The 72089-nt window shown below is 42.3% G+C and overlaps 1 long non-coding RNA gene and 1 pseudogene across 1 annotated transcript; one reads left to right on the top strand and one right to left on the bottom strand.

Annotated features, from left to right (window-relative positions):
- Positions 1 to 12233, bottom strand: part of LOC125084390 (60S ribosomal protein L12-like) — a 24922-nt pseudogene extending 12689 nt beyond the window's left edge.
- A 2494-nt stretch (positions 12234 to 14727) lies between these two features.
- LOC125084463 (uncharacterized) lies at positions 14728 to 68231 on the top strand. The gene is made up of 3 exons (XR_007122623.1): positions 14728 to 14804; positions 54395 to 54497; positions 68112 to 68231. It is a non-coding gene; the product is annotated as an uncharacterized LOC125084463 (long non-coding RNA).
- The last annotated feature ends 3858 nt before the right edge of the window (positions 68232 to 72089 follow it).

Here is a 72089-nt window from a genome sequence, read left to right as displayed (position 1 = left end):
TTTGAAAAAGGGATGTCTGGTCCAGGTGGTTTCACTGGAAAATTCTAAAATAACATTTAAAAAAGAAATAATACCAATTCTAAACAATTTCTTTCAGAAACTAGAAGAGGGAGGAATAATTCCAAAGTCAGTTTATAAATGATGGCAACTGCCAGAACCCAAGATTATCCTTGGGGAGTGGAACAGGGACAATAAGTGTATTTTTTTCTTTCATTTTAAGCCATTTTATAGGAGGGACAGGGATTTTATATTTAATCATGTGCATGCATTACTTTAATTATAATTGTAATTAAATGTGAGTATCCTGATTACAGGTCTCTGAGGCTCTCAGCACAGAGCTATTAGTTGTATCACCCTAGAGACTCTGTCACTGGAAACCAGTGACCCTGCTGTCATTTCTTCCTCTAAAAGAAGTTCTTTTTTTTGCAACTCCAGAGCTGTCTCAGAGGACTTCCAATGGTAGGACATCTGACCTGCCTCATTTCAGCTCTTTTATTGACAATTTCCCCTAAATGAGGCCCTTGATCTACCCAAATGGGGTGAGTTCAGAGTTTTTTCCACAATCAGCCTCAGGAGAACAATCGATGAGATTCTCAGAAAAGAATGCACATTGAGGAAATCCCCTTTGAGCTGACCATGTCTGTGAACTCCAGTTCTGTTTGTGGTTTCATATTTGCCAAGCACCCAGAGAGTATCAGGGGACGATCAGAGAGAACACATGGGGAGTACTTGTGGGAGGCCATGACACCATGAATTGTGAAACCGTACTGGCTGGGACCATGGCTGACCTTGGGCAAACATCCACTTGGGATGGGTGAGTGGGGCTGGGCCATGCTATACAGCCTACTTGGGAGAATCGCCATGGCATGGGGGCAAGATAGAGTCAAAGTTTTGTGAACATAGAATAATCCCATGATCCTTATATAACCTTTGATGGAGGCCAGGAAAAAGGAATCAGAACCACATAGACTAGACCTCAGGGCTTTAGCAGAGGAGAATCGGTTGGCAAAATCTTGTTCTCTGTCAAGAACCAGATGTTTTGAAAAACACTTTGAGCTATTTTTTTTAAGCCAGATATCTTTGGATGGATATAGGTTTTATTTCTTCCTAGCTTATTGTATAGGCTTATCAGAACTTTTGGGATACTTTAAGTTGTTGATCAATTTCTGATAATCTGAAGTGTGTGCTGACAGTAGAGGGATATCTGGCTGGTTTCACTTCTGGGATCTGATTTCCCCACAGCTGGTCCCAAACCAGCTGTTGGGTATTATTTGAGGCAGCTCAGGCATCACTCTGTGAGAACTCAGCATCTGCCACCCCCACAGACAGGCTTGTGCAGAAGCTGTGAGGGGACTGGATAGAAAACCTTTTATGGAGTTTGCTGTGAGTTCTGCCCACAAAGCATTCAGAAGGGGCAGCACAGAGAGCATAAAGACAGGGCAAAGCTTCTCTCCAAACCACCTTTCTTGCCAGACCCTGCAGTGGACACATGCACAATCACATTTGAGAAAACAAGACGGACTTAGAGAAAGAAGCAAAGATCCACAGAACCAACCACCCTCTTCTTCCTGACTTATATACAAGTGGGAATACAGAAGGAGGAGCAATTATAATAGCAAATGCATATGGAGCACTTACTTTGTACCAGGCGCTATTTTGAGGATTCCGTGTAGGCTAACCTATGACCTTTGTAACTCTCACAACAACCCCGTGGATTCTTATTATCAACATCTGCCAGAGAAGGGCACTGAGGAACACTGGGGCAAATAACTTGCTGGTATGGTCATACAGCTAGGAAATGGCAGAGCCAGGATTCAAACTTGGGTGGGCTGGCTCCAGAATTTGGGTATGTAAGCCCTGGTCTAAATTTCCTCTCTCCTTCCACAAGGTAATGCCTGTTGGGATGAGCCAACACCCTTCTCAGCTAATGCCATGGTTCCTCAGTTGTATAGAGTTGTACCTGTCTCAATCAAGCAGTGTGGAGGTCTTTGAAAACAATGTTCTTTTTCAGTTATGTGTCTCACATGATGCCCAGGAATAGAAGTAAAATGTCAGTCGCGAAAGGCATTTGGCACCTTCATTTCATCCTTAAAACTCTGACTGAAACCTATTTTTGTGTCCTTCATCTGGGGACTGGGTGGGGAGTAGATCAGACAGCAGGACACAGGGACCTAAGTGTCCCTGAGACAAGTTCCAATTCTGGGTGGGCTGTAACTCAGGGGAAATATGAGTGGCTGAGTGGAAATAAAGGGCAAAAAGTGTGGTCAGAAGAGCAGCAAACCATTTACAACAGAAACACATATGCAGAGAGTGCAAGTGGCAGGAAGGAAGCACAGACTGACAATAAACTTAACTCAGAAATCCAGCAGACAGCATGAGGAGTGAGGTACAGACAGGTGAGAAGAGGGGTTCCCCATGTTAAGTCCACTCCAGCTTGAGCTCAGAGAGAGCACCCCCATCAACAGCCTTTGTAACATTTTATGGTGGGCTGGATTTGCCCTACAAGAGAGGAGCAAAATTAAAATGATGCTTCCTTCTCTGACATCATGATCTGTAGCTGTTGTTTCCCACTTGGTTGATGTTCCTCAGTGTCTGTGTCTCTTTTCTCCCACACAACATCATTTTTGGTTCATGATACTATCATGGCCTGGTTTTATTCATGTATTTATGTATTTTGCTAGTAATATATTTTTGATAATGTAACAAGCACCCATGAATCACTATCCAACATAAAAACTAGAACCTAGAATCTTCTATATTCCCAGGAATATGTCTGAGCTTTTCTGATCTCATTCCCTAGACTTCCTTTTAAAATTTATTTTTGCCAGCCCTGTGTTCGCCCAGTTATTAGCACTGCCTCAATCAGCTTGGATGTTAAACAGTTCCCACTGATTTTTGAACCAATGCTCTGGGGTTAGGGTTCTCTTCATTGAGCAAGCTCTGAGTTAGGTCAAATAAAGATAAGCCCTGTGATTAGGGCTTTTTTAGGGAGCTGCTAAACAGGTAAAATAGTGAGTTCTTTCAGGATGAGGCTTTCAAGCGAGCTCCAAACCCATTATGCCCCCTTCGTGTCTGCTAGGCTGCTATTTTTCACATCTATAATGGTTCTGAGTCTGTTGGTTTTCAAGGCTACCATGGAGCTGAGTATAGGAGGATGGGAATATGGCAATCAAAATGCCCCCAAATTTGCTGTTCTTAGTGGGATTTAGACATTTTTCTTGAGTAAATGTTATTGGATAGTTTCAAGACTTTGGTTAATTTCTGGAGTTCTGAAAAGTTAATTTTGACAACCTTTGCCAGTATTATGGTTGTTTTTGTGGAGGAACATGTTTTAGGAGATACTTAACTCCAAGAATCCTAGAGGCAGATCACAAGAGGGATATTTTATAATAATAAAATTATCAATTCCATTCAAGTATCAGGAAGACATTACAATCATTAATGTTTATGTACCTAAGAGTTTCAAAGTGCTTGAAGCAAAAGTGAAAGAACTAGGACAGTAATAGATAAATTCACACTAATAGTAGGTCATTTTTTGACATTGTGCTCTCAGTGATTTGTACTCAAAACAAGGAGAGAAAATATCACTAGGATATTTCCAGCAGTTTGGAAAATACAACTAATACACTTGACTTGATGGGCTTTCACAGAATACTGCATCTAACAATTTCAGAATACTATTCTCTTAAAGTGCACATGGAGGATTCACCAAAAGAAGCCATATTTTGGACCATAAGTGTCAATAAATTTACAAGAATTGAAATTATAAGTAGCTGATCATAAAACAAATTAGATGATTGGAAAATCCCCAAATAATAGACAACCAAACAGAATGCTTCTAGGCAGCTCATGGGTTAAAGAAGAAAACAAGGGAAATTAGAAACTCTTTTAACTTCTGTGACAACAAAAATACAACATATCAAAATTTTGTGGGACATAGAAAAGGCATATTTAGAGTTTTAAGTATTTATGTTAGAAAAGAAGATAGACATAATGTCAGTTACCTAAGCTTCTATCTTCACAAGCTAGAAAAGGAAGTACAATGTATTAGAATATTAGAAGGAAAGAATTAATAAAGAACAGAAATCAATGAAATAAGCAATAGGTCTATAAAAAAGAAAATTAATGAAGCCCAAAGTTAGTCCTTTGATAAGATTAGTAAAACTGGTCAACCTCTGGCAAGACAGATCTAGAAAAAAAGAGAAAATACAAATCACCAGTATCAGAAACAATTAAGAAATTATTACTCTAGAGCCTAAAAACCATCAAAAGAGTAATAAAATAACCTAATGAGTAATACTATATCATTAAATTTGGCAATCTGGATGAAATGGAGAAACTCTATAAAAAATACAACCTACTAAAGCTGATAAATATGATAGTAAATCTGAATACCTCTAGATCTATTAAAGGAATTGAATTCATTAACAACAATAACAAAAAAATCCACAAAGAGATCTCCAGGTCTAGATAGATTCACTGATAAATTCTACCAAGTATTTATGAAAAAATACCAAGCTTTGGGGTGCCTGGGTGGCTCAGTGGGTTAAGCCTCTGCTTTCAGCTCAGGTCATGGTCTCAGGGTCCTGGGATTGAGCCCTGCATTGGGCTCTCTGCTCAGCGGGGAGCCTGCTTCCCCCTTTCCCTCTGCCTACCTCTCTGCCTACTTGTGATCTCTCTCTCTCTCTCTCTCTCTCTCTCTCTGTCAAATAAATAAATAAAATCTTTAAAAAAAAAAAGAGAAGAAAAAATACCAAGCTTAGACAAGTTCTTTTAGGAAATGTATGTGGGAACTCTTCCCAAACCAAGGTCAATATGACCTTGACACCAAAACTAAACAAAGATATTACAAGAAATGGAAACCAGTATGTCCCTGAAGGACGGATACACACATTTTTAGTAAAACTGAACAAAATGAATCAAACAGTATTTTTTTTTAAATTTTTTTTTCAGCATAACAGTATTCCTTGTTTTTGCACCACACCCAGTGCTCCATGCAATCCGTGCCCTCTCCAATACCCACCACCTGGTTCCACCAACCCCCGCCACCCCCAGCTGCTTCAAACCCCTTAGATTGTTTTTCAGAGTCCATAGTCTCTCATGGTTCACCCCCCCTTCCAATTTCCCCCAACTCCCTTCTCCTCTCTAACTCCCCTTGTCCTCAAACAGTATTTTAAAAAGATAATCATTATGATCACATTCTCCTTCTCCCAGGAATACATGTTGGTTTAATACTTAATAATCCATCCATGTAATTCAGCACATTAATAGAATAAGAGAATATACATATAGTTATCCTAACAGAGGCAGGAAGTAGATGCAATAAATTCAACACTCACCTAAGATGTGGAACATGAACTCTCAGCAAAGTAGAATACAAGGAACTAATTCAGTAGGAAAAGGTTCTAATATCCTTACTGGGCAAAGAGGGCTGATCTTACCAGGTCTATATAACATTGCTAAGGAGGTTTGATCCAGGGCAATAAGATAATTAAAAGAAATGCTAAGCAAAAAGAATAGAAGAGAAAGAAAATAGAGGAGTCTATCATTATTCATTGTAGGTAATAAATACATAATGTTTTAAAACTAAAATATCAGCTACAGTTTTTATGAAGGATAATTTGGCAATATCTGCCAAAATGTAAAATACACATGTCATTTCACTTACAAATCCCTTTCTAAAAACTCTTCCTAAGGATATATTTGGCACACATGTGAAATAATATATGTGTGAGGATATCATTGTGGTCTTTTAAAATTTTTTATAACCAACAAATGTTTGGAAACAACCTAAATATTCATCAACATGGAACTGGCTAAAAAATATGAGATACTCTGCAGCTGTAAAAAGAATGAGAATAATAAGCGCTTTGACGTGTTCTGATGTGGAACAATGTGCAAGATATTTTTTTATAGTTAAAAAAAGCCAGTTACAAAATAGTGAATGGATTCTGGCTCACTCCTCTTTGAACTGTGCACATCTAATTCAATTTCATTAAGGGCGCTCCAAGGACTGCCTGCATTGGGGTCTTCTGAGGTCTTTTCTGGGAACACCCACTTCCTATCCATCTGTACCCTGTCCAGGTGTAACCTGATATGTACCAAATATTTAGAACCGATAAAGAAAGAAATTAGTGTACATTTGTCATCATTTCCATGTTGTTCCTTCTCCCACACTAATCTGAAATGCTTTATTGTTCACTGTCAACCAAGAACCATGCCCTCCATGCTTCATAGATAATGGTAATGCTGTGCAAAACAGCGCATGCCATTGGCCAAAGGGTGAGACACAAAAGCCTCCGTTCTATTTCCGGCACGTACTGAGACATAGAAATGACTCTGTCCTCCATGACATTTCCTTTTCTGTGCTTTGATGTGTGCATCTGTTCAATGGGTAAAATGATACCCCAGGGACAAAATATAGAACCAATGGTGACATTTTCATAGGACCCTGGATTCAAAGTAATGGGCTAAGATTTTTCTTTTTCTTTTTTTCATTTATTTATTTTATTTATTTTTATTAACATCTAATGCATTATTTGCTTCAGGGGTACAGGTCTGTGAATCATCAGTCTTACCCAATTCACAGCATTCATCATAGCACATACCCTCCCAGTGTCCATAACCCAGCCACCCTATTCCTCTCCCAACCACCCCCTAGCAACCCTGTTTGTTTCCTGAGATTAAGAGTCTCTTATGGTTTGTCTCCAACCTTGGTCTCATCTTGTTTCATTTTTTTCCCTCCCTTCCCACCACAACCCTCCACCATGCCTCTCAAATTCCTCATATTAGAGGGATCATATTATAATTATCTTTCTCTGATTGACTTTTTTCATTTAACATAATAGCCTCAAGTTCCATCCACATCGTTGTAAATGGCAAGATTTGGGGTTTTTTGATGGTTGCATAATATTCCATTGTATATGTATACCACATCTTCTTTATCCATTTATCTATTGGTGGATATCTAGTCTCTTTCCATAGTTTGGCTCTTGTGGACATTGCTGCTATGAGCATTTGGGTGCACATGCCACTTCGGATCACTACATTTGTATCTTTAGGGTAAATACCCAGTAGTACAATTGCTGGGTCGTAGGGTAGCTCTATTTTCAACTTTTTCAGGACCTTCCATACTGGTTCCCAGAGTGGCTGCACCAGCTTGCATTCCCACCAACAGTGTAGGAGGGTTCCTCTTTCTCCACATCCTCGCCAACATCTGTCGTTTCCTGACTTGTTAATTTTAGCCATTCTGACTGGTGTGCGGTGGTATCTCACTGTGGTTTTTATTTGTATTTCCATGATGCTGAGTGATATGGAACAGTTTTTTATGTGTCTGTTGGCCATTTGGATGTCTTCTTTGTAGAAATGTCTGTTCATGTCTTCTGCCCATTTCTTGATTGGATTCTTTGTTCTTTGGGTACTGTGGGAGTGCCAAGGTATATAAGAAAGACATAGATGCACTTCACAAAAACCTCCTACCTGGGGAGAAGACCATACCCTAAATGAAGGCAGTGTCTGCCTGAGCCTGATAAGAGCTCTAAAGGGGGCATAAGCAATCTTGTTTGTGAAAGTTAGAATACGAGCTCACCTGAAAGGGGAGTACTGATGAGGTCCATGACTCAGCCTTGTGGTCAGATGAGGCTTAAAGACAGAAGCTGAGTTTGAGGCCCTAGAAAGAGCTTTGCAAAGGCAGTGGGTCTGGAAATCCAGGAACCTGCTTAAGATCTAGTGCAGATTTTGAACAGTTTCACAAATATTATAGAACACTGTAGTAGATGACCAGGGTATGCATAGGAGTGGAGTGGGGGCTAAGAGAAAACATGGGCAGGCTTTCAGAGAGCAGTTTGGTTCCTGATGGTGAAAAGCACTGGATTAGATCTAGATCATGTGAAGCTAGAGACATAAAGACTCTTACAGCAAATGCTCCAATGATTAGACTCATATTTCCTCCCCCACCCCGGGTAAGTACCTGTAAACCCAAAGGAAAGGGAAAATGCACCTGCCATGGAGCCCCACACAGGACTCGATCACATGCCCAACCATTACACGGGTGGCATTCAGTAAGTATTTGCCAACCAGACCAGTAGATAAACGAATCAGAGAGAGAGCTGCTGCTCAGTGCCATTCCAGCTGGGAGGCCATTGCCCTTAACATTCCCATTTCTCCCAGCACTGGACAAAGGCAGGACAAATAGCAGAGCCAAGTTTAAAGGAAGAGCGTCAAGCTTTTCACGAAATATTCACATACAAGACCACAGAAGAAGGGTCTCTGTTTGAGGGAACATCGGAGAAATTTCTGTCCTGCTCTGCTAATGTCACTTTAGTAGCAATTTGATACCAACTGGCAGAGGCCAGAGGAACTCAGTCCTCTCTGGCTTTCAGTGCCCTGGTGAGAAAGAAGTGACTGAATGATCACTTAATAGAGTATTATTTTTTCTTAGCATCTCTCCCTTACCTAGTGCTTGTAAGTTTTTAAAGGTATTTCATAATATTATTGCATTGACTTTCACAACCCATTCTTTGTGTGAGACATGGGGGAGGGATTATTTTCATTTGGTTTGACAATGGAGAAAGTGAGGTCTACAGGGAGTTCATGGCTTTTCTAAGATCTAGTTGCTAAATGGAGAAGGTGAGATTCATCTCAGGTTTTATTTATTCAGCAGTCAAACTCTAAGTGTCTCGTACATCGGAGGCACTTGCTGAATGCTGAATAAACCACATGTTCTAATTCAAGGCCCGCAGAGCCCAGAGGGAAGATTCAAGTTCATAAAACAAGAGAACAGGGCTAATGTGTGATACCTTTCCAATTATAAAAGCAGAAAAATACTGGATAAGTGTCACCCAAACAAAATCTTGCTGGACACATAGTTGAACTTAGTATAAAGAAAGAAAGACACATTTCCACATGCCAGAAGTGAAATGGAAACTGAAGATAGAAAAATAGCCTACGGTCAGATGCTTCAGCCAACAGAGGAGGGAGTCTGGAAGCAGGTCCCAGGGGCTGGGGTGGGCACTGGGTGCCCCAACAGGATGGGAGAAGGGATATAAAACTTGTGGAAGGCTGGAGGTTGGATCTGGGATGCCCTAGAAAGAGCTGGAGGTCTGAAAGGGCTGGCCTTCCATAAAGGGAACCTCTAAACAGGGAGGCGTATAAAAGCCTACTGTTTACCTGGGGCTCTGAGGAAAAGGAAAGAAAAGTAACTTGGAAGGTTTCTAGACAGGAAGCTCATGCCATGCAGAGGGTTGGTGTATATCCCCACACGGCACCCCTCAGAACACCTCAGAGGTGAGCATGGCACTGGACCTGGCAAGGTGCTGTAGTGTAAGGGCCTGGTGATCACGTTTTTTTATTGTAATAGAACAAGTGCCTGACATTAAACTTCTGACTGTAAAGACGTCCATTTCAAAGACATTTGTCTGGAATCGACACACTGCCAACTACACAGCCAGACGAGGCGCCAGGCCTGTGAAGTCCCCTTCTGGGAAACCTTGAGTGACCACTGAGACAACTGACTGCTTGTGTGAGCCTGCTTTTCCCTTCTTGTGCTTTCTCTCTCTCTTTTTTTAAAAAAATGTATTTATTTTAGAGGGAGAGAGTGAACATGCTTGGGAGGGACAGAAGGAGAGGGAGAAAGAATCTCAAGCAGACTCCATGCTGAGCATGGAGCCCCACGAAGGACTTGATCTCATGACCCTGAGATCAGGACATGAGCTGAAAGCAAGAGTGGATTGCTTAACCAAGGTTGCCACCCAGGTGCCCCTCTCTCCCTGTGCTTTAATTCCCACTCTTATGTTTTAAATTCATCAATAAAGAGTGAACCTGCAAAACCCCCCAGTCTTGACCCCAATAAAGGCTGAACTCCAGGCCTGTGCTTTCTTTTTCTCTCTTTCCACCCCTAACCTTACTCTGTGGCCCCAGGCATGCCATGTACCCTCTAAGACCTATGAGTTAGAAAATAAACCTCCTCTTTCCAAAGTTCTGTAATGATTGCTGCTGCAGTTCATCTGGCAGTCATCAAATCCACAAGGGTTGGCCCAGCCTCAAGTTTGTTTCTGGTCATAGAACCGTCTGTGGGGGCTGGGCCATAATAGGGAGGGTCCAGGTGAGGGCCCTGGGCAGTCCTAGCCTAGCATCACCATCAATGGCCTTAGCCCCACACAAAACAGGTATCCTGTAGGAATAAAGGCAAAGCCCCTCTGCCTGGGACTTCCCACAATCCAGGGCACCCTGAGCCCCTGGCGAGAAATAAATTCCTTGGAAGGTGGACCTTAAAACAGGAATTACAAACTGTACGTGAAAGTTGTCATCTGTGTAAAGCGCTTAGAAAACCCAACAAACAAACAAAAAATAATGCATAGGAATGTGGGATAATGAAGCTGTTTGCAAGAGGCTAAAAATAAACTTCTTTTACTGTATCCAAGAGATGAGAGAATGATCAGAATCTCAAATGAAACAACAGATTCTGGGGAAAAAACAAACAAGCAGAGCAAAGTTAAGCAAATGAACTTCCCGAAATAAAAATGCAGTAGTTGAGGTAAACAAGAATATAATCTGCCAGGAAGTGAGACTGAACTGAAGAAAGAGTGAATGCTCAGGTGTTAGAGCTCAGCAAACTGTCTGGAGATAGAAAATACACCCCATAGTTCAGAAAATAGAAGGAAGAAGATCCAACATCCATCCAACAGGAGTTGTCAAAGTAGGTAAAACAGAGAGGATGTGGGAGGTCATATCAAAGTCCCAGAACTTTCCACGCATAATAAATCTTCAGTTGACATTTTGTAGTGAGTCCTAAGGGGAATAAAGGAAAATGAATCCCCATCAAGAGCCACAACAGTCAAGCCACAGAATGCTATGGACCAGTGGGTGTGTGGAGAGAACCAGTTGCTGAGGAGGGCCGAGGGGCTCAGGCACCAGAGAGGCTCAAAGGAAGGAAGAACAGGCCCAGGGAGGTGGCCACTCTAGAAGCCCAATGGGGAGATGTGGAACAGGGTGATGGGGTGCTGAATCAGGGACCAGCTTGCTAGCCTCAGGGGAAAAGAAGTCAGTCCATGTCAGGGTGAGGAGGGGGACAGTGGCCCCAGAGGGAGGGAGAGTCACGGAGGGAGGCAGGCCCCACTCTGGGAGAACACTGTGTGTCCTTCCCCACAGGCCCCCAGAGTCACTAAGGAATTTAAGCATTGCAAGGACAGGGTCGCATTTGCACTATAGAGGACATTCTGGCTCTGTGTGGAAGATGGACAGGAAGTGGATAAAAATGGAAACAGGGACATGAGCTAGAAGATCATTATCACAGTTCAAATATGGGATGGATGCTGGGGGCTGGCATGCAGCCAGAATTAGGGAGGTGAAGGGAAGGAGATGGCCCTGCAAAGGCTGAAGGACCTGTGGTGTACAAGACACGGTGCCACAGGCAGAGGGAGGAGAGACAAAGGATGACTTCCAAATGTCTGTCTGGGGGACAGGGATGCTTGGTCCCCTGACATGGGCCATTTGAATTTTCTGGTCTTCGTGGCTCTGTGGGTTTTAGAATGTTTCACTGTCTGTTCACCATTTACTATTTCACCATCTCCCCTTTTGATAGCCAACACCAAACATCATAGATTCACATTGATTAATTCGCCACTCTGAATAATTTTGGAAGGAAATTCATGTTTAATTTGGGACAAATGGTGATGTTCTCTGCAAGGTAATGTTACATAAATGAGTAATAATAGAATGTTTACACTATTTATGTGCTACATAAAGAGGCCTCTTTAGAAAAGAAGTAAACACTTATAAATATGTGGAGGCCCAGAGTACACTTGTGAGGGGTTGGAGGAGATGATGTTTATAATCATAACAGTTTCTCAGCATCACAAAATGGTGCTCATGGCATAGACAACAAGATACAGAAATCTTGTAGGACCCAACAGGACTGTGGAGAGCCTAGGCTGGACCTGTCAACCCTTCACCGGTCCTCTTGATGGACAGCGCGGTGGACACAAGTTTTCTCAGTCCAGGAATGGAAGGAAAAAATAGTTTTCTATCTGTGGGTGAGGGGCAGGGTCAAAGGGAGACATGACTGAATGTCCATAATGTCAAAGGGAGACATGACTGAGTGTCCATTAATGTGCTATGTATGTGAATGTTAAGTGAGCTTCACTGCAAACCTACTTGTGATTATCGCTATACCGGTATCCAAAGGAGGAGGAAATGGGACTCAGAGAAGCTTCTTCACCCAAGTCCCAGTCCATGAATTGGGAGATGTTTTGAAGGCAGGCCTGTGGGGTTCCTGCTGTAACCCCACACTGAGTCGAGGGCCTCACTAGGCCCTCACTAGGCCCTCTTGAAGGCTCCCCACTTCTTCATGAGGGGCCTCATGGAGCCACCAGGATGGCTTAGGGCAGTAATCTAGTGCTCTAGCTGCCTGGTCTTCAAAAATCACTTACCTCTTGCTGCCTTGGCCTCCCTATCTGTGAACTGGGGATTGAATTTCATTATTGCACTGCCTCTGTCTACCCAGTGAAGCCTCAGTGATTAATGATTAATGAGATCATGGGGGAGGGGTGTTGTGCCCTAGGGTAGACCCGTTTATTATGGAGCAAAGTCCATATTTCTTATTCCTTTCAAACCCTGAGAAAGATTATTAAAAAAAAAAAAAAAAGTAAGATAAGGTAAGGTAAAAATTCCCAGAACTTTATTGCGTAACATTTAATTATTACAAATTAGCTTATGCTAAAAACCTTTAATAAGTTAATAATGTGAGATTACTCTCTGAGAAAACTGATCTGTTCTTGGTGCTCTTGGTATAATTTTCAAGAGTTTAACCAGACTTAGCTTTTTTATTCCCTAAATAAAATGGATTATGCACGAAGTGACATTTCAAATTACCAGAGTTTCCAAACACATTTAGGGCTTTGAGGTTCAGTCCTTTCTGTAGGGATAGACTGGGGAATAGCTTAAATAATTCTAAACCAACTCTCAGCTTGTTGTGATTTTTCCAAACATTAGGACTGAATGAATTTCTACATGTTTCTTTAAAAAGTTAAAGCTAAGAGTTAAGGATAGAGCAGTGTCATCAATCTTTCAAAACATCGCTGACAACAAATTACATATAAGAGTCATTATTCTGTGTGGGGCCCCGGTAAGCGGTGTCTGCCTAGGGGTGGTTCAGAATCTCCAGGGACATGTATTTATGTAAACAAGTCATTTTAAAGACAGGCACACGTGATTAGAAATCAGAAGGGGCTCTCAGACTCATGGGAGGTGCTCGTCTGAGAACATAACTGTGTATTTCTGATACTTTCCTAGAGGATTCTCTCATTCATTTAATAAGGTTGGTGTGAGCATGGTTCTAGGGCCAGTATGTAACGGGGTGGGTGGTAATGATCAACAACACTCCAGTGCCTTTAGATAGGGAGCTAGTGGGTGTGGGCTAGGCAAGGGGGCAGGACATCTCTGACAGGTGCTACACCGGAATGAAAGCCAAGTGTTCTTCCAAGAGATGGCAGGGGTTTGTAGTTTTATGTGAAGCTTCTTGGTTTTCAGCTATTGGTAATTAATTGTAAAATCATATTTCTTTAAACACTGGGCACTGCGTTGGGCCAAATAAAACTAGTTAGCAACCTTGGCTCTCCATGTTCTTTCTGCTCCCCAAATCTTACTTCCACCAACTGCTCCCATAATTACTCTCCAGCAACTGTTTTGCTTCGATGTCTTAGGAGGGAATGTTACACAGGGCATCTAAAAATGCAACAACTCAGAATTCTCACTTGTGCTGCAGTGACCTCATTTTTCAAAAAGAGCAGTTCTGTTACTAATTAAGAAAAGGCAGTCTTACCTGAATGCATTGCTCGAGGGAACCAAATTCAAGTGTACGTACTTCCAGGTGGCCAGCCAAGCATTCTCCTTCACAGTATCTTTCATTTTTTTATTCTTCCTTGCACAGAAGCTCAGTATGCATGATTTAAATGCTCTGTTGGCTTTAAGGTCTTTTAAATTAAAAAAAAAAAAAAGGAATTTTAGAGTGACTTCCAGATGCTGGTTCCTTATGTATTGCTGGGTTATCATTTCTCTTTGTGAGCAAAGCCCATCAAGGAGGCTGGAGAGGTTCAGAACTCCCTATTCGCAAATCATCAGTCCAGAATTAGATACATGGCCCATCCATGTCAGTCTGACCCACTGTGGCAACCTTGGGCTCCTGGTGACCTTGACTCATCATCTTGCAGTGGTTGTGCCATTACCGTGTGGCTGAAATGGACAAATATACCCAAAGCCCTTGGTCATCTCTTCCCAGAATCCATTTAAGTCAACAGTTGTCCTGAAACTGTTCTTTTGGTGAGCAGCAGAAGAAAAAGATGGAGAGTTGGGATCAGGATACAATTCCTTCCTCACGTGGCTATACCTATTTGGACACACAGGGCAGGATGACCCGGGTAGCTATAGCGATCTTTCCTACAGCTCACAGGCTAATATAAACAGTAGATGTATTTGAAAGACTCCACATCCACATATTCCCAAAGGTAAATCTAAGGAAGACATAAACAAACAGAAGGCACCTATGCCTCCTTTGGGATCGAAAGATCACCCTCGTGTCCTTGGAAACAATGAGTCAAGTGCCACCATTTGCCTACTAATTGGTGTCTGTGTTTGGAAGGTGGGGAGGAGTAGCGATTTGCAAGATGGCAGATGCTTGATGTTTGCATTTCTGTTGACAAATATTAGCTGAATTCATTCTGTTTTTCTTTTAGAATAACACCATCCCCTGCCCTGATGAGGGATTATAAGAAAGTTAATATTTCATAGCTGTGAGCACTGATCTGAGTGTAAGTAAACACAAGCATACTTGCATTGGAGAATCTCATACTGGATTTGTTTACCTTATTCAGAATTTCTCTGTCATCTGGGGTGCTTACTATACCTGGTTGCAAATGAATTGGATATTGACCGAGACTTCTGGGGGGAGAAGCCAAGCTTCTCCTGTGTGTGTCCTGAATATATAATATGGCTTAATGAGAGTGAATAGGGATTTATACCAGCCAAAATGACTCGTGGTCTAACAAGACAGTTTCTCCAACAAAGTAGGATGTACTGAAATAGAGTCTGGATAATCACTAATTTTCTTCACTGCTCTGATATCTTGTACCTTTTGGTTTTAACAGCCACAAGTCTGTGGAAAATGCAATGATACTGATAGAGCATTTACCAAATATCTTTAGCTCTGTGATGGGAAATCAGCAGCAAATTTGATTACCAACCAGAGTATTGATTTTAAGTCCAGGCTTTAATCAAAGAATAGACTTTCCATGAGAGTAAACTGTTAATTCTTTTATTTCCTTTCACTTGGGTTAAAGAAAAAAAAAGTGGGCTTCAAGGTCTTTGGAGTGTGGATACAGGAACGGAATACAGAAAGGTCTATGCAAATTTATGGATCCCTAGACATGATCTTGAGAGCACATGTCTAATCTTTAGAAAAAGCATTTACTTGGGGGCGATTTTAGTATCTTCTGGTTTCAATCTCACATTCTGCTAGATTGGGTCCTAGGGTCTGCAGTTGCCTGGGCATCACAATGTTACCACAGCTCAGAGTTAATCAGCAGCAGACGTCTGTCAAGCAATGAAGGGCCATCCCTGCCCCCTCGGAGCCCTCCCCCCCCATTAATGAAATATTCGCCAAGAAAACAGTGCCAGAATGCAAACAAACAGTATTGACTATGTCCTCGCCCCACTCCTAACCTCCTGTGATCTTTGGCTTCTGTTCAGTAATTGTATTTATTTTGATTTCATTAAAAAATGTGAGAAAAGGAATTTCACTTGGGCCTGGAGTTCAAAGATTTACAGCCCAGGAATAGCAGAGAGAGTTGTCCTGGCATTCGTATTGGTTTGCAGTTGGAAGCCCTGATCTATTTAGGATGTTTTCCCACAAACATGGTAGCAAATGTCCCTCACATTGTCTCAGCAATTTACAAACAATTCCGAATATGCTATATCACAATTTTGGTCTTCTCATTGACTGTTAGTTGGGTGTAATCATTCTCATTTTATAGCTCTCAAGTCACCTCATCTCCCCAGATTTCTGAGATCAAAGATAAAATGCTTCAGGGGTATCACAGGTTGAAATCAGCATTTCTTCCATTCAGGGATGTCTTCATGCTTGAAGTGTCCCTTCCCTGTGGCAGGTCCACTGTGCCAGGCTAACAAATAGGAAACGAGCCATGGTCCTAGCTGTGTCGCGTCAGTGCCAGAGGAGAGGCAACGCGTCCCTATGGATATTCTGACAGATTAAATCACATTCAAACCCAGTTTGAAAATAACAATTCACAAATCTGTGTCACTAGACATTGTTAAAAACACCTCCATGATCAGATCCCCATCATCAGGCTTCTCCATTCCCTGTAGTCATTAAATCCCACTCCCTGTATGCGACAGAGTGACGTCTTACCGGGGCTCCATTATTGGATGGGCGCGTCTTATCTGGCAAGACTCCATCAGCTGAAGGGAGGCCCTCATTTCACTCCTGCAGTATTCTGTTCCAAGAATTTACTATCCCATGTACTGTATATTCCAAACTTCCAAAGAGAGATGAGAAAACTAAGGTTTAGAGAGATTATTATGTATGGAGAGGAATCAAGATGACGTAACCGAGAGTCCTGTTTTCAGTTTGGTAATGAGCAGATTTGACTAATAAGTCAAGGGTGTGTTGGGGAACAGCTGGCATCTCCTCTGGGAACGGCAGCAAGGCGAGTGCTAACCACCGAGGCACCGATGGAGGGTGCTGAGTGTGGACAGCATATATTGGAAATCGGGACCCACACTGAGGAATAAGTGTGTCCCTCAAGGCAGATGAAGCACAGTGAAGTGAAGCAAATATTGTGAGTCTGTGTTCCATGCATGTTGACACCCTCAGCTGCCAACAGAGTGCCTGGCTCCGAGGGGAATTCGGCCAGCTTTGCCAGAAGATAATGCACTACAGATGGGTATTAGGGCCACTGGATTGCTGGAACATCTAGGTCAGAGGGTGTTCTCCATAAAAGCAGTGCATTTTAATTTTCCAGTCTTTCCTCATTATAGGAGTCCGACTGACACCCTGGATGATAATTCCTCAGTATTGAAGCTATTATTATTATTATTATTATTATTATTATTATTATTATATTGTTCTTCAATGTTTCCACCCCCTGCTTTTTTTTTCCATTATGAGTTGAAAGCCAAGTCCCTAACGGTTGACCTCAGGGATTTTTCCTCTTTCTCTCCTTTGATTACTGCTGAGAATAGCTCTGACAGCCTGTGTGTGTGTGTGTGTGTGTGGTGGGAGGGGATTGTTTTTCATTTCCTCTGCTTATTTCCATCAAATGAGGACAATAATAGTAAAGAAAAGGTCCTTAATTGTCCAGAACGAGCATGGTGTTAACACCAATTTATGACTTTATCCTAATGTGTCCCATATTCAGAGTGACTGATTTCTTTGAGGTTTAGGATTGTGTGAGACATAAACAAGGTTGTCACAATAATCTGTGGACATTGTCAATGTCCTCACCCCATGAAACCTCACCGAGTTGAGCTCACTGAGTTCCGGGCAGAGAAATGGCTGGTTGTTTCTTTCTATCCTAATTCACGCTGCGAATTCTTTCCCCATCCCTCCCCTAGAAGAACTTTATAACCACTGAGATGGATGTCAGAGCTGACACTTTCTGGAGGAAAAGCTTGACCATAATTATACAGATAAACCTGAGAAGTATAAATAAAGGGGAAAAGACAGGATAAAGATGAAAAGCTAAAAATGAGGAATATCTAACCACAGAAATAAATTTCACGTTTTACAAGAAAACACTCAGAATAAAACCACATTAACATGTTTAAAAACACCTATGAAACTAATTCTTTCCCAGGAAAAGAGGAATTACCAAGATTAAAAGAACAGAGGCTCAAACAATGTTGTAGGAATACAGGTGAAAGTGATGGGATCGTGGCAGAATGATTCCTTGGCTGGGTGGTATCATAATTTTTTTTCAAGTTTGCAACATTGAGATAATCTTTACATGACGTAACCTGTTCCGGAGAATATGGAAATGTGAAGTCTTCCCAAGTCACCCTTCATGTGAGCACCACAATAGTGTCTAAATCTGAAAATACTAAAACAAAGAAGAAAACTTTTAGGCTTAGCTGTTATGAGCAGTAAGGCAAAAATTCTGAAGGCTAGTGGATAGGATCTAGCAACAGGTTAAAAAACCAGTATCCTATGTCTGTTTTCTTTACAAATGCATTGCAGATCTGTTTAAAATAAATCCATTAGGAGACTACCTGAAATAAATTTTCCAAAGGGGAAAGGATACAACTTCATTTTAAAAAATATCAAAGATCATTTGATAAATTTCAACATGTAGTCTTATCAAAACTGTAGGCAAATCAGCAATGAACATGACAAGGAAACAGCAGACATTCCTAATGAAAGGAAACAGCAGACATCATTCATGATGTGAAACTCTTGAGGCTTTGCTTTTAAAATCAGATTGCAGGAAGTGGTGCCTATTATTTTTATTTACCATCTTTCTGGAATTTCTTGCATTACTCTGAGAGATGGAGGCCAAAATTAAGGAATTAAGGAATGTTAAGGAATATTACTAAGTAGATGAAGGCCAAAGATGTTTGAATCATTGCCTTACTGGTCTCAGTGGCTCTCTAGTGTTATATCTAAATACGGTACTTAGCCTTGGGACATGGAGCTGGGAATCCCAGCCCTTTCTCCATCATGGAGAAGGTGGGCAAGGAAAAGCAAGAGGTGCCAAATTCTTCTCTACTCTTTGTTATGGGCTGAATTGGGTCCCCTCCCAATTTGTATGGTGAAGTTATTCCCAGTACCTGAGAATGTGAGTATATTGAGAGAGAGCGCAGTAAAGAGGTAATGAGGTTAAAATGGTGTCCTTAGGGTGGTCCCTAATCTTACATGACTGGTGTCCCTATTAGAAGTGATCAGGACACGTAGAGACAACACCCAGAGTGAGCAGGTGGCCAGCTGCAGGCCACCCAGAGTGGCCTCAGAAGAAACCAACCCTGCTGATACCCTGATCTCAAACTTCAAGCCTCCCGAACTGAGAGAGAGAAATTTCTGTTTTTTAAGCCACAGAGACTGTGGTGTATAGTTGTGGCCTTTCTGGCACATCACTATGGCCTTTTCCTCACCATGTTCTTGTGCTCTAGTTGAGGTTCAGTGACCTTGACTTCATCTGCATAGCTCCCCTGAACAACGTGGGATCTTTCTGACCCAGACCATCATGAGTCTCAGGAACCTGAGTCCGCCTGATGAGTCCAACACAGTCCAATTTCAGAACTGCTGTTATAAACCTAGTGACCTATGGGGCACTGTGTATGTAAGTCCTGATGCTGCTTGGCTGGGACCACAACAGTGATTCCAGGGGGATAGGAGAAGTGGCTTTTCTTTTTCCAATTTTCAGGAACCTCTGGGTTTTGCCATTTTCTCTCAGAGCCACTTGTCTCTGATGAGTAGCATGCCATGGCGAGCCACTGATGCTTGGGGCACTGTTGGTTCTATTTCCAAAAGTTCCTCTGATTGAGTCATTTGCATGAGTGTCTTGTCAAACTCCAGAGGTTGTATCCCACGAAGGGGACACTGTTGAGTCTTTCAGGGGGCCTGACCCTCCTTGCCTTTCTTGGATGGCTCTGGCAAGGTATACTTGGGCGTCTGGAGAGAAAGCATTTCTTAGTTCCATCTAAGGCACTGGAACTTCTCCCTAAATGAGAGACAGTGTTCTAACAGGAAACACATGGAGGGCACAGATGCCTTAGCCAAAGGGCTGGGAAACTTGAGAAAGGAAAATACCAATATTGCCAAACCCATCTGAGCACAAGTTCAAAAACATGCTTCATTCAGTTATAGTCTGCCATTGGGTAGTTTGAAAATTATAGTATTGCCCCATTGAAAAGTTCAAGGCTTGTAGAATTAAAAAAATACATGAACTTAGTCAAGAAGCTATAACTCTTGTACACATTCGACAGAAGGAATGTCTTCATTTGTCTTTAAGAGCTTGAGGCTCACACTTAAAAAAAAAGAAAAAGAAAAACTGCAGTAATCCAAACCAAAACCAGTGACTAATTACCACATTTCAGCTGAGGAAAAAATATGATGTAGCAAGCAACAAACTGAGAGTGTGATGTCTTTGTTTATACCTCATACATGGTAGCTTTGCCGTGAGGGCTTGGAGCCATGCATCATATACCAAGTATACACACAGCGACCCATTCTCCCACCTCTCTCTTCATTTGGTGATATTTCCAGAGTTTCAGATCCTTGTTTGGGTACTTCCCTGTGAAGGGATCCTATTAGGAGTACTACTAGCTGTGTGTAATTTCTGACAAACTGATGACAACAACAACAACAAAAACTACAAAAACTGGAATGTGTTTTTCTCACATCTCACACATAAAGAGAGAGGAGTAAGGCCATCCCTCACCATTCAGGTGAAAAGGCATGCATGTAAAATTGCATTATAATGCAAAACGAAATCTTTGGATATTAGGCAGTGATAATGATTTTCACCGCATGATGCAAGATGAAGGGATGGAGGGAGAAAGGAGCATAGCAGAGGTCCTAGTGTGTCTTCTTTCAGACACATACATTGTTCACCTCTCCTTGTTCACTGGGTCATTCCCTGGCCCTGAATTCTGGAATTTTCCTCTACAAGCCCATATGACATTGGCTTCAAATGAACTGAAAATATTCTTTCCAGAAGATAATCTTCCAACATCTCCAAATGTCCCAGATCTTTCTCTCTTCATTTAGTCTTTCTTTCTATTATGAAAGGACATCAAGTTCATTAAAAAATTTACAAATACAGAAAAGCTGAAGAGTAACAATTAAATCTTCCACAGTGCCCCCCACCCCTGCTTTGAATAACCACGTAACCCCATGTTGGCATATGCCCTTAAATATCTTTTCTGTATAAATTAAATCATATACATTGCTAATATTTGTCTGAGAAATTGTTCCAGATGATCCACTGTTGGGCGTTGTTTGTTTCATCTTTTTACTACTTAAAGTTCTTCAGAGTAGGAACAGCAAGCTAAAATCCAGTCACATATGTGAACATTAGAAAGAGTTTCTGCTCTGAGAGAAATCAAAGTTCACAAAATTATCCACCAGGATGTGTCCAAAGTGACCCAAGAGTTTATGTTTGCTTTTGACTCAGATGTCGTTAGACCACATCATCTTGTTTTCCCACACGAATGTGAGCCAACTTACTTCAAGGCAATTTAAACCAACAGGACATTGCTAAAATCATGTGTAACAATTCTGAGACTCTTTTAGTTTCTGTCTCAATATTCTGTTCATTGAATTTGATACCTTTCGTTCTTTGTCTTCTCCTTCTGCCCATTTTATTTTATTTATTTTTTTAAAATATTTTATTTATTTATTTGACAGAGAGATCACAAGTAGGCAGAGAGGCAGTCAGAGAGAGGAGGAAGCAGGCTCCCTGCCTAGCAGAGAGCCCAATGTGGGGCTCGATCCCAGGACCCTGGGATCATGACCTGAGCTGAAGGCAGGGGCTTTAATCCACTGAGCCACCCATGTGCCCCAGCCTTCTGCCCATTTTAAACACTCCATGGTTCTCTGCCTGGCTATCTGCCTAAATTTCTACTGTTTCTTCAAGGTTCTTGTACTTGAGAAGTTCAAAATTTTCTTGGAGTAAAAGCCTATGGACGTAAATGAATTGTGTAGCCCATAGCAAACATCAGCTTCCAAACCAGTATTTACTATTATTCGTTGAGCCTTTTATCTATAAATGAGTATAGCATGTACATTTTCTATATAGGATTCACAAAAATCATGAAGAGTTTCATTTTTCCCACTTGAGTTGAAGGCACCAAGATGCAGAGAATGCATGTGATTTCCCCAAGGGCAGAGCAAGATTTTAAACAAAGATCTAACTATTACAGAGTTATTTTCTGCACCGAGTTGGTTGCAATATTTGAGAGAGAAGAGTTAGCTCTGTATGAAAGTGAAGGAAATTTAAAACTTGAAAAACCAGTCACAAAACTAAAAACTTGCTGAGTTTTCAAATTCTATAATGGCAAATTCTTTCACAAACCTTAAATTTGCAAATGTAAATAACATTCCTCCAGGCACTGCGGAGCTATTATTTAGAAGTTAAGAAAACAGACTCCCCAAGCAATTGTTTTTGTGAACTTGGTTGGCACCGCAGAATGTGTTTTGCAGAAAGTCAAAGCAAAATTATTTACTGGGAGCCCTGTTGCTCAATATGGCTGTGCTTGTGTTTGATCGAATTTTCTAGAACACGAGGAAAGTGCTCAGAGTAAGATTCAAAGGGGTTGGTGTGGCTCTGCAGGACAGCAGGCTCTGAATCTGATCTGCAGTAATCGGTCATCAGTACTGGGAAGGAGTGTTTCCTCTGGAGTAGTTACTACTCAGAGTATTTACATAATTATTTAATCCTCACAACAAACTATGGGTACACATTATTGTAATTTTACAGATGAACAGACTGAACCCAGGAAGGGTACATATCCTGCTCAGATCACCAGCTAGTTGTGGGAAGATCTCGGGGTTGAGGCTGGGCAGCCTGGCTCAGAGTTGCTTTGAGCTACCACCTCTCTGTGGTCTGTGAGGTCAGATTTGATGCCCTTGGCATTAGTCGGGATAACCATAAAAGCAATCCGTACAAATCTTAAAAATAAAATAAGATAGTTTTGGCTGCTATGAAATATTATTTAATATATAAATATGCATTTATTCCATGTCCATGTGGATTCATCAGTCAGTGCCAATCGCCCTTCTGTATGACAGTAGGTAAGAGGGAAAATGACGTAGTGGTCAGAGCTGAGAACATCACCCTTCAGCCAATCCCACACTGCCTGTCTCTGCAGCTTCACTGTCTGCTCCCCTGGGTCTTATCCTCTTCCTGCAGGAGAGCCCAGTCCAACTTCCCAGATATGGTCATCACTGTGTGGCTTGAATTGGAACAGAAAACACTGTGGTTCAGGGGAAGAAATCCAAAGGTACTGCAGAGGGTTAGGAAAACCTGCATGAAAGAGGCAACTTGCACTTGAATGTGGGTAGAATTTCCATCAGGTAGGAAGGCATGAATGAAGAAATGTTTATTCTAGGAAGTGTGGGGAAAATCTCATGAGCCATGAAGGGCCAGGCACAGTCAAAAATGGGGAAAGCTAGGATCAATGGTGCCCAGGTAGCACAGAGAAAGAGTAGAACCGGGAGGCTTTAATATGCTATGGTTTGCTGCCTAACTCCCTTGGAGCCTTTCTTCTCTAGGCTGTGTCCCTCCTGTCTCCCTCACCAGCTGGGTCAGGGAGAGACCCTCAACCTCCCAGGCCTCCCTTCTAAAAGGTGGTGAGTTGAAACCACATAATAGAAGGACTCAAATGCCAAGTTGAAAAATTTTAATGTCCTGTAACAGAGTGAGGGGAAGGGGATGCTATCAGGGGCTTTGTGCTGGACACTGGCATGGTGGAGCTAGGTACTGGCATAGTAAACCTGTTGTATATATCACATGGATCAGGAAAGAAAGGAGGAGGAGGGTGGGGAAGGAAGGAAGAAAGATAAAGGATGCAGGAGCCCAGCAAGAATCCCAAGTTCAGCTTCGGGAAGATAGGAGCAGTGGAATGGGAATGGGAGAGCCCAAAGATTCTCCTTCAGATTCTTCTCTCTGCTGAGCTTACCCTGAGTGAATCCAGTATTGTTACATGTTTAGTTTTCATGCTCGTCTCCACATTTCACAGGGGAAAGAAGAAATTCCCATCTTACAAAAGAGGGGACTACTGCACAGAAAGAAGGCCCACATAAAAATGTTGAACTTGGTGCTACATGGATAAATACTGGTACCCAAGCTAATGCTTGGGCGAGAAAATAAGAGGATTTTTTCCTAGCATGTTTCTGTCCTGTCATGAATGTAGTGACTTCAACTCATCTATTATTCATTGTGTTGGCGTTGTCTCGAAATGTAAAACAGAAAATTATTATAGTTGATCTGTGCCCAGCCCCTACTGTGTGTGCAGGAAATGTGATGAGTGAGACGAAGGCCCTTGATTCATGGAGAAATGGGGGAAGGGGCATTTGAGTGGTGGTAGAAAGAGACCCCTCCATTTTCAATCCCCACTGAATTTATCCTTCATTTGTGGTGTTATTTGCGGGTGGGGAGAGGGCTCTGGCGAGAGAGCATTTTGAAATAGTTATGTAAGAGACTCCGTGGCTTTGAAATCCTCACATATGTATTTTTGTTAATTTTGGTCTGATTCTTGTGTTAAACTAATTGCCCGCAAGCTGTCTGACAGGACACTCAGGATCAAGGTTCACTGTTGGTGATTCTTGACGAATGGAGAGAAACCTCAGTGTGCATACTTTCTTCTCTTTCTGCCCATGGGAAGAGGCACTTTCAGAGAATTTAGGGGACAGTGAGTGATTCTGGCCAAACTAGGAATGTGTGTTGCAAGACTGGAAAGTGTCTGCAAGCCCGCTGGCAATCCCACAATCTCTTCTAAGGATTAAGTTAGCTTCCCATTTCAAACCCTGGCTCTAGGTCTCTAGCTCTATCTTGTGAAGACTGCCCAATGGGATATTCGCTCCCTGCAGTGGCCTTGGCAGAGCTAAGGGTGACGAGGGTGACATGTGACCGTGCAGAGCAGAGCTGGACAGGGAGAGACACCACCCTGCTGAGATTCTTCCAGCTCTCCTCAGGGTGGGGCCCGGCTCGGAATGGATCTTATTTTGAAGCGATATCATGGTGGGAAGCTGTTTTTTAAAAAATTTTCCTTCTCCATATACATTATAAAGGGAAACTGTTGACTTCGGTTTCTTTAATTATAAAAAGATGGTTGTAACCATTTCAGAAACCCATTAGAAAATTGTTCCTTCGAACAATGACAATTTTGGCCATTGTGCAGCTCAAAGTTATAGACTAGAGCCAGTGTCCCAGAGAAGCTTTGGTCAGGAAGCCTCCCTTCCCTGCAAGAACCTCAGATCAAGGAACCTCACACCCAGAGAAAGGCTGAAGCCATTGGCTATTTCTCGGCTCCCTGGATTATAAGAGAACCACCTCCCCCACAAACCCAACACACCCCTGCACGTGTGTACGCACACAGGCACTCCCTCCACACCTTACATGCTTGTGCGCGCGCGCGCACACACACACACACACACACACACACACACACATTCCTCATTCACTGTATCTTGGTGTCAGGAAAGCAGGGTACCTTAGGGCCAGAGGCAAATACAGCATCAGTTTTCTTATTTGGGACATCTCTACCTGTATTACTCCTCACCACCAGAGGGCTTGTCTTGGAAGGAAAACTTAGCAGGGAGATGGCAAGGTCAAGGACATTGATTGACTCCCCAGAAAGAGAGGGTTTGTGTGAAGTGGAGAGAGGCCTGACACTCTCAAAAGGGCTCCACAACCTGATAGGGTCTCTGTTCCCACAAATCTTTGTGATCTGGGTGCCAGATGAGTATTCCCAATAATTTAGGTGCATTCTGAAGGCCTGTCTACTGATGGGTGCAGGGTTTCTAGGGAATGGATAGGGTCCTGTGGTCAGGGACCCCTGAAATCTTTCCAACTCTGACCCCAGCGAAGTCCCTGAAATCCCCTGAACAGGCACTAGTGTCTCTAGTTCAGAAAACATCTGAATCTAAGAGAGTTCCTTGGCCATTTTAGGATAGTCTGCCCCTTGGGCCTAAATTCCTTTGGTTTTTTATTGATCCGTTCTCCCCTATATTCAAACTCTCATAAAGCATGATAGTGAACTAACTGCCAAGCCTCCCTCAAGAAGAAATGGATGATATGCAGACCCCTGTATCGCTTCAAGAAACTGAATTTGTAATGAAAAACCTTCTTACAAAAAAACATTCTACTTCCAGATAGCTCCCCTGATGAAATTTACCAAAGAAGAAGAAATGTCCACTCTATAGAAATACCAGAAAATTCCAGAAAGCCAAAGAGGAGGGAACACTTCCTAACTACAGACTAATATCTCTCCTGAAGCAAGATGCAATGATTTGAACAAAATTACACAAAATGTAGCAAATCAAATCCAATAATATATAAGAAGGATGATACTTCATGACCAAGTGAGGTTAACCTCAAGAATGTGGGGTTGGTTTAACATTTGGAAATCTATCAGTATAATTTACCAAACTAATAAACTAAAAAGGAAAAGCCATATGATCTTTTAAATTTAGCATTGGTTGCTGACAAACTTTCAGCAAACAAGGAACTTCCTCAACTTGATAAAGAACATCTTCAAAAAAAAAACCCTATAACTTATATCATACTGAATAGTGAAAAATTGAATGTTTTCTTGCTTGAGATCAGGTAAAAAGACAAGAATGTTCAGTCTCACATCTTTTCAACCTTGTAGTGAAGCTTCAAGACAGTGCATTTGGATTGGAAAGGAAGAAGAACCAGAATGGTTTGTTTTACAGATGACTTGATGTCTATGTGCAAATGGAATCTAAAAATCAATTTCTAGTACTAATAGATGACTTAAACAATTTACAGGATGTAATATTAAGAAATCACATTATTTCTATATACTAATAATGAACAATAAAATAGTAAAAATTTTTAAAAAGCAGTTTATAATAGCATCAAAATATTAACTATTTGTTAATAAATCTGATAAGCTGTAAAAATCTGTACACTGAAAAATACTGTTGAGTGACACAATCTAAAATAAATGGAAAGGTATACTTTGTTCATGGATCAGAATGTTCAATATTGTTATGGTGTTAATTCACCCCAAATTGATCTATAGATTTAATATAATCCTAATCAACATCCTGGCAGGCTTTCTTGTAAAATTTGTAAGTTGGTATTAAAAATTTCTATGGAAACACAAAGGATCTAGATTTGCCAAAACACTATTGAAAAAGAAGAGCAAAGCTAGATGGCTTACACAAACTTATTTTAAGACTTGGTATAAAGCTGTGGTGATCAAAACAGTGTGATATTGACACAAAGATAGAAAAGCTCATCAATGGAATAGAATGGAGTCCAGAAATGGACTGGCACATGTGTTGGACAAGTATTTTTTGACAAAAACAGAGGCAATTCAGTGGAGAAGAGTCTTCTCAGCAACTAGTACTGGGGTAATTGGATCTCTACATGCAAAAATGATGAACTCTGATCCATATGCAAAAACTAATTCAGAACAGTAGATCTAATCGCAAAGTCTAAAATGAGAAGACTTCTATATGAAAACATAGGGGAAAATACTTGTGAGCTTGCATTAGGTAAAGATATCTTAGCAACAACATGAAAAGCACAGCCTATTTTTTAAAAAATGATGAATTTGACTTCATACTTACTAAAAACACTTCTTTGGAAGATACTGTGAGGAGAATGAGAAGATGAACAATTACTGGGTGAAAATACTCATAGAGCATGTATTTGATACAGGACTTATATCCAGTATATAAAACACTCTCAAAAGCTCACAAGAAAACAAACAACACAGTAAAATAATAGTTAAAAGATCTGAACAGATACTTAACCAAAAAACAAATAATGCATGAAAAGATGCTCAACATTAGTTATTTGAAAGTGTGAATTAAAATCACAATGAGATGCCACTTCATGTGTATTAGAATGGTTCATGTAAAAGAAATGACCATGCCACAAGCTGGTAAGGATGGGGAAAAACTGGAACTGTCATACATTCCTTGGGGAGGTGATGGTTGAAGGGGATGTGAAATGATATAGCCAGTTTGGAAAATACACTTGCCAAATGATCTAGCCATTTCATTCCTGGGTATTTTCCCCAAAGAAAGGAAAGGCCTATGTCCACACGAAGACTTGTACATACGTGTTCTCACAGCTTTATTTGTAATTAGCTCAAATCTGAAAACAATCCTAATGTCCATCAACATCTCTATATGGATAAGAAATTGTGGTCTGACTGACCATATGTTAAGAACACTCAGTAATAAAAAGTGATAGAGTATTCTTATATGCAACATGGATGAATCTCAAAATAATTAATCCTAGGGAAAGAAGTCAGACCAAGAAGGGGACGTAGTATTCCATTTGTCAAAACTCCAGAAAACACAAAGTAATTATTAGTGACAAAAATAACATCTGTTACAAATGTGCACAAGGGGTGATGGTTATGTTCACCATCTTGACTACAGTGACAGCTTCATGAGTGTATGTATAGATCAATGTGTGCAGTTTGTTGTGTGGGAATTGTGCCTCAATAAAGGTATTAAAAAATAGAAGAAGGAAGGAAGAAAAAGAGAGATTGGGACAAAAGGCAAGGAAGACAGAAATAGAACGAGAATGAAAGGAAGAAAAGAATATTTGAAGAAAGTTTTCCCTCTGGGCTCAGAGTGAATGTGAACTAGATGGTGGTGAGGAGATGAATGGGAATGTTCCAGAAGGTCTTCCACCCAGTTGGCACACCAAAGCCCACTGTTTCCATTTCAGTATGACCATAACTCACTGATGGAATCCCAAAGTGGAAGGATCTTCCATTCCCAAACGCCTTGTCCTTAAGCCTGACCAGAAGTTTTCCAATATTTTGTGGCCTCTGAAGAGACGTTTCATCTGCCTCGCTCTTCTCACCTGCCCACATTGTGGCAGAAAATTTTCTTTTAGTTCTTAGCATGGCCTACAATGCCCTGAATCATGAGTTTCTGGCCTACTTTTTCAACTCTATCTTCTATCTCAATTCTCTCACTCATGGCTCTAGCCACAACCAGCCTTCTCTCTACTCCTGGAACCCACCAAACTCCTTTCTGCCACAGGGCCTTTGAACATGCAGTTCTAATGCCTGGAATATTCTCCACACTCCTGAGTCTATTTAGACTTTTAGGGCTAAAGTAAATCTTATGGACTCAAGAGGCCTTCCTTTCTCACCCCAGACTAGATTTGATGCCTTTACATTGGCCACAAATTCCCATTTCCCATCCAGTGCTGATTTAGAATCACAGTGCTGCCTTAATACGATAAAAGGTCAGGTTTGCCCTTTCCATTTCATCTCATTTGCAAAACTACTCCCAAGCTCCATTTATGTCTGAATTAAAGCAAACACCCAGCTGCTGAGCCTGTCTCCTCCTGGTCCCTGGCAGCCCTTGTGTACCAGGATTCAGCCACCCTCCCCGACACTGTCACAAAACTCGTAGAAATGAACATAAAACACAGGGAAAATCACCTGTTTCTGCACAGTTTGGAACTTGGGGATGTGGAAATTCTCTAGATTCCTTCCTGATTTATTGGGTTTGTAACTGGCTTTGTTGCTGCCCACTGCATAACAATTTTGAAATCTGAGAGCAGCGACCTCAACCATGAAACACAAACTCAACACGATTCCCGTCTGGAGCTTATGTGTTCTTCTCTAAAACCCACAAGCTCTGCTTCCCAGCTTTGCCTGGGGTCTGTCTATAAATTACTTTTATAGGAACGTTATCACATAATTGAAAAGTAATAAAGCTCTCCTGTTTTTGTAATCTTGCTGTGAATGAGCTTCTATATGCTGCCTCTCCCATTGTCTTCCAAGCTACCCAAACACTTTAATACCCCCTTCTAGATCTTTCCCATAGTCACCTCTTAGCTTAAGAACATGGAACATGCTCCACATAAAATCATGTCACTACCAGATTATTCCTATATTTCAGCTACAGGGAGCTAACGGTTCACTGGGCCAAACAAATGTAAATAACACGTGGATTTTATTTGTTGAACTCTTATCAACAGGGACACTGTTGCTTCCTTATGGTTTCTATAAGGTCTCTATGCCTTTCACATAGGCTTGCTTTCATATGCATGAGAGATCAACTTCTCTTCAGATGTATTATTTTAATTGAGCTATAATTGACATATAACATTGTGTAAGGTTAAAGTATTAAATGTGTTGATTTGATATATGTATATACCACAGTATGCTCATGACTATGGTGTTAGCTAACACCACTATCACATCCCATAAATATCATTTCTGTGGTGAGAACAATTAAGATCTTGTCTCTTAGAAACTTTGATGTTTCCAAGACAGTGTCATTGTCTATAATCACAATGCTATGCGTTAGATCTATAGGACTTCATGTTTTACTAGTTGCAAGTTTGCAACCCCAAACATCTAATTCTCCCACCTCTTCCAGCCCCCGGTAGCCACCATTCCAGTCTCTGTTTTTGAGTTCAGCTTTTTTAGATTCCGCATATAAGTGAGATCATACAGTATTTCTCTTTCTCTGTCTGAGTTACCTCACTTAGCAGAATGCCTCCAAGGTCCATCCATATTGTCATAAATGGCAGGATTTCCTTCTCAAGGCTGAGTAATGCTCTATTGTGTATATATACCACATCTTCTTTATCCATTTTGACAGACACTAGGTTGTTTCTATATTTTAGCTCTTGTGAATCATGCTGCAATAAATACGGGGGTTCAGATATCTTTTCAAGATATTGTTTTCATTTCCTTTGGATATACACCCAGAATTGGAATTGCTAGATCATATGTTCTTCAAACTTTGCAAAATGCTTTCCTCTTCTAGCTCTGCCACTTAGAAGATAGTCTCTGAGGTTGGGCTCCTCCTCCTACCTAAGTGGCTACAGAAGCTCTTCTGTGCTGCTTTGGGGGTAGCCAAGAAGTAGGAAAGGGGACGTGGGGTCATCCCATCTCATTGTTGTTCATGGGGTGTGCCCAGGCCTATAGAATGCCATCATCATTCACAGGGACCCCTGGAAATATTTCCAGTGGAGAAGGCTTTCTGCTTCTGGTCTCTTTCCAACCATCCAGGTCTCCTCTATTGTCAGAACAAATTGTCAGAGATTAAATCTGACCATATTACTCCCTGTCTAAAATCCTTCAGGCCCTTGTTGTGTGTAAAATAAAGTGGGAGCTCTTTGCTGGGAGAGCAATAGCACCAGGGCCCAGCCCTGCCTGCTGTTCCACGCAGGTCTCTGGACTGTCCCTGTCTTCTACTTAGGTCTCTCCCAGCTGCCTCTAGTGACCCCACCTGCCAGGCTGGCCATTCCCCCACAACGTTGTTGGTGCTGTTTCCTTTCTGTTATGTATCTTCTCATTTCTTTTCTCTATCTGCATCACTGCATACTCATCCTTTAGGCTCCAAATGTGCTAGGGTTTCACCTAGAGGAGGAGAGAAACCCATCAAGGTGAGAATGAGACAGTGGGCCGAAGCTTTGGGCAGTGGGCAGAGCAGAGAGTGGGGACAAGCCCAGGGACCTCTCTCTCTGCCTCCTCCTACTGTGTACCTTAGGGGTGTATTAGTTTGCCAGGACTGCCATAACACAGTGGCCCAGACTGGGTGGCTCACACAGCAGAAAGGAACTTTCTGATGGTCCTGGAGGCTTGGAAGTCTGAGATTTAAGTGTCAGCAGGTTTGTCTTCTTTTGAGGCTTCTACCTTGGTTTGGAGATGGCTGCTTTCTCCCTGTGTCTTCATAGGACTTCCTTCTGTGCTGTGCCCAAATTTCCCCTTTTAATGAGGACAGCAGTCATCATGGATTAGGGCCCATTCTAATGACCTCATTTTAACTTAATCACTGCTGCAAAACCTTATCTCCAAATAAGGTTGCATTCTGAAGTACAGGGGGTTAGGGCTTCAACATACAAGTTTTGGGAGAGGAACATAATTCAGCCTACTATGGGGTGAAAGGGGGAGTCCTTTACCCTCCCTGGTCTCAATTTAAATCTCTTCAACTGTAACATGGGGATTGGGGGATTGGGGTAGTTTAACAGGTAATCTTGCATATCCTTTACAGCTCTAGATTTTTTTCTGTTTGAAAATCAGACAACATGAAATAGGAGCATTTAGATGCCTGTGTTTTCCCAACAGAAAACAAACGGGGGGTTTCAGACCTGAATGATCCGTGTAAGAGTCTGAATCCTCCCTCTGCTTTTCTTGTAGGCATGCATCACTAAAGAGAATCAGTGTAAAGAGAATGAGTTTGCTGCCTACTTTCCCCTCTCTTGTGGGAAAGATGGAGGAGGGAGCCTGAGAAGGGAAGTGAAAATGTCCAGACTTATAAGTGTTCCACAAGGCATGAGAACCAGCATGGGAGGGCTTAGAGAGACAGAGAATGAGTAGAAAGGAAGTAACAGCACTAGTGTGTGTGTGTGTCCTAAAAAGATAAGAAAAGCCATTCAAGGTCCACAGTGACTAGAGAGGAAAGTAGCCACTCAGGAGAGGTTGGAGTCTTCTCCTCTATACCCTCCATTCTTTCACATGCCATTAGCACATGCCCATGTCATCAAGAGAGGTTTTCACTCTTGCTTCTTGGAGATACTCCAAGGGTTGTCCAGGGTCACAGGCTCCTGGTTGTGGACATCTCCTCATGGAGTTCCTCGAGTCCTCCTAGCCAGATGTCCTGCATGGAGCTCAGGACTCTGGTGTTGTGCACTTTGAGACAGAAAATATCTAACATAGCTTAAAAAAAAATATTCAGGTGTGTTTACTTTTGAACCACTTGCCAGCATATCCTGGAGGATTGGAAGACAGAATAACTTGGTGAATTTGGAGACAGATAGACCTCTCCTTCCAATTTCAGGTCTGTCTATAGAGATATTCTCTTGACCGTGGCCTGGGGATTGAGACCTTCACCCTAAAACCTATGCATTCTGTTAGAAACAGTATTTACATGGCTATTGTCATGTAGATGGTCTTATGGATTTTCATTTCTTCAAGTACTGTGTGGACAGAGCATAGAATGCTCAGTCATGTTTATGGCAAAAGAATGGCTAAGTTGGCATCACATAGAGCCCCTAATTCCTCTTCTCACATGCTGCTTCCTCTACCAGGGATACCGGTCTTCATCTACCCACTTCTAGTCCATTGTTGAATCTCAGCCTTTAGCAGGAACTTCACAGACCCTTTCTCAGGCTTGGATGGGACCCTCTGACCCCATGGCCCTCCTTCGTAGAGTTACAGTTGATTTCTACTATATTTTAGCAAGCTATACTTCTACCCGGTGACCATGTCATTCTTACTTGACTTGAGTCAAAATAGGTGTAATGACAAACAACAGACTAAAAAACCAGATTCTGTGTCAACCCAGAATAGATCTCTATCCACTAGACCATTTAGGGAGATGACCAGATGGTCAGGCAAAATTCTTAATTATTGATGCCACCAATTGGGAATAGCTTATCTCTTGTGTACTTAGCTGGCAACACATTTAACCTGCCTCTGTCAGGTGAGTCCACTGAGCATTATAGATGATATCCCAAACTGTTAAAAGATTATTTTTTCAAGAGGATATAACTATATCTCTCATATGAGTATAAAAAGAATACTTGTCAAGTGTTGTACTTTACTCATTGATAATGTAATATAATAATTTATTATAATAATGTTGCCCTAATAATAATGTGATGAGTAAGATGTTTCTTTCAAGTGGTTCACAGGTGATTTCAAAGTACCATGCATGCATAGGCAGACAAATGTTGAAATTAACTTAGTTGCAAAAATGGCATATTCCCAGGGCAATAATTATATTCCATTTAACACAATTAGTTTGTATTTCTATAAACAAGGGTCATTTGCATCATTATCCATTTTCCACAACTTACAGAGTTGTAAAACAGCTCAAAGGCAGTGAAAAACAGGATAATCCTGTGAGTAATCCTGTCTATTTTCCTTTTCAAATTCTTTTGTACTTTTTCTAATGTTCCAGTATGCCCCAACAACATCTCATTTGGCAAGAGTACTTCTGACCACTACTCATGCAACACTATTATGTTGGACCCCAGGGAGGGTTTGCCCTCAATATCCAATTCTCATATATTTTTTTAGAGTTTTTCTTATTTTTTTTAGAGAGTGAGAGAGAGCTTGTGCATGCAAGTATGAGTACGGTGGGGGTGGAAGGGCAGAGGGAGAGGGAGAGAGAGAATCTTCAGCAGACTCCCTGCTAAGCTTGGAGCCTGTCATGAGGCTCCATCCCAGGACCACAAGATCATGACCTGAACCAAAATCAAGAGTCAGATGCTTGACCAGCTGAGTCACCCAGACACCCCTCACATGGTTTTTTAATGAAATAGCTCTCCTTGTTTTTTTGAATCCTCATCTTTCTAGTTCATATACTATAGGCCAATCTATTGAGAGTTCACCATATTATAGTCAAAATCACCTCTCCCAGCAGCACTGGACTATCCTCCTTGCTCTAAGTTATCACATTCCCATTCTCCATGAATGGGAAATATACAAAATGATCTCTGCAGGTCTGCCCAGTTATGCTTGAATTGAGATACCAACATGATTCAGATTACCAAGTTAGAGCTTTCTATTGCAAGGAAAAAAAAGAATTCAAATTACATGATAAGAAGAAAATCAGAAAAAAATATTTTTAGTAATTAGAATATATAGAGATTAGAGGATTCAGTGTCCTTGTGTGAGGAAAAAATAGTGTGAAGACTAGACAATGTGATTCTTAACATTCCTTGTTAATCATTTGTTTATTTCTTTGCATAAAAAAGAGCAGCTGCCATTTATCTCATCCATGTACCAGGCTCTCCGTTAGGAATTCCTAGATGCATTATACTTAACCTTTATATGATGCCAGAAGAAAAATATTATTATTCACATCTTGCAGATGAAAAAACAAAACAAAACAAAATTCATGGTTTAAAGAAGCTGAAAGTTTGCCCAGAGTCGTAATTAAAAAGTGGTGGGTCCTGAGTTAGTGTAATTCTAAAGCACATCCTCTTTCTTCACGCCCTTCAATAAATGCTTGCAGAATGAATCCTCCTGCTTCCCATCTGGCAGTGTGAGAGGGAACTGCCTTTCTTACTGGAATCTAGAAGCTGCTGCACATGATTATTAGTCCAAGGAATCTGCACCTCAAGCAGAAGCAGATCTTCCAGCTGATTACTCACAGTGGAGAGGATCTGGCATATAGTCAGGCAGGGACCACAGAGAACACACCAAACCCTGGGAATTTATGGTGAGAAAGTGGTCACCAAAGCCCAGACTTAGAGCCTTAGGAGATTCTACCACTTTACTTACAAGCCCCCAGTGTGGTGGAGCTGCTGGGGGACCAGAAGGAGCCCAGCTATGATAGGTAGTCTTTATCTTGCTAGAGTTGATATTTCAGAAAAAAAAAAAAACCAAAACACTCCAATGGGCCTCCTGTTCAGTCTACAGCTCTGTCCCTAAGTTTGAGCTCCAAAATACTGTTACTTTAAGAAGGAGGAGAGGGAAACATTTGGAAGCATAGAGTATCTAGGGTCAGAAGGAATTCAATGCTGATATTGGAAAAATGAGTGTGTGTGCAGATGGTAATCTGAAGTTAAAGCAACCAAAAATCCTCAACAAAACTGAGGGCTTTTTTTTTTTTTTTAACAAAGATAAGCAAAATTGACAAATGCTTAACTAGACTAAGAAAAAAAAAAGAGGGAGAATATTCAAATAAGTAAATTCAGAAATGAAATAGGAGGCATTATATGGGACACCTGGTGGCTCAGTCAGATAAGTGTCTGACTCTTGGTTTTGGCTCAGGTTATGATCTCAAGGTTTTGGGATCAAGCCCTGAGTCAGGCTCCACACTCAGCATGGAGTCTGCTTGGGATTCTCTCCCTTTCTCTCTCCCTCCCTCTTGGTTCCCTCCTCCCTCTCTTTCTTATTCTCTCTCAAGTAAATAAGTAAATGAAATATTAAAAAAAGAAAAAAAGAATAAGAGGCATTAGAATTGATGCCACCGAAATAAAACAGATCATAAAAGACTACTATGAACGAATATAGGCAATAAAATGGACAATGTAAAAGAAATAGATAAATTCCTAGAAACATACAACCTACTAAGATTAAATCATGAAGAAATAGAAAATCTGGACAGACCTATAACTAAATAGAGATTGAATCAATAATCAAAAGCCTTTCAACAAAGAAAAGCCCAAGACCAGCTGACTTCACTGGTGAATTCTACCAAACATATATATAAAGAATAATTGACTCCAGTCCTTCTCAAACTATTCCAAAAATTTGAAGATGAAGGAACACTTCTAAACTCATTTTATGAAGTCAGCGTTGCCCAGATGCCAAAGTCAGACCAAGATATCACAAGAAAATAAAGCTATTGTCCAATATCCCTGATGAATATAGATTCAAATATCTTTAACAAAATACTAGCTAACTGAACTGTACAACATGTTAAAAACATCATGCCCAATGACTAAGCAGGATTTATCCCCAGGATACAAGGATGGCTCAGCATATGAAAATCAACTAAGGTGATACACCACATTAATGGAATAAAGGATAAAAATCAAGTGATCCTCTCAGTAGATGCAGAAAAAGCAATTAACTAAATTCAACATACTTTCATGATAAAAAATTTCAACCAAGAACCATGAGAGACTATGGACTCTGAAAAACGATCTGAGAATTTTGAAGGGGTGGGGGGTGGGAGGTTGGGGGCACCAGGTGGTGGGTATTGTAGAGGGCACAGATTGCATGGAGCACTGGGTGTGGTGCAAAAATAATGAATACTGTTATGCTGAAAAAAATAAAAAATAAATAAAAAAAAATTTCAACCAACTAGAAGTAGAAGAAAAATATCTCAACATAAATATCTCAAGATATTTATGATATCTCAAGAAAAATATTGCATCATAAATATATGGAAAGCTCAAAGCTAGCACTATTCCCCATGGTAAAAATTGAAAACTTCTCCTTTCAAGTCAGGAAAGAGACAAGGATGCCCACTCTCATTACTTCTATTCAACATAGTCATGGAAGTCCTAGACAGAACAATTAGGAAAGAGAAAGAAATAAAAGACATTCAAATTCAAAAGGAAGAAGTACAATTGTCTCTGTTTGCTGTTGACATGATATGATATATAGAGAGAAACTTAAAGACTCAAAAAATAAAGTCAAGCCAAAATGAAACTGTTAGAACTAAGAAATAAATTCAGTCAAGTTATAGGACACAAAATCAATATACCAAACAGTTGTATTTCTATATATTAACAATGAACTATCTGAAAAGGAAGTTAGAAAATCAATCCCATTTACAACACCACCCAAAAGAATAAAACACTTAGGAATAAACTTAATTATGGAGATGGAACACTTGTATACTAAAAACTACAAAACATTAATCAAAAATATTAAAAGACAAGTCAGGGAGGAGTAAAGATGGCGGAGAAGTAGCAGGCTGAGACTACTTCAGGTAGTGGGAGATCAGCTAGATAGCTTATCTAAAGATTGCAAATACCTACAAATCCAATGGGAGATCGAAGAGAAGAAGAACAGCAACTCTAGAAACAGAAAATCAACCACTTTCTGAAAGGTAGGACTGGCGGAGAAGTGAATCCAAAGCGACGGGAAGATAGACCGCGGGGGGGAGGGGCCGGCTCCCGGCAAGTGGCGGAGCAACGGAGCACAAAATCAGGACTTTTTAAAAGTCTGTTCCACTGAGGGACATTGCTCCAGAGGCTTAACTGGGGTGAAGCCCACGCGGGGTCAGCGTGGCCTCAGGTCCCGCAGGGTCACAGAAGGATCGGGGGTATCTGAGTGTCGCAGAGCTTACAGATATTAGAGCGGGGAAGCCAGCTACAGAGACAGAGCTGAGGAGTGAGCTCTAAGCTTGGGGTTACCTTGAACCTGTCGCAGGCTTGGTCCGCTCGGAGTGCGGCCGGAGGCCAGGGTGACGGGAGTAATCGGGCGCTGTTCTCTGAGGGCGCACTGAGGAGTGGGGCCCCGGGCTCTCAGCTCCTCCGGGTTGGAGACCGGGAGGCCACCATCTTCATTCCCGCCCTCCGGAACTCTACAGAAAGCGCTCAGGGAACAAAAGCTCCCGAAAGCAAACCCGATCGGATTACTCAGACCTGCCCCGGGTAAGGGCGGTGCAACTCCGCCTGGGGCAAAGACACTTGAGAATCACTACGACAGGCCCCTCCCCCAGAAGATCAACAAGAAACCCAGCCAGGACCAAGTTCACCTACCATGGAATGCAGTTTCAATACCAAGGAGAACGGCGGAATTCCAGAGGAGGAGAAAGCAAAGCACGGAACTCATGGCTTTCTCCCCATGATTCTTTAGCCTTGCAGTTAATTTAACTTTTTTTCTTTTTCAATTTTTTTTCTTCTTCTGCTAAATTTTTTTTAACTTTTACCCTTTTCTTTTTTAACGTTTTTTAACTAGTTTTTCTAATATATATAAATTTTTTCCTTTTTATATTTTTTCTTTATTGGTATTCTTTTTTTAATTTTTTTTCCTTTCTGAACCTCTTTTTATCCCCTTTCTCCCCCCTCACGATTTGGGATCTCTTCTGATTTGGCAAAAGCATAATTTCCTGGGGTTGTTGCCACCCTTTTAGTATTTTACTTGCTCCTTCATACACTCTTATCTGGACAAAATGACAAGGCAGAAAAATTCACAAAAAAAAAGAACAAGAGGCAGTACCAAAGGCTAGGGACCTACTAATCAATACAGACATTGGTAATATGTCAGATCTAGAGTTCAGAATGACGATTCTCAAGGTTCTAGCCAGGCTTGAAAAAGGCATGGAAGATATTAGAGAAACCCTCTCGGGAGATATAAAAGCCCTTTCTGGAGAAATAAAAGAACTAAAATCTAACCAAGTTGAAATCAAAAAAGCTATTAATGAGGTGCAATAAAAAATGGAGGCTCTCACTGCTAGGATAAATGAGGCAGAAGAAAGAATTAGCGATATAGAAGACCAAATGACAGAGAATAAAGAAGCTGAGCAAAGGAGGGACAAACAGCTACTACCACGAGGGGAGAATTCGAGAGATAAGTGACACCATAAGACGAAACAACATTAGAATAATTGGGATTCCAGAAGAAGAGGAAACAGAGAGGGGAGCAGAAGGTATATTGGAGAGAATTATTGGAGAGAATTTCCCCAATATGGCAAAGGGAACAAGCATCAAAATTCAGGAGGTTCAGAGAACCCCCCTCAAAATCAATAAGAATAGGTCCACACCCCGTCACCTAATAGTAAAATTGACAAGTCTTAGTGACAAAGAAAAGATCCTGAAGGCAGCCCGGGAAAAGAAGTCTGTAACATACAATGGTAAAAATATTAGATTGGCAGCAGACTTATCCACAGAGACCTGGCAGGCCAGAAAGAGCTGGCATGATATATTCAGAGTACTAAATGAGAAAAACATGCAGCCAAGAATACTATATCCAGCTAGGCTATCATTGAAAATAGAAGGAGAGATTAAAAGCTTCCAGGACAAACAAAAACTGAAAGAATTTGCAAATACCAAACCAGCTCTACAGGAAATATTGAAAGGGGTCCTCTAAGCAAAGAGAGACCCTAAAAGGAGTAGATCAGAAAGAAACAGAGACAATATACAATAACAGTCACCTTACAGGCAATACAACGGCACTAAATTCATATCTCTCAATACTTACCCTGAATGTTAATGGGCTAAATGCCCCAATCAAAAGACACAGGGTATCAGAATGGATAAAAAAACAAAACCCATCTATATGTTGCCTACAAGAAACTCATCTTAAACCCGAAGACACCTCCAGGTTTAAAGTGAGGGGGTGGAAAAGAATTTACCATGCTAATGGACATCAGAAGAAAGCAGGAGTGGCAATCCTTATATCAGATCAATTAGATTTTAAGCCAAAGACTATAATAAGAGATGAGGAAGGACACTATATCATACTCAAAGGAACTGTCCAACAAGAAGATCTAACAATTTTAAATATCTATGCCCCTAACGTGGGAGCAGCCAACTATATAAACCAATTAATAACAAAATCAAAGAAACACATCGACAAGAAAACAATAATAGTAGGGGATTTTAACACTCCCCTCACTGAAATGGACAGATCATCCAAGCAAAAGATCAACAAGGAAATCAAGGCCTTAAATGACACGCTGGACCAGATGGACATCACAGATATATTCAGAACATTTCATCCCAAAGCAACAGAATACACATTCTTCTCTAGTGCACATGGAACATTCTCCAGAATAGATCACATTCTTGGTCCTAAATCAAGTCTAAACCGGTATCAAAAGATTGGGATCATTCCCTGCATATTTTCAGACCACAATGCTCTGAAGCTAGAACTCAATAACAAGAGGAAATTTGGAAAGAACCCAAATACATGGAGACTAAACAGCATCCTTCTAAAGAATGAATGGGTCAACCAGGAAATTAAAAAAGAATTGAAAAAAATTATGGAAACAAATGATAATGAAAACACAACGGTTCAGAATCTGTGGGACACAACAAAGGCAGTCCTGAGAGGAAAATATATAGCAGTACAAGCCTTTCTCAAGAAACAAGAAAGGTCTCAGGTACACAACCTAACCCTACACCTAAAAGAGCTGGAGAAAGAACAAGAAAGAAAGCCTAAACCCAGCAGGAGAAGAGAAATCATAAAGATCAGAGCAGAAATCAATGAAATAGAAACCAAAAAACAATAGAACAAATCAATGAAACTAGGAGCTGGTTCTTTGAAAGAATTAATAAGATCGATAAACCCCTGGCCAGACGTATCAAAAAGAAAAGAGAAAGGACCCAGATAAATAAAATCATGAATGAAAGAGGAGAGATCACAATGAACACCAAAGAAATACAGACAATTATAAGAACATACTATGAGCAACTCTACGCCAACAAATTTGACAATCTGGAAGAAATGGATGCATTCCTAGAGACATATAAACTACCACAACTGAACCAGGAAGAAATAGAAAGCCTGAACAGACCCATAACCAGTAAGGAGATTGAAACAGTCATCAATAATCTCCAAACAAACAAAAGCCCAGGGCCAGATGGCTTCCCGGGGGAATTCTACCAAACATTTAAAGAAGAACTGATTCCTATTCTCCTGAAACTGTTCCAAAAAATAGAAATGGAAGGAAAACTTCCAAACTCATTTTATGAGGCCAGCATCACCTTGATCCCAAAACCAGACAAGGATCCCATCAAAAAAGAGAACTACAGACCAATATCCTTGATGAACACAGATGCAAAAATTCTCGCCAAAATACTAGCCAATAGGATTCAACAGTACATTAAAAGGATTATTCACCTCGACCAAGTGGGATTTATTCCAGGGCTGCAAGGTTGGTTCAACATCTGCAAATCAATCAATGTGATACAACACATTAATAAAAGAAAGAACAAGAACCATATGATACTCTCCATAGATGCTGAAAAAGCATTTGACAAAGTACAGCATCCCTTCCTGATCAAAACTCTTCAAAGTGTAGGGATAGATGGCACATACCTCAATATCATCAAAGCCATCTATGAAAAACCCACCGCAAATATCATTCTCAATGGAGAAAAACTGAAAGCTCTTCCGCTAAGGTCAGGAACACGGCAGGGATGTCCGTTATCACCACTGCTATTCAACATAGTACTAGAAGTCCTAGCCTCAGCAATCAGACAACAAAAGGAAATTAAAGGCATCCAAATCGGCAAAGAAGAAGTCAAACTATCACTCTTCGCAGATGATATGATACTATATGTGGAAAACCCAAAAGACTCCACTCCGAAACTGCTAGAACTTGTACAGGAATTCCGTAAAGTGTCAGGATATAAAATCAATGCACAGAAATCAGTTGCATTTCTCTACACCAACAACAAGACAGAAGAAAGAGAAATTAAGGAGTCCATCCCATTTACAATTGCACCCAAAACTATAAGATACCTAGGAATAAACCTAACCAAAGAGACTAAGAATCTATACTCAGAAAACTATAAAGTACTCATGAAAGAAATTGAGGAAGACACAAAGAAATGGAAAAATGTTCCATGCTCCTGGATTGGAAGAATAAATATTGTGAAAATGTCTATGCTACCTAAAGCAATCTACACATTTAATGCAATTCCTATCAAAGTACCATCCATTTTTTTTCAAAGAAATGGAACAAATAATCCTAAAATTTATATGGAACCAGAAAAGACCTCGAATAGCCAAAGGAATATTGAAAAAGAAAACCAAAGTTGGTGGCATCACAATTCCGGACTTCAAGCTCTATTACAAAGCTGTCATCATCAAGACAGCATGGTACTGGCACAAAAACAGACACATAGATCAATGGAACAGAATAGAGAGCCCAGAAATGGACCCTCAACTCTATGGTCAACTCATCTTCGACAAAGCAGGAAAGAATGTCCAATGGAAAAAAGACAGTCTCTTCAATAAATGGTGTTGGGAAAATTGGACAGCCACATGCAGAAAAATGAAATTGGATCATTTCCTTACACACCACACAAATATAGACTCAAAATGGATGAAGGATCTCAATGTGAGAAAGGAATCCATCAAAATCCTCGAGGAGAACACAGGCAGCAACCTCTTCGACGTCAGCCGCAGCAACATCTTCCTAGGAACATCACCAAAGGCAAGGGAAGCAAGAGCAAAAATGAACTATTGGGATTTTATCAAGATCAAAAGCTTTTGCACAGCAAAGGAAACAGTGAACAAAACCAAAAGACAACTGACAGAATGGGAGAAGATATTTGCAAATGACATATGAGATAAAGGGCTAGTGTCCAAAATCTATAAAGAACTTAGCAAACTCAACACCCAAAGAACAAATAATCCAATCAAGAAATGGGCAGAGGACATGAACAGACATTTCTGCAAAGAAGACATCCAGATGGCCAACAGACACATGAAAAAGTGCTCCATATCACTCGGCATCAGGGAAATACAAATCAAAACCACCATGAGATAGCACCTCACACCAGTCAGAATGGCTAAAATGAACAAGTCAGGAAATGACAGATGCTGGCGAGGATGCGGAGAAAGGGGAACCCTCCTACACTGTTGGTGGGAATGCAAGCTGGTGCAACCACTCTGGAAAACAGCATGGAGGGTCCTCAAAATGTTGAAAATAGAATTACCCTATGACCTAGCAATTGCACTGCTGGGTATTTTCCCTAAAGATACAAACGTAGTGATCCGAAGGGGCACGTGCACCCGAATGTTTATAGCAGCAATGTCTACAATAGCCAAACTATGGAAAGAACCTAGAAGTCCATCAACAGACGAATGGATAAAGAAGATGTGGTATATATACACAATGGAATACTATGCAGCCATCAAAAGAAATGAAATCTTGCCATTTGCGACGACGTGGATGGAACTAGAGGGTATCACGCTTAGCGAAATAAGTCAATCGGAGAAAGACAACTATCATATGATCTCCCTGATATGAGGGAGAGGAGATGCAACATGGGGGGTTAAGGGGGTAGGAGAAGAGTAAATGAAACAAGATGGGATTGGGAGGGAGACAAACCATAAGTGACTCTTAATCTCACAAAACAAACTGAGGGTTGATGGGGGGAGGGGGTTGGGAGAGGGGGGGTGGGATTGTGGACATTGGGGAGGGTATGTGCTATGGTGAGTGCTGTGAAGTGTGTAAACCTGGTGATTCACAGACCTGTACCCCTGGGGATAAAAATATATTATATGTTTATGTTTATAAAAAATAAAATTTAAAAATGAAAAAAAAATATTAAAAGACACAAATGGAAAGGTATCCTATATTCATGGATTGGAAGATTTAATATTGCTAAAACCTCCATTCAGCCCAATGTGATCTTACAGAATCATTGCAATCCCTGTCAAAATCTTATGGCATTTTTTACAGAAATAGAAAAAGAACAATTCTATAATTCATCTAGAACTACAGAAGACCACAAATAGCTAAATCAACCTTGAGGGGAAAAAAGCTAAAGACATCACATTTCATGAATTCAGAATGTACTACAAAGTTAAAGTAATCAAAACAGTATGCTACTGGGATAAAGACATATACACCAATGGAACAGAACAGAGAACCCAGAAATAATGTATATACTGATCTTTGACAAGGGTGTCAAAAACACACAATGGGAAAAGGATAGTTTGTTCAACAAATGGTGTTGGGAAAACAGGATATCCATATGCAACAGAAGATAATTGACCCTTTTCTTATACCATGCACAAAATCAACTTAAAATCAAAGACTTAAAGACCCCAAACTATAAAATTCCAGAAGAACACATAGAGGAAAAGCATCATGACTTTGATCTTGGCAATGATTTCATGGATATAACACCAGAAGCACAGTCAGCAAAAATAAAAACAAACAAGTGGGAATGTATCAAATTAAAAAGCTTCTGCCCATCAAAGGAAACACTCAACAGAGTGAATTTTTCCTACAGAATGAGAGAAAATGCTTACCAACTATATATCTGGTAAAACAAAAACAAAACAAAACAAAACCCAAATAACCTGATTAAGAAGTGGGATAAGGACACAAATAGACATTTCTCCAAGGAAGGCACACAAATAGCCTATATATATATATATATATATATATGTATATATATATATATATATATAAATGCTGAACAATTGAATGCTGAACATAATTGCCCATGCCATTCATCTATTTAAAAGTCTTTCTAAGACCTCCCAAGATCCAGTCCAAAATACCTCATAAGGCTACAAAGTCCTGCGACCTGGTCACTCCATCTGCTATTGCTTCCTTCTTGTCCCTCTGCCACCTGCTCCAAATTTCCTATTACAGTTCCTGCCAAATGTTCTCAACTTTCACTTCTGTACTCATACATACAGGCTGCCTGAAAATGTTCTTTTCCCTCCTTGTGCACTTGGGAAACTGGTTTTCATCCATCTGGATTCGAATCAAGATGATTTCTCTGTGAAGCTTCCCACTTGCTAGTTGGAAAGAAATAAGCACCTGTAAAGGTATGGATTTCAACAAGAAATCAGGAGGTCCTTGAGAGCAGAGACTGTTTCATTCATGACCTCTCACTTTTTTGACAACCAAATAAATCCTCATTTTGTATATGTACACTGAGGTATAGGAAACAAATCTTACAAACTCAAAGTTCACATTGCTAAGTAGAGCCTATGCTGGCATGTGGACCTTGAAAACACGGGTCCTGAGCCTGTCTTAACTAATTTAAAGGTCAGGAAAAATCAAAGGCATGTTCATCCACTCTGTACCCATCCTAGGCTGGCCGCAGCAACATTCTCCCAGCACCCACGGAGCCCGCAGCAGTGGCACAGACAGGGGGCGCCCACCAGCCCCATGCGCCTACAACAGGGGCAGTCGCCTGGGTCCCCTTGTCAGAAGTGCCCACATTTGGTTTATTGTTCTATTGTGGACATCTTGAAATTCTTAACGACTTCATCTTTGGATTTGTGTTTTGTAAGTGACGTCGGGTGAGACACAGGAGGGCGGCAGCAGGTGCGTCTTGGGTGAGGTCATCCAGCAGTCTCAGGCACTTCAGGACCCTGGAGAGATGGTCATTTCTGGGACCTGGGTCCAGAATGGCAGCCGCGACAGTGGCGCCGCCACCAGACAGCGTGAAGGCATCCCTGTTCTTTTTATGTTATACTGTGATTAATATCACTATTGTCTCATTACATTTTATGCATAATAAAATCTTATTACAGGAAAACCTTTATAGTTTAACATTTGCATCTCCACTCATTTCCTGTTTTTTTTTAACAAAAGTACCTTATTTTCATTTTGCTCGAGGCCTCACGAATTACGTAGCCAGCCTCGAAGACAGGACTTGAAAGAAGGCAGAATATTTTAAATCTAAAAAATGCAGACCAAGCAGCAAGGGATGCAGACGATAATATGAAAATGCAGTGATTTGGCAGAGGTTGGTTGGGAATCAGGAAACAGAAGTAAGAATTCAGTGTGTGAGGAACGAAGACTGGTTCTATAAAATGGTTATTAACATAATTTTAACAGCGGTGGTAAAGAAGTAGCAGGCTCAGTAAACAGCCTATAAAATGAAAGATAAGTGTCAAAAAAAAGTCTAGTGTGTGATCCAGGAAATTGCAAAATAATTTTTTAAATTGATTACCCAGCAAATGATGTCTAGCAAATAGTCAAGATGAGATGCCAAGAGGAATAATGAACTGTTAGGAACAAGAGAAACTTGGGAAAGAAAGAAGGGTACATCTTTTTTTTTTTTTTTTAATATTTATTTGACAGAGATCACAAGCAGGCAGACAGAGATAGAGGAGGAAGCAGGCTCCCCGCTGAGCCGGGAGCCCAATGCGGGACTCTATCCGAGGACCCTGAGATCATGGCCTGAGCTGAAGGCAGAGGCTTTAACCCACTGAGCCACCCAGGTGCCCCAGAGGGTACATCTTTTTAAAAGCTGTATTGCTGATTAAAGAGATGGCAATGAGGAAAAAAGAAAAAAGGAACAATTTATTGTATGGCCAGTATTTGAATATCTAATCAAGGATTCTCAATAGATCACTAAGGACAGATGTATAGATATAGAATACATGCAAAGATGAATATATAATTAAAGATTAAATGATATATGTAGATGAATGTATATTAAAGATAAAATGAATTAAAGATATATTTAAAATTATAGATTTATATAACATATATATAAATCTATAGTTTATATGTAATCTATGTATGGATAAACTATATAAATCCCTTTCTGTATAAAATGTATAAAATTAAGATTAATAAATTGCCCCAGGTGACACAGATTTGGACTTGAATTTGAGATATTTCTGTCTCAAAATCCTGTAGATTTTCTACTTTACCAATGCTGCTTTGCCTGCAATCTATCTTTTGAATCTGCTATAGAAACTGCAATTTAACTACATTGTTTTAGGACAGATTGTTGTACTGTTTTGAAAAGTGTAAATAAATAGAACTACTAACTACTAATTTATCCGAAGTAACCATAGACTGAAATATTGTTTGAAAAAATGAGAAAGAACTCAACTTTCATTAAGAACTGAAAAGTCTGAATATGATAATATCTGAAAAAGTGAAAAATTCAGAAAAGTCTGAAACTGATAATATCAGTTGTACCACTGATAAAAAGGAAAGGAGAGAGAGAAGCCATATGAATAGACAACAAAAGAAAGGGCTCATTGAAAAAGCTGAGGGAAAAAAAAACAGCACTGAATTTGTGGATCTCTACAGTTTATGAGATGGAGGGAGGCGATCTTGAGAAACACTCTGCTGCGATTTTGTAAGCCTAACTCCCCTTTCTGCCCCTCTTAAAGGCTGAGCTTCCTGCAAAAGTTGTCTCAATGGGCTGTCTCCCTTTTTACCACTAATTTATTCTTCCATTCCTTTCTATCTGATTTTGTCTACAAAAATCTCTGCTCTTGTTGAAGGTTCCAATAAGTAACATTCTGCCCTCGTCTCACTTAATATCATAGCAGTATTTGACAGGGCTGTCTACCTCTTTGCTCTACTGATATTCTCTGTTGCCAGCTTCTACAATGTCACATCTCCTCACTTTTTCACCTACTACCTTTTTGCAGCTCTCTTTCTCTACCTAATTCTACCAGGTTGGTGTCATTTTTCAGAACTGTGTTTTGGAATTTCTTCTCTTCTTTAAACTGTTTCCATAACGGATGCTGGCCATTCCCACATCATTAAATATTATTGTATGCCAATGATGCATAATTGTTATCTCTTCACAACATTGATCAGGTTTTGTAATGTATTGTTTGTTGATTCTTATTACCTTTTCCCCCTCCATTAAAACATTAGAACCAACAGTCACAGGACTCGGTAAATTTGATCACTAAGAGGTTAAGTAAACAGGTTCAGGTTCTCAAAATCAGTAAGTGGCAGAGTCAGAAATGAATCACAGATCTTTCTAATTCTAGAATTGTTGATGTATGTTAGTCTGTCTCTCATAAAATGAAAATTAGAGGGATTTCTAAGTCCGACCAAAATAGAGTATCTTGAAGTAGACTGACACTTCTGCCAAGAAAAATTTTAAAATCCAGATATAATGCAAAATAAACATCTTTTGAAGGCATTGAAGAGATACCAGCATAGCTAGGAATTAAGTGGCAGAAATTTGTGAGAAGAGTGAACCACATAAAATCAGCCCAACACTTGGTGGTTTTCCCCTCAAGGTATTTGTTGAAATCAGTAAGAGATAGAGGAAAAAAGTGCTGAATAGACTGAAATTCAGCAACTCTTCTTGGATTTCTAAGAAAGGAGAGGACTCAGGGCAAACCACAGGTTCTAAGATTGGAAAGACAGGCAAATACAGGGAGTCACAGCTTACAAAGACTCATGAGAGCTGCCTTGGGAACCAGTGGTAGGGTAGGAAAATTGGAACAGTAGCTGAATTGCTAGAGGCTCAGAACAGACAAGTCTGAGAGTTAAAAATTCTAGGGGGACCCAGTCATAATGGGCTTCCACAATATTATAAGATTTGCCTCCAGGAACTTGACTAGGTGCCCACCAAAAATATCAGAGAAAAATCCCCTCATGTTTCTGGCAGGAGAAGAGGAAAAGGAACCCAAGCACTCTGTTCTTAACAAACCTTGACCTCAGGGGAAACAATTAACCAGGGCCTAACCTGCTGAGGTATTATCAAACTAAACTGGCCTGGAAAAGAGAAATACCTAACTCCAGCCCACTCTAGCCATCTTGCCCAACCTAAGTGAGTAAAAACACAGAGAAACACTTGTGAAGTTCACAGTCCAGAGGCATAGGCTTACTTAAAAGGCAGACACCTAATCATAGGACTATAGGATGCTTCCCCTCCCCTGACACTAGAACCAAACATGACTGTGATGGAATTATCAGAGTGGGAATTTAAAACAACCATGCTTACTATTCTAAGGTCTTTAGAGGATAAAGTATCTACATGCAAGAACAGATGGGCAATGTAAGCAGAGAGGTGGAAATCCTAAGAATCAAAAAGAAAGACTAGAGGGGCGCCTGGGTGGCTCAGTGGGTTAAGCCGCTGCCTTCGGCTCAGGTCATGATCTCAGGGTCCTGGGATCGAGCCCCGCATCGGGCTCTCTGCTCAGCAAGGAGCCTGCTTCCTCCTCTCTCTCTGCCTGCCTCTCTGTCTGCCTGTGATCTCTGTCTGTCAAATAAATAAATAAAATCTTTAAAAAAAAAAAGACTAGAGATCAAAAAAACGCTGTAACAGACATGAAGAATGTTTTTGATGGATTTATTAGTAGACTGGACTTGACTGAGAAATGAATCCCTGTGCTATAGGATATAGAGTAGAATTTTCAACCCCCCCCCCCAAAAAAAAAACCCCAAAGAGAATAAAAGCTAAACAAACAAACAAACAAACAAATAAACTCAGAATAGAATATCCAAAGGTTGTGGGACATCTACAAAAGGTATAATAAATGCTTAATGGGAATATGAGAAGGAGAAGAAAGAGAAAGAATCAGAGGAAATATTTGAAATAATAATAATAAAGATTTCCCCAAATTAATATTAGATACCAAACCACAGATTCAAGAATTTCATAGAACACCAGACAGGATAAATGCTAAAACAACAACAATAACAAAAACACAAAACCACCCTCTCCAAAAAAAAAAGAACCCCAAAAAAGAAAAAACACCTCAAAAAACCTACACCAAGACATATCATTTTCAAATTATAGACAAAGGCAAAGAAAAAATCCTGAAGGAAGCCAGAGGAAAAATCACCTTATTACAGATAGACAAGGATAACATCATATCTGATTTCTCATCAGAAACCGTGGAAGCCAGAAGAGGGGGATGTGAATTATTTGAAGTGTTGAGAGAAAAACCTCACCAACCTAGAATTCTGTGCCCTACAAACTTATCATTTCCCCAAAGTGAAGGAGAAATAAAGGCTTTCAGACAAAAACTATGGAAATGTATTGCTAGTAGACTTGCTTTGCAAAAAAGAAAAAAAAAGTTAAAGAAATTTCTTTAAAAAGAGAAGGAAAATAATATAGATCAGAAACTCAGATCTATTGATTTCTGGCTAGAAAGATTACAAAATGTTATCTCAATGATGACACTGACTCCAAAACTCCACCCACTAGCCAGCATAATAGCTCTGGGGCCTGCTGTCCTACAGATGGTCAATGACTTGACTTTCTTTACATGACTTTCATGTACAGAAGGTGACTGCAGTCCAGTCACAGTGGGCAATGATAGGTCAACTCATCAGAGACTGGGCAAAGAAGGATGGAGTCCCCAAAGCCATTTGCCTGCTTTCCTCCCAGAACTCGGCTCTGGGGAACCCACTGGGACATTCCAGCTGCTACAACTCAGCTCAGATTTCTAACATCTGCCCAGCTGTGTGGTTGCCAGGGTCTGCAGCTGCCAGTTAGACATAAACTTGAAAAGTTATGTGATCTCCAGATAAACAAAGCAAGATTTGCTCTAACAGCCCAAATCAGGCAAATATTTGCCAGAGGAACTGCTTTTGAACTTCTCTCTGTCAGAAGGTGGTTTGCTAGCATAACCTGACCCCTGCAGCCTTGCCCTCTACTTGGGATTTTAGAACAATGCATATTTTTTAAAAATTATTTATTTATTTGTCAGAGAGAGAGAGAGACAGAGGCAGGGAGAGGGAGAAGCAGGCTCCCTGCCAAGCAGGGAGCCCAATGCAGGACCTGGTCCCAGGACCCTGGGATCATGACCTGTGCTGAAGGCAGACACTTAACCAACTAAGCCACCCAGGTACTCCAGAATAATTCATATTATTAAACAGGTTTTCAAAAGGCTCAGTGTGAGTCAACCAATGATTTTGTGAACCCAAAGCATGCTATTTGAGGCTACTCTACAGGAAGACTAGTGTGGTTTCTGGGCAGGTGAATGGTGGGCTTATCTTCTCTACTCTGGACAAACACACCTAGATGTTTTAGTTCTAGTACACACCTATTAGAAAGGATGTAAAAAACTGAAGCCTGACCTAAGAACATCTCAAGCAGTAAGATAACTCAAATGGATGATATAATATAAACATGACCCCATCTCCTATGCCCATCACTTTTTGGCTCACACATTGTGGTTTTCTTGCAGCCAATAGAAAAGAATCTTCATTTTAAAAAGATGTGGTTTTATTATTTAGACTATCATTAAGAAGAAGGAGAGGAAGAGGAAGAAGAAGAGAAGGAGAAGGAGAAAAGAAAGAGGAAGTGAAAGAGGAGGAGAAGGGGGAGGGAGGGAACAAGAGAAAGAACTGGGACTTACTAGTGCTCACTTCATGTTAAGCATTTTGAATGGATTAACGTATCAAGTCATTGAAACAATCTTATGAAGTAGGTGTTAATATTTCCCAGATTTTCTGATGAGAAACTCAGTTCTAAAGAGGTTAGATAACTTCCCGAAGGTCACACACATTCAGTAGGGATGGAGTTGGGACTGATCTGGACAGTGTGACCCGAGTCCAAGCTTCCTGCCTGAGCTCATTCTAGTAGTCTGTATCCATACAGGATGCCAGTGTATGGGCTGTATAGCCACTGATGTTGGTGGACCAGTCCTGGATGAGTGCACACTTAGTAATAAATAGACACTTTTAACTTATAGACTATACCCCAATAGGGAAGGCCTAGTAGCTAAAGCTTCAGCTAAGGGTTTTATTCACTCCAGGGTTTTTTAAAAAAGTAAACTTCCAGAATAGTTGATAGGATCAAAGACAATGAATTAAATCTTCTATGCTTTCTGAATTGTTGTGCGAGTCCCAAGAATTGGAAATTATATTCAGAACCATATCACCAGAACGCCACCAAAAATCTAATCACTACAATAACTTATGGAATCTGGACCCTGAATCAGGGTTCTCATGGGTTCTGGTCCTGGTTCTGGCAATAATTGACAGGTTGATCTTGGGGGAGTCATTTATTATCTTTGAATTCCAGTCCCATCACCTATAAAATGAGAGGTTTATACCTATAATAGAAGAAAATGAATACATCTAAATAAATGTCAAAACTACAAGGATGGTAATATTGCCATCCTAATTTGCTAACTGACTTGAGTGGGGAGGAGGAAATACAGATTACTCTTGGTGTAATCAGCAGAGGGACCACCCTCATACTGATCGGGAGCTAAGTAAGAAACTTTTCAGAGAAACATTTCAGAGAAAATAATGTTTTAGCTGGGATCTGAGGAATGAGTTGTTAACTGGATAAACTGAGTAACAGCAGGGGTGAAGCCCGGAGGCAGGAGGGAGATGGCCATATAATTGGTCATACAAATTGGGCATGCTAATAGTTATACCAGGACCTTAGGTGTAAGGCAAGACTGTGCCAGACCAGCCAAGATAAATAGACATTATAAACATAGGCTATGTTGAAATATTTGGTTTCACCCTAAAAGAGATTCAAGAGACCTGATGGGTTTTTTAATTTTTTTTCCTTTTTCAATAGATTGTGTAGATTTATAAATTTTGTTTTTATTTTTTGACATATCATTAACATATGGTAATGTGTCAAATGTTCAGTTCATGCTTGATGAATGTCGACCTATTTCTCTCCCAGGTAACCATCACCTGGGTCATAACACAGAATATTTCCAGATCTGCACAGGACTCCCTCCTGCCCTCACAGTCATTCCTACCACACCTCCAGGGGTAGCTACTTTCTTGTCCTCAGCTGAGCTTCATCATCAAAATGGAGTCCTATAGGACTCTAGTGTGGCGGAAGTGTTATGCAATCCATCCAGTGTGCATTTGGTGCATTTGGAAGGATGGTGCTGATGGCAGGGTGAAAAACAGATGGGAGGGGCCAATCTGTGACTGGGACATGAGTCAGAGGCTCTTCAGATACTAGGACAGAGGTAGTGGGGCCTGAATGGAGAGGGGTGTGGTGAAGATGGAGAAGAGTGGCAGACAGGTGAATTTCACCAGACCAGGTGACTGATGGTGAATATATACTGTTGTCTGGGGATGGAAAGGCCAAGTCTGATCTCCTGGATGCTGTCTTCCCCTGGGGAATGTGGAAGCTATGCACTGAGCCGAAGGACCTGGAGAGGGGCCTTTAGATAAAAATGATGAGCAGATTTGGGACAAAGAGCATGTTGAGCTTGAGATGCTTGGAACCATCAAATGGAGGGGCTGTGCAGGTAGTCAGGCATGTGGGTCTGAAGCAGAGAGGTGGGATGAGCAGGGGGGACATGTTGATCATTCTGGGCAAGTTGATAAAGTTGTGGGGATGGGGGTGCCCCAGGAGAAAGAAATCAGTATGAGCATAGACAGGAACCCAGTGCTTATTCGGGTGGGAGGGGCTTACAAAGAACCTGAGTTGGACCCCAGAGAGGGGGAAGAAACCAGGGGAACATGAAACTGTGGAATCAGGAGGAGAGTGTTTCCTCAAGGCTGAGGGGGTAAACTATGGAAACTAGGGATCTTGTTAAGCAGCTCTGAGGCCCAAATTCTCCTTTTCCTACATTTTCTCTCCTGAGTAATGACTATTAAGCTCTTAATGGGAAATTGGGGCAGTTCTGAAAAACATAAGAATCTCCCCACGGTTTAAACCTACTCTTTTATAACCTTAAAACACCTCACCTCCTGCCTAGAAAGCAGGGGTGCCACAGGAGTGTTTCCTGCAGCCTTGGACAAGATCTTCCAGGGCAAGAGGAGTAATGCCTCTCAGCCAGGGACTTCGGGGAACCCAGATCCCTGCTCTCCCTTTCACCTCTAGTATCCCTGAGGTTGTCAACCCCAACGTCCTGAGTGACCTGGGTCACTTTCCTTTTAGAAAAATGGAATAAAAAGAACAAAACAACAAAACAGAAAAAGCAGCCTATGAGGTCATCAGGTATGATCATGGTAGCAATTGTTCACTGACCATCTGTGCCGGGCTGGGCACTTCATATACTTTGTCTTATTGTCACAATAGCCTTGTAAGTTAGAATTCCCACTTTTCAGAAGTAGGAGCTGGGGCCCCTAGAGCCGCAGGGCTGGTTAGCTGTGTTGGAATCCGTGTGGGGCTGACTGTAGAACAGGCCAGGCCTTCTACCCCTCTGTGGTTCCCCTTGAGAGTGACATCCTGGTTCCTTAGTGACAGATGAAGATGCCGGGGTGAATGTTGTTGGGTTCTCTTCTCATCTCTAATGACCTGTAGACATTTTGGGAACTCAGGGATGGATGGCATCTTTATCTTCCAAATTGCTTAAGATCTCTGATTCCAGGAAAACATGGAGCTTAACATGCTCCGGTCCCCTGCTTACTTCCTCCTCCACCTCCTCCTCTTCAGCACACTAGATCTGGGGGCTCAAGACCCCAGGGCAATGGGAGGAGGCAATGGCCTAGAGAGGAGCGCTAAGTAAATGTTAATGAACCATCAGGTTCAGATTGGAATGCCTTAGGGATTTCAGAATTGTTTTGATAAATTAAGCCCAACATCTGGATGACATTTGGATTAAGAACCATCAAGAGCTACCTATTTACCCCTTGGCCAATCTTGCCCAGAGTACATCCTTTTTATTAGTCTTTTCAAAACAAGTTTGGTTTTATTTATCCTCTCTAGTGTATTTTTTTCCCTATTTTATTACTTTCTGTTCTCATCTTATGTTCTTTCTTCTACAAGTGTTATTAATGTCTTAATACACATCTTAGTTGTTAATTTATAACGTTCTGGGGAGCAATTTTTCTCTTTCCTGATGAATGCCAGATTCATTAGGGTTCTTCTTTTGACAGAGTGCCATGATATGTCCTATGTGAAATTGGCTAATGACCAAAAGATGAGATAATTATCTGCCAAGGGGGTGTCTATTTAAGGAAGGAGACAAGACAGTACATGGTAAGTGTTCAGTTACTAACACAGTAGAACTGACTCTAAGATTTCCAAGGAATGTTTATCAGTGACATTTCCAAGGAGGAGGAGGAACCAGAAAGTCACTCCCTGTAGAATGGGCTGAATCTGAACAGAGTCAGAGGCGTTGGAGGGAAGGACGGCAGAAGCACCTTCATCATGATCCAGGGGAAAACCTCTCCTAAAGTGAGGAGACTGTGAGGCACAAGGCCTGGGAAAGGAGCCAAGACAGCAGTGCAAAGGACCCAGTGCTGGTCATTGGGGCGCGCTGAGACCCGAGAGCAGCATGTGCATACAGTGAGACATCCTGGAAACCTCGAAGCAGCAGCACCATGAGCGGGGAGAGGTTAGAGATAGACTGCTTGATGTGGAGACGTTGGAAGCAGGGGGACCAGCAGGGAAGGAACTCTGGGCAAGAGCACGAGTAAGATGACAGAATGGGGGGATGTGGACTGGATGACTTTCCACCTGAGCTTCTGGAGGGGGAGGGGCAGGGTGTGCAGGCATGTTTCACATATGCAGCTCCTCCAGTTCAGACACAGATGGGTCCATTGAGCAAAGAATCTTCATGACAAAGTTATGAGTCCAACCTTAGACAGGAGATGGTGGCGGGACCACAGCAAGGAACACCCAGGGAGTCTGCACCCTAGGCTTCTACCACATCCCACCTCCTTTGCAGGCTTTTAACCCAGGTCACTCTTGATCCCATCACCTTACTTCCTCCAGAGCACTTATCATGAACTGTAATTCTTTTCTTTGCCCACTAGCTTGTGGTATGTCTGTCTCCACTACAATATGGCTACCCAAGAGCTTTCCTTGGAGTGCCCAGCCCTGATGATATAATACACCTGGCATAGAAGGGGCTTCATGCATGCTGGAAGAAATGAAACAACACACCTTGTAATTCAATCCCACACTTGGAGACAAATGTGTAGCATCTGAGGTGGTGACTCCCTGAAACTCACCTTGAAGGCACCACTGCCTGGGAAAGAGGAAACCAAGACCAGATTTCCAAAGCCTGCCACTGAGCTGGGATAATTAGACCAGCTGGCTGGCTGAGCCATTGCACCAGAGTTTCAAAGCTCTGATTTATGAATGAGTAACTTACATTACGGGGACATGGACAAGCTTTTTCAAGAATTTATTGGCTTACTGTGAGCATCTATTTCAGGACTGATGGAAATGTTTCTAAGTTTGTTTAAAAAAATAAAACATAGAATCATCAGGAACAATAAAGACCATAAAAGGCACTTGGAAGTGGGTAACATGTGAGAAAGCATTTAACTGAGGCCCTTGCTCTCCCTATGTCTGCCTATCCAAAGAAGCCATCCCCAAGGGCAGAAGGGAAAGGCTGTTCTGAGAGTTCAACACTACCAAGGGCCAGCCCCTCTTTGCTGCTGCCTTTCAGTGGGAACCAAGGACCTCTTACAATTCAGCAGACATCTGCTGGGAACCTGAAGTGTTTCAGGCCCTGAGCTGAGATCTGGGGATATTAGATAAATTAGATACCAGTCCTGCCCTTGCGGAAGCCATAGACTATCTGGGAAGACTGTTGCCTACATGCCAATGTAGGACCCAGAGCCATAACAGGTACAAGATTTGCAGAGGTCCTTCTCATGTGAATGAATGAAGGAGTAAATGAATGAATGTGGATGCTAATGATAGGCACGATGTGCTCCCTGGTTTTGAGCTCTCTGGTTGTTCTTTAATACCAAAGGCACATTGGATAAGATGAGCATGGTAACTATTACCCATGACACTGAAGAGTGAAAAGGATACCGTGAGTGATTGTACAAGGATGGTAAGAGTCAACTGAGATTATCCTAAGAGAACAGGGCTATACTATAGAGTAATCTTAATTCTGGGACAGTAAAAATACAGAGAAGCATAGTATATGAAGGATATTCATCCTCTGCTCATTCTATTTTCTTTTAAATACCAAACCTTTGTGGTAAAACCTATATAGGTTTATGTTATATAACATAAAATTTACCATTGCAACCACTATTACGTGTGAAATCAGTAGTGTTAAGTACACTCATATTATTGTACATAAAATCTCCAAAACTTTTCATCTCGCAGAAACTGACCCTGCATACCCATTAAACAACTCCCCATTCTTCCTTCCCTTCAGCCCTCCTTCCCTTCAACCCCCTCCTTCCCTTCAGAACACCATTCTACCTTCTGTACCTACTCTAGATACCTCATATTATACAGTATTATTCTTTTGCATGCCTGGCTTATTCACCTTGTATAATGTCCTCAAGGCTCTTCTACTCATTCTTGATAGATACTGTCAGAACATCAAATTCACACTTGAAATTGACATCACTAAGAACTAAAAACTATGTATGTCATGACATCATGCCATTGGGAACTGATAAAATTTAGTTTGAGCTTTCTTCATTTCTTTTTTTTTTTTCTTTTAAATGCATTGAGTTAGCTACACTTCAGGATTCTTAGACTCTTGAAGGGAGGTTCTACTGTGGGAAAACACAAATTGTACAAAACTCTGTGTTGTAGTCTGGAACCTGCACAGACAATGGCCAGGCCAAGGCTCACTGGGGCTGCCATGCTGAGCCCATTGACATGTTTTTGTCTCTATGGGGTTTAGTATGTAGGGGGTTTTGTTCCTTCAGAAACTCATGTTGCAGGATCATGGCTATTTCAGAAGTCTTTGCAATGCTTAACTTTCTTATGGCTTGTATAACTATGTATTATTTGAAAGTGTGTTGTTTCAAAGAGTAAATCATAAAGTAGTATGTACAAACAGAAAGAGATAATTAGATAGATCTAAAGTCTGTAAAGCCACAATTCAAACACTAACAGTATCTAACCCCAGGAAGAAGTATGAATCCTGCCACTGGCTGGGAAGTTACTACTTGCCCTTAGTGTCTACTTTTTTGTTTGCAAAGCAGAGATGATTGTGATGTCTACCTCATACAGTGATTATGAAGTTAAAATGAACAAGTGCACAAATGGTGCCGAGACTGAGCAGTCAAGGACTATTTGCCTTATTCTGAGAATTCTTTCTCAGGAGGCTGGCCTAGCCTGGGATTCAGATGAACAATTTGTGCTGAGGAAGAAACATGTTGGATGAACATGAGCAAACTCATTTTCTTTATGTTGTTCTGCTCATATTTATTAGAATTTGACACTTCCCTGAGAAACATAAGTCAAATGACCATATAGAACCTACCAGAAGCTTGATACTGGAGAAATTCAGCCTGTGGCCATAGACATCAAAGAATTACTTAAGGCAGTGGGCTTGACTTCAAACTTCATCAATTGTGTCTTTAACCATGTGTTCTCCTTAGATCCTACATGGCCTTAGTATTTCTGTGTACTGCCTGCATTTAGGGCCATGACAGAAATTTCTGTCTTCTTGGAGGGCAAGGGACTGGGGTTCTGGTCTTCTCCTGTACACAGAGAAAGATGAAAGAAAGCAAAGGGAATGTCTGTGCAGGGCTGAACATCCACACGGAGGAGATGTCCATGGAAGAGGGAACTTCACAGGAAATCACAACCAGGAGCATTTTGGATGCATGTGAGTCAAGTTTCTCATGGTTGAGGTTACATTCTTCCTCTTTTTTTTTTTTAAGTTTTTTATTTTTTAAAGATTTTATTTATTTATTTGACAGATAGAGATCACAAGTAGGCAGAGAGGCAGGCAGAGAGAGAGAGGAGGAGGCAGTTTCCCTGCTGAGCAGAGAGCCGATGTGGGGCTCGATCCCAGGACACTGGGACCATGACCTCAGCCGAAGGCAGAGGCTTTAACCCACTGAGCCACCCAGGCGCCCCCAAGTTATTTATTTTTTAAAAGCATATGTATATTTTTTAAGAGGTTACATTCTTTTTTTTTTTTAAGATTTTATTTATTTATTTGTCAGAGAGAGAGAGGGAGAGAGAGCAAGCACAGGCAGACAGAATGGCAGGCAGAGGCAGAGGGAGAAGCAGGCTCCCTGATGAGCAAGGAGCCCGATGCTGAGCAACCCAGGCGTCCCAAGAGGTTACATTCTTAAAGACAGTTTCTTTGACTTTTCGCTCATTTAACTTATTGGCTTGTGCCCTTGACGGAGTCATTTTATAGCATGAGTCTTGGTTTCCAGATCTGTAAAATGGTGACAGTACTTTATTATATTGTCGTAACAGTTCTTGGATAGTAAACGTACAGTTCTTAGAAGAGTGCTTGGTGAACAATATAAAGTCGTCTTGGTAATAATTGAGACTGCTCCTTAACACTGCCTACTGGCCATCAGTCTCCTTGCTTCAGACATGAGGAGACAGAAGTGAGTGAGCTTAAGTTTCAAGAGTAGAAAATTGCCAAGTAGTAGAAGCAGCTCTTGAACCCAGAACTGACCCTAAACCCATGTGCTTTATTACAGCTCATGTCCTCAAATGTACTATGAGAACAACACACTGAATATGAGAACAATGGAGGAAAAACTGTTTTAAGGTGTTATGATGAGTAGAAAATGTTGGGGATGTCATGAAGCACTCTCATCTGTAGAACATAGGGCATTGCTCACCATTTCCTTATCAGCCCAAGACCCTCCCAGGAACTAGGAACACGAACCTCACACTTGTTCGTGGCCATATGATTTACATACAATTCTCTCTAAGGCTGTTGCCCTATAAAAAAATGCAAAATGAAATGTTTTTTTTTTTTAAAGATTTTATTTATTTATTTGACAAACAGAGAGAGATCACAGTAGGCAGAGAGGCAGGCAGAGAGAGAGAGGAGGAAGCAGCCTCCCCGCTGAGCAGAGAGCCTGATGCGGGGCTTGATCCCAGGACGCCGGGATCATGACCTGAGCCGAAGGCAGCTGCTTAACCCACTGAGCCACCCAGGCGCCCCTGAAATGTTTTGTTTTTTTTTTTTTTTTTTTTTTCGGAATAGAGGGTCCTGGCATCACGAGTCTCCAGGACCAGTTTGGGTAAGGGGATCTGTGTATGGGTACTAGAGTGCCTGGGGGTCTCCTTCTGTAATCAGCATTTCATCTCAAAGCTCACCCTGAAATCATGATGCTGCTAACATGCTCACAGCCTTGCTCAGCACCCTGTGGTCCCTGACTGATCTCCCTCAGTTCCACCTCACCACCAGCATCCTTCCAGTGTTCTAGCACTGGACTCAATCCTGCACTGACTCCGAGTGGTTTTCTCTCTCATGCTCTCTCTTCGAGCTAGACCTTGGAACCTAGGAGGTCTCCAGTCCAATGGTTTGGGGTCTCTGGTTGGTTTGTTTATCATAAAGCCAATTAATCAAGGAATCACACAAATAATATTTGGCCATCATAAGTATTTTCTGTCACTTTAAACTTACACATGAACGTTTGTTCCCTAATCTTTCGATATAAAGCCAAAGCCTCTTTTTAGGTTAAGGCCCTGGTAGGAGAGCCTTAGTCTTTGTTACACAAATCCCATCTGTACAGCATCCTCTACAAATTCCAGTGTTAATTTCTTTAAAAGGATTAAGAAGTTTACAACCGTTGGAACATTCTGCTTAGTGGATCCTAATGGAATGTCACTATTTTATTTCTCCGATAATGTACAGCTTCTCTGCTATACCTAATTCAATACAATTATATTTCAGTGACTCAAACTTCAGCCAGTTTTTTCCAACTTCACCATTTCACTTTTACAGAAACTATATTCTTTGTATCCATATTTCATCGATTTTAATAACATTTACTTAAAGTAACCTGCTTTGATAACAAGCATAACAATGATAAGCAGATTTGGGAAAAATGGAACTGTCAAACTAGGGAAAGTGGAGAGGGGACAGCCCCGGGGCAGCCCGCTCTGCATGTGCCTTCAGCCTGTTTGCAAAGGGAGGAGATGGAAAGTCCAGGAATCCAGAATATCAGCTAAGTAGCAGTCAGTTAAGGAAGCTTCTACAATGCACGCTGACCCTTTTCTTAAAATGCATTCTCCAATAGTTCACGTGACCATCTCCTTTAAGTACTCTATGCATTTATTAGCTTACATGTTTATTAGCTCTGAAAAATTTCTATCTTCCTTCCAAGACTACCTTTCTCAGATACTTCAGTTCCACCCAGAACTTATCATCATTGTGGAATGTGAAACACCATATTGTCGTTGTCTTTCCATTTTTAATATCCGCTACTAAATTATAAGTTCCTTTAGGTCAAGGCTTATGCCTTATTTACTATTGTTTATCCAGAGCTCAGCACAGTGTCTGTCATGTAGTGAATATAAATATTTCTTGAAAGAATAGACAAACTGAAGATTGTCTGATCCTACTCAGCTCTGAGAAAAAACATAGGACTTAGACTAAGCTCTCAAAGCTTTTCAGGATTGCACTGACATTGTCTTCATCAGTCTAGGCTGCTAAACAAAGCACCACAGACTGGATGGCTTATAAATAACATGGTTTACACTTACAGCTTTGAAGACTGGAAGTCTAAGATCATGGTGCCATCATGGTCAAGTTCTGGTGAGTGGATGCTTCTGAGTTGCAGATGGCTGATTTCTCTTGTGTCGTCACCTGGTGGAAGGGACAGAGAGCTGTCTGGGGTCTCTTCCATGAGGACATGAATCCCATTCCTGAGGGCTCCACCCTCTCAAGGGTCCCACCTTCTCATATCATGGCCTTGGGAGTTAGCTTTTCAACATATGAATTTGGGGGGGATGCAAAAGATCAGTCCATGGCAACCATGTACCCTACAATGAATACAGGCAATGCTGCTTTTGGGACTTCATTCAAGACCTTCTCACTCTGATCCAGAACAGTTCTGAACCAGTCAGTGCCCTTGTGGCTTTGGGATCTTGGCTACATAGTTTAAGTGACCCCAGTTCTGCCCCCTTGATCTGATTTTGGGTTCTGATATCCCTAGGGATCTGGATTGACTCTACCCCTTTTGCTCTTCTGATACAAATATGCCTCAGGCAGGGTATACTCTCTGGCCTTGACCTTCAAATTTTGGCCCCTGTTGCGGTGAGCTTGCTGGTGTTATTTGAAGGGAGGATAGGTGGGTTGGAGAGTTCTTTGGTGACACCACACCTGATAATCTGAGAAGAATGTCCTCAAAGCAATTGCATGTCTTCTGACATCTTCCCAAATTGGGGTTCCTTAACTTCCCAGAGTAGTTTCTCTTGAGTCATAAACAAAGTCCTAGAGGACCAAAGGAGTTTCAGATTTCCCTGTGTTATGTCTATCAAAGGCTGAAAAACTCCTTTGCTACAAAGACTATTGGTCTCCTGTCCTGGTCTTCCAGAGTCTTCACAGTGGGGTTTCAGGACACGATTTTAGCTCCCCATTATAATAAGTGGGCACAGTAGGTAAGAATTGATCGATCAGGTAGCCATAAGGAAAACATGATCCAAGTTATGCAGACATATTTGCTTGTAACAAATATTAAGGCCTAGGAAACCCCATCTCTGTATTAACCCAGGTGTTTAAATTTGATGAACATAAGTGGCAACCTACCACCTCTCATGTTCCCAATAAACAACATTCCTTCTAATTACCCACCGGCAATGTGTGCTGCAGGCTGGTCCATATCCATCACGTGCCACATGCTTCCAGGGGGTGTTATTTGTTACTCCTTATTTCTTAGATTTGTCGCTTTTGCTTAGGATGTTGACCTTAAGGCAGTCTTATTTATTTATTTATTTATTTATTATTTATTTATTTGTCAGAGAGAGAAAGGAGAGAAAGCACAAGCAGGGGCACTGGCAGACAGAGGGAAGCACAGTCTCCCCACTGAGCAGGGTGCCCGATGTGGGATTTGATCCCAGACCCGGGGATCATGACCTGAGCCGAAGGCAGAGGCTTTAACCCACTGAGCCACCCAGACGCCCTGCCCCCCTTAAGGCAGTTTTAAATTGTTGACTTCTAATATGATGAGGTATGAACCTCGGGGAAATATTTTAAGTTTTTAATTGATGATACTTATGCAAATTAATTCTTTATTAATACACTCAAGGCAAGATTCCCACTCTGGCTTGCCTTCTGTTTGTACTTACATCAATAGAGGAACACTCAGTCTAAGATGTTTTCCCCTAAGCAAGGGAGAGAGGACAGAGCCTCAGGAAAGGACGTGAACCTAGCTAACTCTTAATGAAGGTAAATGGCATCTGATCTTGCTGATTCCTGCCTTTTATGAATGGTACATGGAAGAAATGTCATAATCCCAAGGAAAACAAAACACACACACATACACACGGGTACCAACAGCTTCCACAAGGGCGGACATGCTTCCATTAGCAGGGTTGCAGGATCTCTGAGCCTTAGAGCAGACACCACCTTGTTTTGCTCTCAGTCATCTCCCCTGCCCTCCCAAGACTGAGCTGTGAAAAGAACAGGGGTTTGTTCACCCCCATGGGACCAGCCCAGTCCTCTTGCAGCAATCATGGCCTGCCACAAGAGCAGGGGCCCAGGAGGGGGCCTCCCAGGGGCGCTGTGGGGCTAGGTTGGTCAGCATCTCCCAAATGTCTCTGACCATGAGATGCTCTTAAAATTATAATGTTCTAATAAACACTAATCAAGCTTAGCGAGATCATGCTTGCCTTAAAATAGGAAAATCAAAATGTTAAATGTTTGGAGTCTACAAAAGAACAAAAAACACATTAATTAAAAATATTTTTTCATGGTATACTTTTTGTTGTTGTTGATAGACGCTTTGTGGTTGTTTTAAATAAAGGTACAATGTCGGCATGCGGGCTTTAAGTCTCCCTCTGACCCATCCTGGGAGGAAGGCCACATGATGAAGGCATGAGAACAGGGCTATTCAGCTGCAAGACACAGAAGCTAGGCCTGCCTGCCCCGCTGTGGGCTGGGAACCCTGTGCACACCCCAGGCGTCTGGAGGGCTCCCCCTTGATTCACTCTCACCTCTCAGCCACCTGGCTCTTGTTGAAACACTCCTCCCAGCACTTGCCTGGAGGCCGCTGGCTGTCCTCAGTTCCTGGTTCTGGGGGCCGGGGGCCGGGATGAGTGTGAACCCTGGGATCCAAGAGGGGACAGGGGCAATGAAGGAAGGTCCTCCTGGGTTTCAGCTGCCTCTTTGCTCAAGCAGCTTAAATCAAACACACTTCGGGGCACCTGGGTGGCTCAGTGGGTTAAGCCTCTGCCTTCAGCTCAGGTCATGATCTCAGGGTCCTCGGATCGAGCCCCGCATCGGACTCTCGGCTCAGTGGGGAGCCTGCTTCCTTCTCTCTCTCTGTCTGCCTCTCCATCTACTTGTGATCTCTCTCTGTCAAATAAATAAATAAAATCTTAAAAAAAAAAACCTCAAACACAATTTGCACTGTGAGCATTAGGTTTTTTTCAGTGTATGTTTTTCATTCTTATTTTAAGATGATTGTAGGTTCATGCAGCTTGTGAGAACTAGGAGGAGACATCCCCCAGTTTCCCTCCATAGGGATGTCTTGCAAAATTGTGTCACAAGCAGAAAACTGACATTGTTACAACTAACCCACCTTACTTAGATAGCACCAGCTTGCACTTGTCTCTGTGTGTTTAGTTCCATGCAAATTATCACCTGTCAGTTCATGTGACTGGCACCCCTGTCAAGATACAGAGTGATTCCATCAACAGGGTCCCTCGCATTACCTTTCAGAACTGTTCCTGTCTTTGCAAGGTATGTGCCAGGGGAGAGGGGTGAGGGGCCGAAGGTGACAGTGTCAGCATAGGCTATTTCCTTGTCCAGGTGCATGGGGGACCACATAGTCACCCTACTCCTCCACATCAATCAACAAAGAGGGCACAGGTGAGAGGCAAAACATGTTGTCAGCAGATCCTCCCGTAGAATCTTTGCTGTGCCACATCCGTGCTCTGCTCTTGGGAAAGTCATGGAACCTGTGTATCCCCACCTCTGGAGCAGGGTGAAGGGCTGTACCATTGCCACAGTACACAGTCTGCATGGTGAGCTGTGAATGACCACGGAGGGGGACATGGGCATTCAACTCTGCAGGCCTGCCCGTCTCAGGGCCTGGCCCCTGCTGGCACATAACCTCTGAGTCTCGGTCCCATCCCCTCATGGGAGATTGTGACAGTTCATGGAGCACCTGCTGGTAGAATCACAGATTTCTACTGCCTCTGGGAGACGAGGACCAGCCAGTGGTCGTCATTCGTTCCTGGTGGCAGATGGCTTCACACGCTTGCATTTTCGTACTGACTCAAGGCTTCATCATGTGGCCGAGGCCAGAGACCTCAGAGAAGTGTGTGTGTGGCAACAGGCTGTCGGGGAGACATGGAACTCTCCCTGGAATTCAATATGAATTGTGGGGAACTACTGCCAGAGCTCCCAGGCCCATGATGCTAGGCCATCGGACACTCAGCTAGCTCTTCATAGACTTACCCTGATTTCCATAATGACCTCATTATCATATCACAGGCCTGGCGATGCTTGCAGCAAGCTGGAAACAAGCCAGAAATGTCTGTCCCCGGCTTCACACATCCTGCAAAGGTGTCAGACATTGGTTTTCACAAATTCCTTATAAGGTCTGGTCTCTACACCTCAGGGAATGAGCCAAAGAGTGGCATTGTTGTCCACAGGCCAGTATTCAGATGAGAGCTGTTTTCACACCTACCAATCCATGGTAGAGTTAAAAGAATCCTTTTTCACCTGAGTAAGGCCCTTGTCAGGTCCCCAAATGCTCGCCCAGGGGGTATCTAATCTAGTCCACGTCACCTGACTTAGAGACGCTTATTCCTACCTCGAATTGTCTTACAATGTTAGGTGCCTGATGGTGCTTTTAAAACTCTAAAGGAAAAAAAAAATCAGCTCTTTGGAGCAAGAGTCATACTCAGCTGGGGCCCAGAGGGGCTGGGGGTGAAGATTGCACCTGCTGACATCCTTGAGCAATGACAACCGTCTTTTACTTCTGCCGTGGGCGCCCTGCCAGCTTTCCTGGTTTGGGTTTTGGTTTCGTCTCACCCCCTGTCAACTCATAACCTTAGAGAAGCTCCCAGGATTGTGTTCTGGCCACTGGGTACATCAGCCACCTTCCAATACCCAACCTGCAGCTTGGTTTATTACTGAACGGATTCTGCAGGATGCTGGCGAAGCAGAATGGTCTGGTTGGAGTCAACTGAAATAGAAGTATGCCAGTGGGCCATGGGGAGGGCCATCCTTCTTCCCTTTGTTATTTCTTAAGAGACAAGCTGACACGGGGCACCTGGGTGGCTCAGTCGGTTAGGTGTCTGACTCTTGGTTTTGGCTCGGGTCATGATCTCATGGTTCTGAGATTGAGTCCCATGCTGAGCGCCGAGTCTGTTTGAGATTCTCATTTCTTCTCTGTCTGGCCCTCCCACCAGGGCTTGTGCGCTCTCTCTCTAAAACAAACAAATAAATCTTTAAAAAAAGAGAGAGAAGCTGACGTGATCCAAGGCCCAGTACTCCACATAGAAATCTTGCATTTCTCTCTCCTTTCCATGGGACCAATTTATGAGCAAATTTCTTTCACTTGTTAACTCTTCTGATATGATTATCTTTGCTAGGTGGTGTGTGTTTGTGTGTGTGTGTGTGTGTGTGTGTGTGTGTGTGTGTGTGAGAGAGAGAGAGAGCATATGGATGTGGAACTGAGTTACAGCCAGTGCTAATCTCTCTGTCTAATCCACATTCCTGCAGAATTCCACTGCCCAATGTGGTAGCCACTAGCCTCACATGACTACAAATATTTAAATTTAAATTAGTTAAAAAACATATGAAATTAAAAATTTTAAGTGTTCTGTAGCTACACGTGGCTAGTGGCTACCCTATCAGGTGCTGTAGATTTAGAATATTTCATCACTGCAGAAAGTTCCTTTGAAGAGTGTTGCTATAGAACGTTCTAAATAAAAAGAACGTATGGGCTCCTTGCTTGAACTGTTTTCACTTGAGGTCTGGGAAAGAAGGGTTTTATTTCTTGGTCTTTGAGTACTGCTCTTACTGTTAGTGAGTTTGTAACAGGTTCTCACCAATATGTGAGGCTCCAGCCTGTGTCTCTCATAGTGTCCTACCTCCTGCACACCAATCCCTGGGGCGCTTGTTAGAACTGTAGATGCCCGTGCTTACTGCTCCAGAACGGCTGGCTTGGGATTCCTGGAGTGGGACCCATAAATCTCCCTACTTTGAAAAAGCCTTGAGGTATCCATGGGCCAACAGTGGGTCTGGCTCCTGACTCAACATTAGACAATGTAGCCCTGGGAAGAGAAAATTCAGAACAGAGAAGGGTGGTTGTCCCTTACTTATCCAGGATGGGAAACTCAAATCCAAATACAAAGTATCAATTCCCTGAGAAAAAATATTCTAATTTTTGCTGATTTTCCAGGAATAGGCTATGTGTCCCACCCCTGAAATGTGTGCAACTGGTCCCTGGGCCCCAAAAAGTTTATGTTGGCTTCCTTCCCTGCTGGTCCTCCTCATCCCTTTCTGTGGCCCAGGCCCTCGTTCCGTTTCTCTCTCTGACCTCCTCACGATGAGCGCACGGCCTGAGCAGCTACGGGCCTTCAGCATGGGACCCAGACAATGTCTTTGTCTCCATGCTCTGCAGGTACAGGCCTTCCTTCTCAACCCCTTCTGAGTCCATGTCCCAGGCCAGCCTTTTCTCCTTCCGCTTCCCAAAGAAGAGTCCTGACAGTCAGCTCTATCTTCTGGTCCATCACCTCAACCTCCGCCTCCAACTCCCGGCTCTCCCTCAGCCTTCACAGGACATGCATCCTGTGTTAGTACGTGTACTGAGGGCACAGTGGCAGCCAGTCTCTGTTCTAAGCGACTTCCTATGTTCACTCAATCTTCACGGTGGTGCTCCAACCATGCAAGTGCTGGCATAATCCGCATCTTGCAGTTGAGGAAACTGAGGGACAGCTGTTTGATGGCAGAGTCAGAATTCAAACCCAGGGACTTTAACTTTGGTCCAAATCATGTTGAACAACTGTCTTATGGCCTTTTAGTGGTTACCAATTGCTTCAACTTTTCATTTGAATTATGTCTGAGATACACACTTATTCTGTTTCTCCCAGTGACAACATCTTAGCCTGGGAGTCAGAGTTTTAAGAGAGAAAAAGTGAGAGAGGATTTGATTGCCCTCCAACTGCATGTCCCTTTAATTCTCTCCAACTCAGGGTAGGGGTCTGGAGGGTGGCCCTTTGGGGGGAGTATGACATCCAGAGGGAAGTCAGGGTGGGATTCCAAGTTGGCAGCCTGATTACCCCCTGGGTGTGCCTACTCAGCCCAGAAGCAAACAGAAGCTTGTTCTAGCTGGACATTCCCCACCTCTTGCATGAGAGCTCCCGCCAGGACTCTGCTTGCCCCAGGCCTAGCGGGGGCCAGGCTGTGCGACTGCAGCACAGGGGAGACGTGCGCTTCTATGAGGCGCAGTGAAGAGAAGTCTGTTCTCCCCGATGGCCCACAAGCCTGCAAACACCCACTGCCTGCAAGGGACAGGACGATGCTCGAGAGGGAGAGAGGGGCTGCTCAGGGACCAGCGTCACCAGCAGCACCCGGATGTGCCCTGGGGGTGTAATGGGGTGACTCAGAGCCAGGGCCCAGGTCTCTCCCAGCTGGCCTCTGTTGGCTAGTCTCCTTCTCTGGGGGTGCTGGGAGTCCGAGCCCCATTTAGGGACTCCCAACCATGGTTTTCTCTTTCGTCTCAGCTATTTCTGCTCCGTCGCTGGGGCAGGTGACTGACCCAGAGCCTCCATCTTCTCAGCGTCATGACAGGGGTGCAGCATCTAAACCCCATCCCTCCCCACACGCCACTCCTGTCTTGGGGATCAGATGGGGTAATGGCCGGGGAAGCACGTGGAGGTCCGACGGCTGGCCCAGAGTGGGTGCAGCTGGCTGCTAGCCTGGGGAGGGCTGTGGGTAGGGCAGGACTCCCGCTGCAGGGATCAGAAGATCTCAGAGCTCTCTTCGCTTAAACACTGGGGCCCTGGCAGCTTTCCATCAGGCGAGTCAGTAATTGAGCCCAGGTTAGATTAAATCCAGACACATCCCGTGTTTAGTGCCAATTACTCACCACCGACAAGGCTGGGGGAGGGGTCTGCACTGGGTCACACCAGGCCTGCTGGTGACTGACTGCTCCTTCAAGCTCAAGGTGAACTGACCTGAAATAGGACTAGTTGTAGCCTCAGCTTTGCTGGGCCTGGAACTGGCACTTGGCTCAGATCTGCTGCTACTTGAGAAATGGTTTTTCTCGTCCTCTCTGTCCCTGCCTATAGCAAAAGATGCAGCACTCGAGTCTGTCTGCCCCTCCTCTGTCTAGGCTGGGCTGGCTGGCAGTGGATTCCCATGAGTGTCAAGAACGGAGAGACTGAAGCCTACCTTGCCCTTTACACTCATCTGAGCTCAAGGCAAAGCCTGGGTGTTTTTCTCCTGCGGACCCTTGAATTCCCCATCACTGTAGGGGTGGATGCAGCGCGTGGCAGGTGGCCATACAGTCAGGAGGACAAGATGCTGTGATTTGTCATCTAGTGCTGAGTTCACAGCTTGGGAGGAAAACAACCCTGACTTGAGAGTGTCGCTTCCCACCATGAAATAGCTTAAGTCAAGCCATGGCTTGAAGCCAGGGTGTGGGAAGCCCACATGTGCCCTCTTCCTGGCCACCCAAGCTCCGCCTTCCGCTCCCCCAGCCCTCTCCCAAAGCTGTGATGCACAGTAGGGTCAAGGACACTAGGGTGACCAGTCTGGTACTCAGCATGGAGCAAGGTATTAATGCAAAACAAGGAAAATTTGGGGGATGAACTTAGAATGAACCTAGGAGGCACCAGAGCCCTGGGAAATGGGACCGGTGGTTTGGCTCTGTGGCTCTGTCCTGTAGCCGCCCCCCTCCGGCCCCACAGAGGAGGGAGGGGACCCAGTGGTGAGCACAGTGTAACTCAGAATCTTTGGCTGGCATGACAAAGGCCCAGAGGAAAGCCTGTCTTTGAAAATTGAAAGCAGTTTTGTTGGGATTTTTATTCTCTCTCTCTTTTTTTTAAAGATTTATTTATTTATTTATTTGATAGAGAGAGACAGAGAGACAGTGAGAGAAGGAACATAAGCAGGGGGAGTGGGAGAGGGTGAAGCAGGCTTCCTGCTGAGCAGGGAGCCCGATGTGGGATTTGATCCCTGGACCCTGGGATCATGACCTGAGCTGAAGGCAGACGTATAACACCTGAGTCACCCAGGTGCTCCTTTATTCTCCTTTTTTAATGCAACATTTTCCCACTGTTTTTAATTGCCCTCTTAGTAAAAGTCTGTGTATTCGTTATTTACTGCTGTGTAACAAGTTGTCTGAAAATATAGCGTCTTAAAACAGCAAATATTTATTATAGCACACAAATTTTAAGGTTCAAGAATCTGGAAGCTGCTCAGGTGGGCAGTTTTGGACCAGGGTCTGCAGAGAGAGGTTGAAGTTATGATGTTGGCGGGGGCTGCTGTCACCTGAAGGCTGGGCTGAGCCCAGAGGTTCTGTTTCCATGAAGGCTCCTCCCACGGCTGTCATCTGGAGGCCTTGGTTCCCTACTGATGGTAGCAGAAGGTCTCATTTCCACCTGGTGGGCCTCTCTACACGGCTGCTTGAGTACACTCACTATATAGCCATCGGCTTTCTCCAAAGTGAGAGATCCCAGAGAGAGGCAGCAAGACAAGCAGGAAAACACAGGAGCTTTTCTGACTCAGAGCGACAGGCAGAATTCTGTGATGGCCCCCAGATTCTGCCCCCTGGTGCACAGGCTCTGTGTAACACCCTGCTTTTGGGGGTCAGCAGGACCTATAACTATGATGGGATCTCATCCCAGTCACTCTGCCACATTATGTGGCAGAAGGGACATTGCAGTTAAGACCCCTAACAAGCTGACTTGGAGCTAATGACAAAGCAGATTATCCCAGGTGGGGCTGATATAATGAGGTGGCCCCTTGAAATGAATCAGAGACATCAACCTGGGATTTTCCCGATGGCCTTGAAGGAGCAAAGAGGAATCCATGGGTCAAGGCTCCAAGAGCAGCTTCTAGGAGCTGACAGCGGTCTCCAGCCAACAGTCAGCCAGGTTATGGAGACTTCAGTCCTGCAACAGCAAGGAACTGAATTCTGTCAATAAGCTGTGTAAGCTTGGATAAGGACCCAGGCTTCAGATGAAATCTCAGTCCTGGCCACGCCAGATTTCAGCCTTGTGAGGCCCCGTGCAGAAGACCTACAGAACTGTGAGATAATAAAGTTGTGTTAATTAAGACAAATTCATGGTCATTTGTTACATGGCAATAAAAAATGACTACACCTATTCTCTGAAGTTATACTTCTGTTGTCACTTCTGTCATCTTTCTGTTTGTCAGTGGTGAGTCACCAAGGCCACAGAGCTCAAGGGGAGGGGTTTGCTGTTTGAAGGGAGCGTCCAAGAATTTGTGAAAGTATTTCAAAGCACCACAGACCGACAGTGAGTGCAAGTGGGGCCGTGCTGATACACCCAACACAGAGATGAACACCGGCCAATGCTTTCAGCATCTTGAGTGAACTCATGCAGGATGATGTCACAGGCTTAGGTAAGGCAAGCGAGAGTTTTCTTTTAGGAAGTGACAATCCCAACTGCAATGTGGGAGGTTGGTGCTTAAATTTTTTCTCTTTTGATGTCTTCTTGTGAGCCTTCTGTAGAGTAATTGTGCAGAACCCAGATGAGGTTGGAGAATTCCTGTCTTAATTTGAAAGTTACAATGTGTTAATCAGCCCCAGTTCGAACCTTGCGGGAGTGCTGAATTTGGGGAGCCTTAGCACCGCAGCTTTCCCAGATGGGGAGGGGTGAGGAGGACTGGGGCAGAGTTCAGATGACAGCCCACAGACCAAATCTTCTGGGACTCTTTCAGCAGAACAAAGCCAACTGTCCCCAAAGCTACACCCTGTTTCTCTGCTATAAAACAACTTGTGGCTTTGGATGAAACGTCTTCGATATTTGCCATCATGTCAGTCCTTGAAGCAACAGGGAGTTTTCTGGATTTGCTTGAACTATTTGTGCTGGGTAAAAGCACACATGGTGCCTGGCAATTTCTTGAATTCCCACAAAACTTTCCATTATATGGCTACATAGATGAAATGAAAAAACAAATACACCTTTGCACTGTAGCTCCTCCCTCTTCACTGCCTGCTTCCTGTGCTCCGAAGGGCTGAGTGCCTCTGAGACCTGGGTTGGAATGATAACTGCCGTGAATGGCGGTCTGGGCGGAAGGCAATGGCCCAGAAAACCATCACTGTAGGGAACAGACGAGGACTACATGCCTGAGGCTTTATCTTCCCGAGAAGCAGAGACGAAGGAAAAACAAAAACTGGATCATTTAAAAACATGTCAGCAATCTGCCAAAAGTCAGAGAAGTCAAAAAGCCACACGAGTTCATAAATAAGCCACAGATCCTGACTGGATTTAGTACAAATCCCTGGAGGTTCCGCCTCTCCACAGCAGCTCACAGTTCGGTTTCACTTCATTTCAGCCGTGGCTGGCGGCCGGCGTGGGGCTGGGTGGATGGGTATGGGAGGCTGTGTAGACCGTCCAGGGACAGGGGTTGGGGGAATTGGAATGGAGACCCCGAGGGCCTCAGAGCCCAAGGGCAAGTCAGGACCACTTCCCGTGCCATGTCTCCATGGTGTCTGTTAACATAACTGTTAT

The sequence above is a fragment of the Lutra lutra genome, chromosome 14, assembly GCF_902655055.1.
Source record: "Lutra lutra chromosome 14, mLutLut1.2, whole genome shotgun sequence".
Classification (NCBI taxonomy): Eukaryota; Metazoa; Chordata; class Mammalia; order Carnivora; family Mustelidae; genus Lutra; species Lutra lutra.
The sequence above is the reverse complement of the archived record's forward strand: the minus strand, read 5'-3'. Positions and strand labels throughout refer to the sequence as shown.